This window comes from Myripristis murdjan, chromosome 17 (assembly GCF_902150065.1).
Source record: "Myripristis murdjan chromosome 17, fMyrMur1.1, whole genome shotgun sequence".
NCBI classification, from domain to species: Eukaryota; Metazoa; Chordata; class Actinopteri; order Holocentriformes; family Holocentridae; genus Myripristis; species Myripristis murdjan.
In genome coordinates this window covers 24,676,726-24,737,673 of record NC_043996.1, presented here as the reverse complement: position 1 = coordinate 24,737,673, position 60,948 = coordinate 24,676,726, and the positions used below count along the sequence as shown (strand labels likewise).

Sequence of the window (60,948 nt, the reverse complement as noted above, 5' to 3'; positions counted from 1 at the left end):
TGCAATTTGTCCTAGGTTTTTTCATAAAATGACTGGACTAGTATGTTAGTAATAAAACTGGCGCTTGCACGGTGCTTGTTCCCTTTTCATTTACACCCACCTCGTCATTGTCATTGCCGTTACTTTAATCCACGTGATGCTTAGAAATAGCACTGTTTTGTTCATGGGACACCGAATTAGTCAGCAATAAAAGCACTGCAGTTGTGGGGCTTTTATTTTGAAGTGTACATGACGGCAGCCACAGAGGGTCAAAAAGGATCAACTGTACTTCCGTATGTTATGAATGTACCCCGAGCTAGCGCAATCATCACACACCGCAGTACTTTGCCGACAGTTCAAGGTACGTGGATGGAGCTGCTGTATGGCGGCCGGTGTTTATCACAGTTTAAATAGTTTGTCGCTTGTGAACTGGCATAATAACATAACTCGTGTGTGTTTCTTTCCTTCAGTCGGCTGGTTCTGTCGGTTAGTCCGCGTTAAGTTAGCGGTTACGTTAAGGTTTCCTAGCTTGCTAACGCTAGCGGACCGTTGGTGTTATCGCTGGGCACGGTTAGTTTATTGAGTCGTAACTCGACGTGTTCCCATAGTGATAAGGATCTTGGATTGCTAACTTGGGCGTCTTGCCCTTTTAGAGTCCAGTTCACACAATCAAGGAAGGAGGCGAGCTCCATGTTTGGGTTGGCCGGCGGACTTCGGTAGCTGACACCTGAGCGCCAGTCGACTGAAGCCCCGACACCCAAGAATGTTCTGGTTTGTTTGTTTTGTTTGTTTGGCAGGATAATCGCCGCTGCCGCCCGGGGAAACAAGCGCAGGACCGTCGTGTAATGTCAGGTGACGCCCCCTCGCTGTGCTGACCGACCGGCTTCCAGCACCATGTCGCTGGGTGACAACCCTCACCTTCTGCTGGGGAGGATCCGCTTCCTGAACAAGTGCATTGAATGTTTCAGGAGGGGAGAGCCTGTACCGGAAAGTTTATGTTATGTCCCGAAGGAGGTTTGTTTTAAAATCTGCAAAGATTCATCATCCGCCTCGTCTGTCTCGTTGAGCGCAGCGGTGGCCTCTGTGGGGAAAACCCTCGTCTCCGTTTTTGAAAGCCCCCATCAGAGCCCCCACAGCAAGAAATTATGCAAGTACAACATTGAACCAAAGAAAGGGACATGTATTCGGACTACAGGGGAGGAATACTGCAACAGTCAGGGCCTCTGGGTCAAAATAAATAAGGTAAGCATCACACTTCCTGGTTACAATGACATCATCTGTATGCTCATAGTAGGATAGATAGATAGATAGATAGATAGATAGATAGATAGATAGATAGATAGATACTTTATTCATCCCGCAGGAAATTCACATTTTTTTTCAGCAGTATCCACAGATTACAGATTAAGTAAATAAAAAAATAGAAATAAAGAATAAGATCTAAGTACAACAGAATAAGATCTGAGTACAACAGAATAACCTAAGTACAACCCAGTGTGCAAAAAGCAATGTGCAACAAAAAAACAGAAAAAAAACGTGTGCATGGGTGTATAAAATGTGCATAGAGGTAGGTCAATGTGCAAATTTAGAAGAAATATACAGTATACAGAAATATACAGTATACATGGATGGATGAGACCAGTGACGCTAAATCCAGCTCAAAGTCCGTTATTAGTGCATTTTACTCTTGCTTTACTCTTTGCTTTCGTATACAGTTTTGAAGGTTTAAAGTGTGTTGTCCATTGATCCACCAGGAGCAGCTGGAGGAGCACCGTGTGGGCCAGGAGCTCGAAGAGGGCTGGATCCTCGTGTGCAAGCACACGGAGGGGGGTGACAGGCTGGTGCCGGTGGAGTCGCCAGAGACTGTGAGCAGACACCAGCAGCTCTTCGGCTACGACCACAAGCCTTGTGACACATGGGAGCAGGTGGTGGACGTGGAGAACTCCCTGCACATTGGCTCTAAACCCAAGATCGCGGAGCGTGATGACGCTGCCGTCCAGAAGCTAAGGTAAGACTGCACGTGTGAAATGATAAAGACAATGAAGTGTTCTTGGGAAATGTCCACAAATAGATACAAACCTGCTGGCAAGGAAATCAAATAAACATGTTGTTCTTAACTCTCCCATCATTTCTGCTAGGTATGTGCCTCCCACCTGGACGTATGAATGCGACGAGGACCTGGTGCACTACTTCTATGACCACATAGGAAAAGAGGATGAGAACCTGGGGAGTGTGAAACAGTGTGTGACCAGCATTGATGTATCCTCATGTTCGGTGAGTAACATGGTATTTTTGCAAAGTGTAATGTGGAGTGTCATGCAGTTATTCAAAGATGATTTAGTCAGTATTTGTGAATATGAACAAGTTTTTCCAAAACAGAAACAAGAGATTTGAGATTTCATGCAGTGATGTCATAAAGATATAAAATCTGCAGATGAGTACTACTGGTGGTTCAAAACTGGCAATAACATTATATTAGCGATATAAAAAGCTAAATTATAGCTGTGATCCTTCATTCTCTGGCATTTTGCATTTGAGTTGCTCACATGCACACAAATACTGATTTGACTGTTATAGGAACAACACATAATGAATGCTTAATTGGCTGGTATGGCCTCTTAAATACATTTCTTAATTAATGTCCTTGTTTCACATATCTATCTCTCTCCGTGATGGTAGGAGGATCCCAACGGGGGTGCTAGCTGTCTGACCGACGGCGACACAGAGACTTACTGGGAGAGCGACGGCATGCAGGGACAACACTGGATCCGCCTGCACATGAAGAGAGGCACTGTGGTCAAGTAAGGGGACACACTTTGTTGGTGTATTATATTATCACATGTCAGCAAGGTACAACCTCATTCATTCTCATCCAAAATACACATTTCAGATCGTCTAAACATTTCCTTAAATATTTTTGTAAGCCTGTCTTGATGTCAGCCATGTCAACTTTAGCACTTAGTGATAACAGTAATATTTCTAATTAGTTTAATGACAGCTCATGTCTACCTACAGCTAGTGTTGACTACATTATATGGGCTTTTCCTTGTAATCTAGAGATAAACTTAATTTTAAAGTGTCCAGTAGCTCACATCAACTTTGAAAATGTGTTGAGGTGTTTTCATTGTGTATACTGCTCTTTTCTTGTGTCCTCTAGTAAGCTGATATTGACGGTAGACTCCACAGATGACAACTACATGCCCAAGAGAGTCACAGTGTATGGAGGAGAGGGGGACAATCTGAAGAAGCTGAGTGATGTCACCATAGACGAGTGAGCATTTTCAAAAAGTACAATTCACATTTAACAACTAGGCGAGGGTTTGGCAGACACTGATGGCCATGATGTCATGCTGATATTCAATATCCATAATTTCAGGCCAAATAATTACAAGTGCTTAGTGTTTATACCCTTTTTGGGTGCAAAGCCTTTGAAACAGCATTCAAACTGTCATGGGACACTAAAACTCTCTGTCGAAATCCAAACTAATGAAATTTAGCAACTAATTAATGTAGGATGACACAGGACACTTGTTCCAGAGGTAAATCTCAGTGATACATTCACTCATTTTAATTGAAGAGTTAATTCACAGAAAACATTTCTGAAAAATGTAATGAATAAATAAATGAGATTTCAAAAGGGAGTAAAGTGTCATTAGAGGTCTTACAGACTATTTTCATGTGGCTGTGGTCAGGGACTGCCATTAGCAACAATTTTATTTTATTTTTTTAAATCGACCCGAAAAGGGATCAGAATCAATTTTATCCTGATGAAAGTAAGAGCGATGAATCATTAAGCTGTTTTCAATTTCATGCAGTATTATGAACTATAACTGCTTGACACTCTGAGCTATTTTTACATCTGTTGTGAGGCAGTTAGCTCTAAGATTTTATTTTGAGTGCCTTTATTTTGAACTGCTTCCACTGTTTTTTAGCAATCTAATTGGAGAAGTGTGTGTTCTGGAGGATATGACATCACACCTGCCGGTCATTGAGGTGCGGATAGAGGAATGTAGGGGTAAGTCTTCTTAACATTGTTCTATATTTATTTACGATACTAAATTTTATGTTTTATTTAACACGGGAGTCTTCCTTGCCTGTCAGAGCTCCTGCATCAGTCATGTAACTGAATTCTTACTCTAAAGCCAGGCGCTGGTATCATGAAGCTGAGACGGTGTTTTCTTTCCCCTCTGCTTTCCCAGATGAGGGCATAGACGTTCGGATCCGAGGCTTGAAGATCAAGTCGTCGTGTGAAAGGGACCTGGGTCTCAACGCTGATGTCTTCCAGTCCTCCAACCTGGTGCGCTACCCGCGTCTGGAGGGAACTGAGCCCGACGTCCTCTACCGCAGAGCGCTGGTCATCCAGAGGTACGGACACGGGGTTCCTACCGCCATGGCAAATCTGATGGGACTGGATTGTTTTTTTGAAACATTTTCTTTTATTTTCAGTGCTTGGAAGAGTGATAGAAAATTGTGCATGTTCAGAAAGTTTTGTGATTGTCGTGAGAAATTGTTCATATTCATTCATGTGTTCAATATCAAACAGTGTTAAGATCTTTTGGAGAATTAACCAAATACTTTCTTTAATTATCCAATTACTGCATAAATTAATTCATTAATTACCCAGTACATACATAAAGTACAAGTCAATAAAACTATACCTGGGATCTTAAAATCAATCATTTGAAAACCTTAGAATGTGGACACTCACAAATGTTGGTCTTGGATTCACATGGAAAAGCCAAGGGTTTAATTCTCAGAAGTGATGTTCTGATTGTCTGTGTCAGTTGTCCAGCAGTATTTATCTTTGTGGTTTTGTGTTTTACTTTGTTTCTGCAGGTTCATCTCTCTCCTGGACAGTTTGCTGCCACATTTAGTACCAGCCTGGGACTACAGCCTGGGCACCTTCAACCAGATCAAAGTGAGTCATTTGGAAACTGAAAGTTTGTCAGCGATGAATGAAACGGAAACTGAAGTGTAGAGAGGCAGCACTTTGTGGTCATTGCAGAACAGCTGAGAGGTTTATTGGCACAGTGTGATCCCCTTGAGGCGAGGCCTCACATTTGCTTCACAAAATGGCAGTGATATGCTATTCATATCATAAAAAGAGAGCTATTGTTCCATAAAGCTTTCCTTTTTTACAGGTAACAGTTTAATAATAATAATAATAAATAAGGGATAAACATAATTATTAATTTCAGTGCTGATTACACTCTTGTTTATTTTTGATTAATCAACTAATTAGTGTATCAGATACTAAAAAATACTTAATGCTCCTGGAAACATCAATGTGACATTTTCAAATTGCTTCCCTAGTCTGACCAGCAGCCAAAACAACCCAATGTTTAAATTTTATAATGATGTGAATGGAGAAAAGTGAGCAAATCTTAGCATGGTGGTGATTTTTATCAGCAAATAGCACTTGTCAAAATTACATTCAATATATTTTTATAATTAAGAAATGTTCAATCTTATCAGTTCAGCTGTATAACAATTGTTATCCTTCTTCCAAGCAATGCACTATATAGTTTTTGAAAAATAACTAAAGAGAAGGATTGCTCACTATCAGATTATGTGCTGATCTCAGTGTTGTTTTAATTGGTAATGTCTTCAAACATGACTCAGCGAATCAGAACTGAGAACTTGATCAGTCCATTTATATAAGATGCCATTTTTTCTTCTTTTTAAACACACTAACTTACTGTGTGTACTTTCTTTGGTGCCCTCAGAGCATAAAGCAGTTCATGCTGCTGTCCAAGCGCCGCTCAGCCCTCATCACCCAGTGCCTGAAGGACTCGGAGACCAGCAAGCCCAACTTCATGCCCCGCCTCTACATCAACAGGCGCCTGGCCATGGAGCACAGAGACAACCCCTCCCTGGACCCCAGCTGCAAGAACGCCGTGTTCATACAGGTACCTCTGCTCCTGTTTGCTGATTTCACTTCCTCACAGTCAGCCTCTTATCATAACATTAAAGTATAAATTTACTGTGATGAGGGTTGCAGGCCATGTGAAATGTAATATTAGGGGATTCTTTGTTGGGAGGATTTGGGTGGATTTGTCTTGCTTGTTTTGCTCATCTGTTTATTCATCCGTCTGTTTTTCCCCATTAAGGTTTACGAGGGTCTGAAGCCATCTGACAAATTTGAGAAAACTTTGGATTATAGGTATTATTTTTTTTTCCAAACACTATATGTCAACCTCACTTTTCTTCCTTTTTAACCCACATATGGTAATCACCAAGGTTATTACAGATTGGCATTTTTCATTAGTTTTTTACTTTTGTTTCAGTTTGACTTTTTGTTTTCAATTTCATTTTAGTTTAATGAATTTTTAAAGCAGCTTTGCTAGTTTCACTTAATTTTTATTTCTTGTAAATGCTTAGTTTTAGTTTACTTTTTATTAGTTTCAATATAGGTTTTAGTCTTTTCATAATATGCGGTATTTGTCAGGGGCGAACTTCAAAAACGTTAGTAAAAGCATTGCACAGTAAAATCTCAAACAAATTGACAGGGACAAACTAAAGAAATGTTCTCAGTAATTTATTTTATTTTAGTTAGTTTTGTAAAAGCACAGTGCAGTTTCAGTTCGTTTTTTGTAAAGCCTTATTTCACCTAGGTTTCATTATTTCATTAGTTTTCCATTAACGCTAACAATCTTGGTAATTACTCAAGGATGTTGGGATCTAATGGTCTCTCGTCTTGGTTTGTCAGGTGGCCGGCTCGGTACGACCAGTGGTGGGAGTGTAAGTTCATTGCAGAGGGAATCATCGACCAGGGCGGAGGCTTTCGGGACAGCCTGGCAGACATGTCAGAGGAGCTCTGCCCCAGCTCAGCAGAGTGTCCCATGCCTCTGCCGTTCTTCACACGCACTTCCAACCAGGTCAGTGCAGACCTTCTGCACTGCACATCCAATGCTGGAATTCACTTCAGTGTTGGCTTAGGGGGTGCCAATTTGTTTAAAAATACTGTTGATGGAAATTAGCAGTGACTTTGGGCTTGGGAAAAATAGGTCTTATACTATAAAAAACTCTGTAATACAGTTTTAAAACATTTATTGGGTATATACCTTGCATTTATGGGTCATTTTTTATTATATTCCCATAAATAGCTGGCCAAATGTAATGTAGGAAATGCCTTACTGAAGTACAAGTAGCTGAGGCAGGATGAGTAAATTAAAACATTTTTATCACAAAATAACTCATCATGTATTAATAATGATGATTTTTTTTTCCTTTATCTCCCTTGTGTCACTGTCCCAGGGCACCGGTGAGGCGAGGGATTACTATGTCCCCAACCCATCCTGTAAAGAGTTCCACAAGTTCGAGTGGATCGGCCAGCTCATGGGAGCTGCTCTGAGAGGGAAGGACTTCCTGGTAGGTGCCACCACCTCCCCACCATCCAGCTTTGATGTTTGCATCACTTTAACGGGAGAACGGCTGACTGCACTGATTTGGTTTTGTGCCTGTCTGTCTGACCGTGCAGGTCTTGGCTCTCCCTGGGCTCGTGTGGAAGCAGCTGACTGGAGAGACAGTGAGCTGGACTAAAGACTTCCCGGCTGTAGACTCTGTACTGGTGAGGATATTTTACAAGCTTTTATATCAGTCATGTTGTCTTCATGTTAAACCTCTTCTCCTTCTGAGGTTTCCTGGAGGCGTGGCAGACCAACAGGTTATCAGGACTAGCACTATCAATATTTTATGACTTCAGTATTTGTGTATTTATTATAAGGATCCACATTAGTTGCCTAGATGATCAACTAGTCTTCCTACACATATATAGTCAAATTTACATGTTATGTAGATCCTGTTCTTCTGCATTGCCCCAGTTTCCCCCTTTGGATCAATAAAGTTAATCTTATCTTACTGCAATGAATTTCAATTAGATTCATGATCTTTGTCGCATGCCAGCTCCATCTCTTCCTTCTTTCTCTTTATATGAAAATCCAAAACACTATAAAAAGAATAGATTCTCTCCATCTGCCTGGCATGGAGCCTAATCCTCCTTCTCTCAGTACTCCAAATACTGTGAGTTTGTACAGAAAAGAGACCAGGTAGAGATGAGTCAGAATCATTGTGCTGAGATGGATTTGGATGTGTGTTCAGGTGAAACTGCTGGAGGCCATGGAGAGCATGGACCCGGAGACGTTTGAGTTTAAGTTTGGCGACGAGCTGGTGTACACCACCCTGCTGAGCGACGGCCAGATGGTGGAGCTTATCCCCGGCGGCAGCAACGTGGCCGTTCGCTACGAGGACCGCAGGGAGTTCATCCGCCTGGTGCAGAAAGCTCGGCTGGAGGAAAGCAAGCAGCAGGTGTGTGTGTGTGTGTGTGTGTTTCCATGTGTGTGTGTCCGCATACCACCGGCTTAACGCCAAAAAGAGGAAAAAACAGACAAAATTAGCAGGGGGCCAGAATATTCAGCTCTCTCCTCTCTGAGATCAAGTTGGTTGATGTTGTTGTTTAATGGTATATTGTTATCTTTCATGGAAACTGGCCAAACATAGACAATGCTACAAATATTTCTAGTGCAGCTGCGATGGAGTTTCCCCTCGGGGATAAACAAAGTCTGATTCCGATTTTATAGATGAAAATTTACCTCTTAATTAAAACAGTAGAGTTAAACCTCAGGTGTTGGTTTAAATCCCTCAGAAACAAAGAGCAAGAGCTTCATAATAAACTTTTGCACTGACATTCTGTTATTACACAGGGAGAAATCCAGCAAAGAAGAGGCAGAGCTCCCAATGTCCCCTCTAACAGAAGCCACAATAGACCAGAGTGTATTTGAGTACATTTAGCAAACATGATAATAGACGTTCCTCAGTTTTCATTAATTAGTTGGCCAGCTGACGACATGTATATTCACATACACCTACCTGTGATGGAAAGCATATTTAAGTGCCTTCTGTGGGGTTTGGGAAATCTAGGGAATTTCTAACTTAAGTTAAAGTAGACAAGGCAGATTGAGGGCAAGTGGGTACACCCTCAAAGTAATGATTTCAGAAATGTCCTTACAGTATTTTCCTCCACAGCTTGAAACCGCCAGTTAGAGCTGAAGGTGCAGGCGCCTTTTCATCTGCGTAAATCATCCAGTATTAATGCCGTGGCTATGTATAGAGTTGCTAAATTATTGAAGTGCTTTGGTATCTCTTATCTGTGTTTGCGCTGCAGATTGCTGCCATGCAGGCGGGGCTGCTGAAGGTGGTTCCTCAGGCAGTGCTGGACCTGCTCACCTGGCAGGAAGTGGAGAAGAAAGTGTGTGGAGACCCTGAGATCACCGTGGAAGCCCTGAAACGACTCAGTGAGTGGCCAGACTGGACCTCATCCAAAACACTGTTTTCTAGTTTGCTATAGAGACTGTGTTGTGAATAAGATAATAGCTAAAAGAGATTACATTTTATTATTATTTTTTGCACATAATTTACATTAAAAAAATCCAAAAGATGTTCACGTGCAGTGAGGTAAAACCGACAGTCCTGATCGCACCGTCCTGGGTTTGAATCCGACCTCAGGCCCTTTGCTGCATGTCATCCCCTCTGTCTCTCTCTACTGTGACTGTCCAATGAAGCGGAAATGCCAAAAAATAATCTATAAAAAAATGGTGAAGACTGTATGACATTAACGTTGCTTCTGCCTCCCCCACAGCACGCTACGAGGACCTGGAACAAACGGATGTCAGAGTGCAATACCTGTGGGAAGCCCTGATGAACTTCACTAACGGTCAGTCCCCTGGTCATTTGGCACCGTATTATATCAACATGTCCTTGCCCTCACCTTGTTTTACCTATTGGGCTAGCAAACACTCTTCTTCGGGGTTAATGGAATGTGAGTTGTCAACCAACATTTGTAATGGATTCTGCTTTACCCTGTATTTTTTTCATTTTGATTTCAGAGGATCGCAGCAGGTTTTTGAGGTTTGTGACCGGTAGAAGCCGTCTTCCTGCCCCCATCTACATCTTTCCCGACAAACAGGGGTAAGCGAGGGTGCCTCCACCACCAACATGGTGTTTAAGTTAAATTCTGCTTTTTATTCACGCGGGGAATTCCTCCGGCAGAAAACATTATAATGGAACATAATGCTGGTCATTGCACTTTTTAAAATGTGGTCTTTTTGCTGTTTCTGTAGCTCTGAAACAACAGATGCACTTCCACAGTCCTCCACATGTTCCAGCACCCTTTATTTACCCAACTACCCAAGGTAAACACCACACACCTCCATCTGGTGAATCGCTCACTTTAATAGGAGTTAATGAAGAACAGAAGCTCCTGGCACGGCTTTAAGGGGATCACTTTAATATTGGTAACTGCTTTTTCCGAGCAAGTCGAGGCAATCACTCATGAATTGCCAGACGTGTGACTGCTTTTCCCTGTTCTCGTTCTCTCCGCCCTGCAGTGCAAAAGTTTGCGAGGAGAAGCTGCGTTATGCTGCTTACAACTGCGTGGCCATCGACACAGACATGAGCCCCTGGGAGGAGTGATCTGCTCTGCACGACACTAATGCAGCTCCACACACCCCATCCCATATTAACCACCGGCTCGCAGAAGACCCTGGCCAAGTTTATCATCGTATCTACACAACTGCCAATCAGTCCTAGCTGTATATAAATAAAGAACTATATGGAATCATGGAAATGACTTTTGGGTTTTCTTTCTGACTTATTGACTGATATTTTCTTACAAGTCTTGAATTGTCAGTAGTATATCATCATGGACAAACTTTTGACTTCAGTGGAGGAAAGTGTGGATTTATTTATTTATTTTTGTCATCTGGTGATCTAAAATATACAGTTGTGCTCTTAAGTTTACATACCCTGGCAGAATTTGTGAAATATTAGCCATTTTATTTATTGATGGTGGCCAGGTGATGTAATTTATTATCACATAACTGTATTGTATGTGCCCTTTTGAAATCAAAATAACTGAAATCACCCAAATGGCCCTGATCAAAAGCTGACATACCCTTGTTTGACCCGATAATATACACACCAGTTAACACACACAGGTTCAAATGGCTGTAAAGGGTATGTTTCCATACCTGTGACTTGTTTTATTGTATTCAGTGTGTGTGTGTGTGTGTGTGTGTGTGTGTGTGTATAAATAGGCAGTGAGTTTCTCAGCTCTTTAGAAACCCATGCACATTTCATCCAAGGCTGCACTGACTTTGCTGGACACTGAGCCAAAGCAAAAGATCTGTCAAAGGACCTGCGAGAAAAGGTAAGCTGAACTTTTTAAATAAGGGTAGAAAAAGATAACCAAAGATTTGAAAACGCCAGTCAGTAGTGTCCAAACTCTGATAAAAGAAGTGGAAAATTTGTGGTTGTGTTGATAACCAGACCACAGTCAGGGTGGACCAACAAAGATTTCAGCCACAGCTGCTAGGAAAATTGTTCAGGATGCAAAGAAAAATCCATGTTTCAAGATGCACAATAACACTTGCACAAAAAAAGGCTGTGCAGTTGAGATGCTGAAGAAAAGCCGTTTCTGCACCAATGCCACAAAACAGCCCACCTACAATATCCCAGACAAACCTCAAAACCTCTGGGGCAAAGCCATTCTGATGGATGAGACCAAAACTGAACTGATGAGACGTAAACCACCCCTGCTGTGAAACCTGGAGGAGGATCTCTGAAGTTTTGGGGGTATGTGAACTACAGGGAATTTAGCCAAAACTGATAAGAGACAAGTGAAGGTCCTGGAGTGGCAATATCAGTATCACTGAGCCACAAGGGGAGATCTCAAACGTGCAGCTCATGCCAGACAACCCAAGGATTTAGAGAACCTGGAGGCTTTTGGCCAAGAGGAACGGGCAGCTTTACCGCCTGAGAAAATAAAGCACCTCATCCACAACCATCACAAAAGACTGCAAGCCACCACTGATGCTAAAGGGGGCCCATCTCCTCATCTTCTTTATCAATATGTTTTGTGGATTGTGCTATTCTGTTATGCTTTATGGTTTAATTTGAATCCCACTGAGAATTTAACAAAATGTGTTTGGACTGATCACTCGTGGTGCACATCTTACAAATTCTGCAAACCTATAAGCACAACTGCAGATTATTTGTGCCACACTGGTTAATGGAGGCAAAAAAAAAATGTACTAACTATCAGCATAAGCTATAATAAATATAACCAAATTGCATAAAAAATATGAATATAATACAAACAAAGGTGAATTCATAATTTATATTATGGAAATAATATTACAATTGAATTATTATAATAAAAAAAAATTCACCATAGAAAGAACCACGCGCTCACGTAAATTCTCGCGATACCATCTGGCTTCAAACCTCCCCATGATCCCTTGCGGTTCCTCTTTCTAGCCGGCGCCTGAGAATGGGTACGTGTTTCCGTGCTCGGGTCGGACAGAGAATCCTATTCCATCAGATGTTTTACAGCAGGAATATCCTCAAAATGGTCGGCAGAATGGAAGATAAACGTCTTATAAACGGATATAGTGTTAACTTAGTCGCCTGCAGCCAGTCGCTTTTGTTTTAAATGAAATAATTGGCAAGTGATGTGCGATATTGCCCCCCCAAGATGGCTGCTCGCATTGGCCGTGGAGCTGCGGATGCTGAGCGGCGCTTAATTCGCTCTCAGTATCCGTCAAGGTGTTTGTTAATATTAACGAGGTAGTGTTAGCAGCAGTCTACAGTATGTACTTGCATGGTGACTTTGTGGTTTTGTTGTAATGTGACGCTTACCTGGTAAACGTTAGCCTGTCTTGGGCAGGAGGCTAATGAAACCAGTATGGCTTGTTAGCATTAGCTAGCAGCCTCGTTACGTCTCTTTCAAATGGACGTATTCTCAAGAAAAACGGTTAAGTGCTATTTTTTGCTGCTTAATGAGACTGTTAATGGCTTATTTGTTGTTCTTATGTGGCTGAACCCATATTCTCGTAATTGGTAAGGCTTGTTTTCAGCCCCAGCTAGCTGCTAACCACTGCAGTCCCCATGTGCAGGGAACACATTGCTGTTTGCTTGAGTAACATGATGAACTTTTTAAGCGGAATCCGATGTCAAAATGCGGACAACCTTTACCTTGGAGAACTGATTGCTCAAGCACAGAGATGAATAGCACTTCAATCTGACATGTGACTGACTTGAGTTATTAAATTTCATTGTCCAACCTTTTTTTTTCTCTACAGGTATCTCGAGGGACAACTGGCACAAACGCCGCAAGACCGGTGGCAAGCGCAAGCCTTACCACAAGAAAAGGAAGTATGAGCTTGGGCGTCCTCCTGCAAACACAAAGGTGAGCAAAAAGCTGTGACCACCTGGTCAAAAAAAATGAGCTGTGGTGTGGATGATGAAAACATGACCTTAGGTAGGTTTTTATTTGGGCCGTTTTGGTTCAAAGCTTTGGACCTACCGATGTTAGGATTTGTCATAGTTACACTGACACGCTGCATAACATGTACTATAGGAGTTTTTTGTTGTTCACGATTGGTGAATTTTACATGGTGCATCATGTTGAGTGTACGACATCTCTTTCCTGTTAGATTGGACCTCGCCGCATCCACACAGTGAGGGTCCGCGGTGGAAACAAGAAATACCGCGCTCTGAGGCTGGATGTCGGTAACTTCTCATGGGGCTCTGAGTGTACGTGTCTCAGTCTCTTCTTCTGTTGTAATGTTTTGGTTTTTTTTTTCAATGTGGTGTACGTCTTTCCATGATGATAACTTTGTCCAGTTCTGCTACTGAGTGCAAGTGGTGATAACGAAGACCCTGAGAAAGACCAGTTACCTGTTATAACTTTTTGTAGTGGTGAATCTAAAGCTAAAATTGTGGATTTCTCTCTGGTAGCTGAACTGCTACATTGGCCCTGCATGTGTTAATGATGCTTAATAATGTGTACACAGGCTGCACACGCAAGACCAGGATCATTGATGTGGTCTACAACGCCTCCAACAACGAGCTGGTGAGAACCAAGACTCTGGTGAAGAACTGCATCGTCCTCATCGACAGCCTTCCCTTCAGACAGTGGTATGAGTCTCACTACGCCACTCCTCTGGGACGCAAGAAGGGAGCCAAACTGGTGCGTGGAAGAGCGATAATTTGTTTTGTGCCTTCATCTTAATCAGGAATTCCCAAATGGCTGCAGTAGTTACTAACAGGGCTGTTGTAGGTTTTAAAGCTGAAGTCAAAAGCACATGAGGTCTTTCCATGATGATAACTTTGTCCAGTTCTGCTACTGAATGAAAGTGACGATATTAACGACTCTGAGAAAGACCACTGCTTCACATCTACACGCCACAACAGCTCTGTTAACGACTAGCCACATTTAGTTCAAGAGGTATTCTTCTATTTAAAGCTCCTCTATTGTAAATTAGTGGTGGTTCATGGCCATCTAACGGCTTCATTTCTTTATTCCCCCGCAGACTCCCGAGGAGGAAGAGGTCTTGAACAAGAAGAGGTCAAAGAAGACCCAGAAGAAGTTCGATGAGCGCAAAAAGACCTGCAAGATCAGCACCCTCCTGGAGGAGCAGTTCCAGCAGGGCAAACTGCTTGGTGAGTCCAGCATTAGTGTGGATTTACTGTGTTTAGTCCAACCTGAGACTGTCGACCTCTACAAGCCTCGGCCCTCGACATAAATTTTGCATTACGGCTGAATTTTGACCTCAGTGTGTTAAAACTTTTTTAGCTGCACCCTCTGTGATTTTTTTTTTTTAATCCCATGTTATTCTGCTACATCTGTAATTTAACGTTATAATTCCATCACATACTAAAGATGAACTGACTTTGTAGATTCTTGAAGACATTTCTCATTCAAGAAGCTGCTAAAGTTGTAAGGAAGGACCATAGTACAAGACATGTTGACCTTTTTGACAGGCTGGTCCTAAATGATGTGATTCATTTTATCTTCACCATTTTTACCAGAATATTGTCAATTTATTTGGTTGGTAATTTGACAGTAGTTTTAAATTAGTCTTTGCAAAAAGCTCACAAAAATACCAGTTCCACTGCTGGCTACATGCTGCACAGTACAAAGTATTCGACCGATAACCAATGCTTTTTAAAAGCTGGTATCAGCCAATAGAAATAGTCTGCCCCATCATCTCATTAGTACTGTTTCTTGTATGAGACAAAATTTGAATCAGCTGTTTTTTGCCACTTTTCTTGGGCATGATTTCATCTTCAGTTGCAAAAAAATCAAACTTTGTTTTGCATTGATAATCAGAAAGTGGCACATGTTGAAATCGGGGTCTTTTAATTGTTGGCATCTGATTTCAGCCAATACCACTATTCAGTGTGAATGCTTTTCAAGAGGGGTTGGGCGCAGTATGAATTACATGAGGTCCCTGCAAGGGTTAAAGACAAACTCCTGGAATTTAGTGGACCTATTGGTTATTTCTGGGTTTATAATTATGACCGTAAAAAAATAGATGGAGGTTTTCGGTCGGAATAGGTGGTTATAAATCTTAAACAGTAATGATTCTCTGGTGATGTGATTGCAGAATTGTTTCCTATTTTAATTTAAGCTTTTTTTACTAAATACACCCCCCCTCCTTGCTCTCTCTGCAGCCTGCATCGCCTCCAGACCAGGCCAGTGCGGCAGGGCAGACGGCTACGTCCTGGAAGGCAAGGAGCTGGAGTTCTACCTGAGGAAGATCAAGGCCAAGAAAGGCAAATAGATGTACAGCTGTTTGATACGTCAATAAAATTCCAAATGTCCCAGAAATCTGCTGTCTGTGTTTTTTCCTTTTCTTTTTTTTCCCTTTTGGGTTTGTTGTTGTATAAGAGTCCTTATTGTGGATTTGACTTTGGCCTTAGAGCTGAATGCAACAGTAATTGCACTGTCAAGTGACTGGGCTGTCGTTTCCCTGACTGTCCAATCTCATTCCAGTGCCAGAGCGACCTTAGTCAGCAGAAGGGCTGGGCCACATAATGGCTCCTCCCTTTCGAAGGCTAAGAACAAACAGTAACTTTGACACAAATACTGGTTTCTTGTGATTACTGCCAACTGGATTTATAGCTGTTGTGAATAAAGCATCTAACAAATTACTGCAACTGCTGATCTCTTTTTGTAAGCAAAGTTTATAAATGTGCCTAAATATTGGCCAAGAAAGCCGCTTATGTCATGGGAAGAAATGGTTACGGAATGAGAAAGCTCACATCTATGAGAAAGGTTAAGTAAATTTCTGTGGACCCATGTTCATTTGGTTCCCTTATTTTTCATTTCGTTACTAAATCTGACATTCAGATATGGTTTTTAAAAAAAATGTTTCTGAGAGAGCCTCATGTACTTAAAGTGTACACTGCTCCAAGTTTACTGTTTAACAGTACTCTGCAAGATCAACTTGTGAAGGCCATGCACTTTTTTTTTTTTTTTCAATCTCAAATTATACAACTTGCAACACTGTAGCCAAAAATTCAAAAATGACATGCAAACAAAGAAGGGGCAAAATGCAGACCTAATTTGACAGTTTATATATACACTAAATTTTAATGTATTTTAAACTACCTAACCGGGTATTTGTCATCTGCTGGCACTATGCTGTCATGCAGGTTCCTTTGTGTTAAATGCCCCAGGTGTAGTACCATATAAATGATAAATGTCAGCCTGGTGCCGTGGAGGGCCAAGAGGCTGCAGGTTTTTATTCCAACCAAAAACTCCACCAGGTGACTTCACTGATCACCTCACCATAAAGCAGAGATAAACCAGGTTGACACCCCTGATTAGTGCTGCAGTGTCACCTGCTCTCATTACAGTGTGTGTCTACGGTCCTCACACACTGACCAAGTTAAACCAAAATCCTCATTTCAGGCTGGAGCTTATAAAGAATTTCAGCTCTCACCTGAGGCTTTGAACTACATGAATTATTTTATCAGTAAAACTAGACCCACATGTAGGAGAATACTCTGATACTTTCCTAGATGTAGTAGCCTACATGTTTTGCTGCAAGGCTGTTTTTTTTTTTTTTTTTTTTTTTTTTTTAACTTATATTCTTTTCTCATGCAAAGGTGTGATACAAAATTCAGTCCAATCAAAACATGAAGCAATGACTTGTCAAGATAACTTAAAATTACAGAAAAGCCGAGGAGTTCATTTCACACATGGTATAGGCCTCATAATTCATTGTGGTGGACATTTTAATTTTAAAAAGTAATTTCAGTGACATTGCGGTTGCATTATCTTTTATTTATTTATTTAAAGAGGACAATGCACATTGATTGACATTACTGTAAATGCGCCAGTGTTAGCCAGAGGCTAGTTTACAACCGCAGTCAAAGGTAAATAACCACCAGCAGAGTATGAATGAATGATCAGATCCTCGCTCGGGGCCACAGTTCATAAAAATACGGACCATTTTATTTCACAGAGTCGCAAGGCTGGCAAAATGAGATCAAATGTTATAGAAAGTGCAGATCAGATTCCAAAACTCAGATAAAAGAGCATAATTAATTAAAATTTGTATGGTGACTTGCTGTGGTCCCAACTTAACCTGTCCAGTTGAAGAAATCACATTTGCAGCTGCCTTCAGAAAGCTGATTCAGATTCAGATTCAGACGACTTTATTTGTCCTAAAAGGCAATTCAGTTTCTCCAGTCTACCGGGGCACAACACAAACATCAACACACAACCGCAGCAAACAACAGTGTGTCAGAGATAATCAGCCAGCATACGGACAAGAGGTGCACACAAGGCACACAAGCCCACACAATTTCCTCATTTCTATGTAATTATTATTAGTTGCAGTTAATTATTCATACAGCTCTATTTTTATACATGAGGAGGAATCCAGTATACTTGTATGCATGTTGATCTGTACGAGCAAATAATGCACATTTGTACATCTGCATTCATTTCTGTACCTTCATCTCCACCTGTATAATTTACAAGGTGAGAGAATGCATGTGCACATTTATGTAATTATTATTAGTAGTGTTAATCCTGACACTAGCGTTAGATTAGCAGCAGCCTCTGTGGTTGTGAAACATGGGGGCGGGGGGGTTAGGTAAGAAAGTAGGTCAGAAGTCACCTCGTTGGTCTACGCACGTCACATGACTGAATCCGCCGCTGTGATTGGCTGGACGTCCGCTCATTTCTATGTGGGACAAAGGTGGTGTTGAACTGGTCAAGTTCGCGGCGGCATCTATCGCGGTCACTAGGAGAACAACAATGCTGCTTAACAAGGTAAATTGTACTCTAATACAACGTTATAATCCATTCTTATAGGTAACGAGCATTAGAAACGCGGCTGTCGTCGTTTGCCACCTTTAGTTTTGCTGTTTACGGCCAAACAAGACGCAGCTTTCCCAGCCCGTCGTCGGTTAGCGTCTCGGTTAGCTAACAGTGCCAGGTAGTATTTAATGTTGCTGTGTGTTTAAAATCAGTGTCTTGACTTAGAGGATGCAATAAATGTTGGTGAAACGACGAATTTGCCTGCATCGAAATATCAAAACATCCTACATTATGGCGACGAAAGATGACGTTACGTATTTGATCGATCCTGCGTGATGTAACGACGGCCTTACACAACCCGCTTTAATGTTTGTCAATAGCTGCTACGTTTGACAGGACTTGGAGCGGTGCCCTGTGCTCTCTCTCCGGGCAGGGCACCGTGTGGCAGTGTCCTTATGAAGGTGAGGCCGCGGTGAGATACTGGGTCTGTCTCAATCGAAGGGCTAGATGACTACTAGGTCGCAGCCTACGGTGCCCACGTATAGTCCAGTCATTTTATGAAAAAACCTAGGACAAATTGCAAGAGAAGCAAAGTCAACTGATTTTGTATCCTCAGTTTGTCCTGAGTGAGGGAAAAAAAGTCCCAAGAAATCCCATTGGTGGAAAGTTTTGAAAATCACCTATTTATGACCGCATATTACCAAAAAACACTGTTTTTTAACACACAGGGGAAAGGGGTTCAAAATTTGACTTTCCGATATCACTATAAAAATTCATAAGTTGATTACACACACAAAGACAAGAAAAAAAGTCAATTACAAGTTCTTTGAATTATTCTGTTTACACATGCATATCACACATTATCTGATTTGATATGCACTAATAAGGAATATAAGGAATAAATGCCAGAACAGATATTTAAACAGTGAATTAAAAGGTTACTATATATATAGTAACCTTTTATTTCACTGTTATGTAGTAACCTTTTAATTCAAGGTTACCATATATATATCAACCTTTTAATTCACTGTTTAAATGTCTCTTCTGGCATTTATTCCTTATATTCCTTATTAGCCCATATCAAATCAGATGGAAGTAGGCTGTAATGTTGGCCGCGAAGCATCGTGGAGGTGTATCCTGCAAATTAGTCAGAAATAGGCTGCATCTGTGGGCTGCATTTGCAGGACCCTGCGCGGTAAAATTGAATTGGGACAGCACTTGTCGCGCCGCCGTGACGTAAGCAGCCAACAAATACGACCTAGGTAGCGTACAGCCTTTGAATTGGGACAGAGCCACAAAATGCGCTGTTTTCCGTCTCGTCCAGGTACTGAAGGCCAGTGTGCGGACTGGCATCCGGCTGCAGAGCTCCAGCGCAGCAACCAGTGCAAAGGCAGCCACCGGAGCCCAGAAATCATCTCCGGGCTACTCCTTTGGTGAGTGGGATGCAAAATCCTAAGTGCCTCTGGGTTATTTTTAACCTGTGTTGACCTGACCTTCTGATGGGCCCTCATCCCTGCTTCACCCAACAGAGCTGACAGAACAACAGAAGGAGTTCCAGCTGCTGGCGAGGAAGTTTGCCCGTGAAGAGGTTGTTCCTGCCGCACCAGGTTATGATAAAAGTGGTGAAGTGAGTACAGCTGATCCCCTGCAGCTTGTAGCACAATTTTCCATTGCATTAAATCATCAGAAATAGAAAAAGAATTAAGAAATATGTGCCTTTACTTATTTGTGTGCACTAATCGGACAAAATATTACAGCAGTAAACACAGAAATTACAAATTGAGCACATGTTATAAAAGTAAACCTATATACACATGTATGCACAGGGATATTGCACTGTTGAGTTGTCAAGTCCTACAGGTATAAATTACTGCAGTTAAATCAACAGTTTAATTAGTGCACATTCATGCAGTCTGTCAACTCAGATTGATTGGTTTGATCCTTTCGTTTTACAGTATCCTTTCCCCATCATTAAGAAGGCATGGGAGCTTGGTCTGATGAATTCTCATATTCCAGAGGACTGCGGTATGTTGGTTCCTTGGCTACTGACAATTTTTTTTTTTTGTTTGTTTTGTTTCATGTGTAACCCTATCTGCCACATTTTGAGCTTGGTGTGGCATTAACCATTGTGGCTTTCTGTCCAGGTGGCATGGGCCTGTCCATCTTTGATGCCTGTCTCATCACAGAAGAGTTGGCCTACGGCTGCACAGGAGTACAGACTGCTATCGAGGCAAACTCTCTAGGTGTAAGTTAAAGTTTTACGACACACCAGCACAACAACTCTTTTCTAAGAGCAAGGCTTCAAGCAAGAATGAGTTGAATGCAAAACAGTTACATATCTCAGGGCGATATGCTACCTATATATCACATCCAGGTCTTTCAAACAAGCCTTTCTTGCATGGTCCAACAGTGCATTTAAATAAAATTTCTTATTTCAGGTTTGCTTTGGCATGATGTTCTTCATATATAAAATAAACATACTGTGCTAGGGGTTAAATTCAATGTTGTTATTGAATATTTTGTTTTTCGTTTTCTACTGTTATCAAAATAACGCTTCAAACACCAGATTGTTTATAGTGGTTGGATATCGTTGTGGTTGCTGATCCATTAGAATTAATTGTTGTCGATAATATCCACGCAGCAAATGCCTGTCATCCTCGCTGGTAATGATGCGCAGAAGAAGAAGTACCTTGGAAGAATGACTGAGGAGCCACTCATGTGTGTAAGTGCCTAATTTTACCATGTCTTCACGGAAAGCTGACCTATATTCAGTTTTTCCCCACCGGTTGTCTGTGTACAAGAGATCTGTTCCTCATTCCTCTATTCCAGTGGTTCTCAATCTCAGGGTTGGGACCCTCCAAGGGGTCATGAGATAGTTTTTGGGGGGTCACAAGATGATTAGGACACAGGGGAAAAGGCCTCCTCTTACAGTTATGCAAATGAAGCAAGCTGGAAAGGCCGTCATGTTTTAGGTGCCATATATATTGAATTGGCAAGCAAGTATCATGTTGGAGGCGTCCCTCTTGATTCCCATTCTTAATGCCCGTCATTGTGTACAGACAAACCAGAGATAAAGCAAAGGTGAGAAGGTGAGGGGCATCCTTATTAGCATTTAGCACTTAGGAGCACACCGGTATTATTTTTTAAACTAACTAACCTGTGCTGTGTGTTTTGGCAGGCATACTGTGTGACAGAGCCTGGTGCAGGCTCAGATGTGGCAGGCATTAAGACCCGGGCTGTAAAGAAAGGGGATGAGTACATCGTTAATGGACAGAAGATGTGGATCACCAACGGTGGGAAAGCTAACTGGTGTGTAGTCAAATACTGCTGTGTGTGTAGATATCAAGCCACTGTTACTATAAACAAAGACTGCAGATAGGCTTACACATTGTGAGTACGTACACCATCTGCACTTACATTTGTCCGAAAGAGATATAATCCTGTTTTCTCCATATTCTTAGGTACTTCCTCCTGACCCGCACTGACTCAGACCCTAAATGCCCAGCCAGCAAGGCATTTACCGGTTTCATTGTTGACGCCGATACTCCGGGAATTCAGGTTGGAAGAAAGGTGAGTTCAGGATCAATGCTTTTCTCAGCAATGGCTTTGAACTTGTTTTGTTATATTGGGTACATTCCCAACCCTCAAAACACTTTTTTAAAAAAAAAAATTATTTTTCTCACCACAAGGCCAGAACAAATATGTAGCCTAGGCAAGGAATTAGTGGCATATTAACCCACAGGATCTCCACTGGCTGCTCAAAGGTGACAGGTCTTAAATGACACTGAAGGAGTGAATAGGGATTATCCTGAATGGTCAAAATCAGAAAATGTATATATGCCCAGGACTAGCTGTTGTTGTTTTATAAAATTTTGTCATTGGGTCACAGTTGGATATAGATATGGCTCATCATGACCATTTAAGCATTGCTAGGCTGCACTCTCCTACTGACTGACGTTGTTCAATGCAAATCATAGTGTCTGTGTCTCTGTATCTGTCCCTGTAGGAGTTGAACATGGGCCAGAGGTGCTCTGACACCAGAGGCATCACCTTTGAAGATGTAAGGATACCCAAAGAGAACGTCCTGATCGGAGAGGGCGCTGGCTTCAAAATCGCCATGGGGGCCTTTGACAAGACCAGGCCACCAGTAAGTCAGCTTCCCGGGGAGAACAGCATATTGACTTATGAAAATCCTTGGCATTTTCACAAAGTTTACATCTCTTGTGCAGCTCATTATAAACCAGTGATACAACACAGTAACCTTGACTTGGTTAGTGAAAGAAGGCACTACAGTTGCTATTGTAAAGACCCTCCAAACTGATAAGGCATTTTTTCCTAACAAACTGACATTTTTTTTCCGTACTTAGGCAGAATGCATTTTTTAGTACTACTTATTAATTTTTGTCACCACCACCTTCTCAAATAACACTCATACACATTCTCATTAAAAATGGCCTTAATTGAGTAGAAAATCTGAGATTCCATTACGAGAATTCAACATTTTGCAGGTTTTTTTAATGCATTAAATTCAATATCCTTGAATTTTTTGTGTGTGTGTGTGTTTATGAATATACACATTCATGATGTTTATTAATGTCATTCAGGTGGCAGCAGGAGCAACAGGCCTGGCGCAGAGAGCCCTCGACGAGGCCACCAATTACGCACTGGAGAGGAAGACCTTTGGCAGACTCATTGCAGAGGTTGGTCATGTAACTCAAATTCATTACAGCGCTTTCTCTGTAATTTCAATGCAGCTGTGGTGCTTTGGGCAGTATTTCTAAGTGTGTCCCATATCTGTCAGTGGTTGAGTCTAAAGGCCGGATTATCCTTCCGCGTACGGGGGTTGTGCGAAGCACGCATTTCCTACGCAGCGCATGTGTGTCCAACATACCTCTGCGAAACACATTGAGCAATTCTCCGCCCACCAAAGTAGACCCTATGACGTATGGTCGCTGCTCCTCTGTACGTCTTTGTAATGGCGAGAGGACGAGTCATATAGGTGCAGGTACTTGCGCACCTCCTCGGCCAGGCGTTCTTCCGCGAGATCCAGCATTCTCCAAAGTTTTCAAACACAACCGACGAGTCGAGACACAACAGTTGTTTTAAAAATGGCGCTGCCGGCCAGCACAACAACAGGATGTAATGCCGGTTGCAACGAAATGCCGGAAATTATGTACTTCGGCGGACCAATCACAGCTCTTGTGGGGCTGCGTAGGGTCCGCGTAGTTACAATTTTTGGGAGGCGCGCGGCAGTTGTGCGGCGGTCACACAACCCCCGTAAGCTTCGCACAACCTCCGTACGCTCTTCTTACGCAGAAGCATAATTCAGCCTTAAGTATTAAGTTATAAAGTTGTAGTTCTACTGTCAAACATGTTAATTATTATAATAATTACTTCTAAAGCATCTGTACTATACTTAGTGTAGTTGTAGATAGTGTTAAGGCTAAATTACAGTGCTTATTTTGATTTAACATTTTTTCTTGCAGTGGTGGTAATTTTCTTGCCTCACTGCTAAATCAATTCAGAGGAAACACTGTTCATTATTTCTAAGGCAGCAGCAGAAAAGTAAATGATTCCATTTGAGCAGCTTGCTGCCATTATTGAACGCTTTTAAACGACCACAATGCAGTAATGTTTGAATGACTACAAGTCACAGTTGTCTTACCTTGGCATGCAAATCTGGACAGGAGCAATTCCAAAACAGCAATGTCAGTTTTGAAGCGAAAATGCCAAAAAAAAGAATCTGCCAACCAACGTGCCTTGGCATTTAGTTAACTTTTGAATCTCTGGCAAGAAGACGATTGTAACCACATTTTAAATCTGTGGCAACAGGACATAATTGGTTGTCCCTAGCAGAAAGAAATGGAAAAATAAAAACATCATTCCAGACTGAAGCAGTAGTTGATCACTTGTGGCCCCTACTGGCCATATGAAGGGAGGGAGGAGTAAGCACTCAGTTGAGGTATAAAACAGGTTTTTCAGATATTTTGAATCACCACAACCGCAAGAGGTCATTGATCATACGGTCATAACTGCACAAAAAATACTAGGACCAGTGATGTGTGAGAAAGGCTGCAGACAGATACACACACACACACACACACACACACACACACACACACACACACACAGACAGATACATCCACGCACTGACAGAACGCATGATCCCCTCTGGCTGGCTCCTGGTGGAGATGAAAGATGGTAGAAACACATAAAAAGGAATCCGTTTGCTTTTATTATCTTAATTATTATCATTTTTGCCAGGTGACCATGCAACTACAGTCTTCAAAGTACAAAGATGTTCAACCACAGTTAGTTATGTTTACTACATACAAAGTTGTATTCAGCACTTTGAAGAAGTTTTGAGATTTAGGCCCTCAGGACCATTGCATTACTTTATTCATGCTGTTAAGAAGTTTTATGAACAGACTTACTAGTTTTGTTTATTTTGTTGGCCAGATAATTGCACTGTGAGAATTGGACACGGGCCTGTGCTCAACAGATTTCTGTCTTTGTTGCCTACAGCACCAGGCGGTGTCTTTCCTGCTGGCTGAGATGGCGATGAAGGTGGAGCTGGCCCGCATGGCCTACCAGCGGTCGGCCTGGGAGGTGGACGAGGGCCGCAGGAACACCTACTACGCGTCCATCGCCAAGGCCTTCGCCGGAGACATCGCCAACCAAGTGGCCAGTGACGCCGTCCAGATATTTGGAGGCAATGGCTTCAACAGCGAATACCCGGTGGAGAAACTGATGAGAGATGCCAAGATCTACCAGGTGGGTTGGCGGCGTTTTCACACCTTACCGCTCCTGGCAACATCAAGTGTTTTTGGAAAACGTTGCATCATTTTAATTTTGCAATCTTTTGTCTGCTTTTGTAGATCTACGAGGGCACTGCTCAGATCCAGAGACTTATCATTGCCCGCGAACACCTGGGAAAATTCAAGAAATGAACTCTGCATGTCTGAATACATTTGTCGTCCATGTCAATGCCATCATTTTGTTGTAACTTTTGTAATATATAGAATAGATTTGATCATATCAGGTCAGGATACATAATAATATGTTGGTTGCCTTACAGTTCATCACTCATCATGCCTTGCTCTTTTTTTTTTTTTTTTTTTTTTTCCCTTTGGGTCATTGGGGTGCCGTCCTTCTTATGAAAACTGTAATCAGTCAAAGAAATGTAAAATAGCCCACATCTGGAATGCCACTATGAACACTTTGCTACAATTATACCTCAGCTACATGATGAATGTGTGTTGGTCATTTTAATAAACTGTATAGTATGAGGGGGAAAAATTAGTGGACATTGTCTCCTGTATTCATTATTAAACAACTAATTGTGGGAAAAAATGCGTGATGTTGACACAGCTGTCATTTTAAATTACCACCTGATAGAGGAAAGGGCTTAGTGCCCTTAGGCAAACCCAATAAAATTCAAAACCTCTGCAAGGCTGGAAAATGTGGATACAGATACAACTGTAATGGTAAGTTGTATTTTTGTGGAGCACCGGGGAGCAAACACAGGTAGCTCATGGAATAATCTGGAAACTCACCACATTCCTGCACCGCCTGCAACTTGAACTCTGTTTTATTTTGCCCAAGGGCCTGAGGTAGGAAGCACATGATCACGAGTGTACCCAAAGAGAATTTTCACATTTTCAGCTGAAGGAGACAATCATGACTCCTGTTTCTAAAGTCAGCAGAAGTGAGAGTTGCATTAATGGTCCATTGTTTAAAAATACTCTCCTGGGGCTCTGTGTCACTTCACAGTGACAAGGTTGCAGGTTAAATTCCCAGCCGTGGTCTATTCTGTGTGATGTTTGGATGTTGTATTCACCTGGGTTTTCTCAGTGATGCACGAACACTATCTGGTATTTTCACCTAAGGAGGACCCCTGTTGTTCTGAACCTCCAAGCTGATTTATTTCAAGAATTTCCCAGTTTGGGATTAATAAAGTACATCTATCTATATATCTATCAATTTACAGCCAGAGCCCATTTGAAATTATTTTACCCTCAAGGCCCTGACTGAAAATTTACTCTGGCTAAGCATCGGATTATTTATAGGCTATATGAGCACGAATAAATAGAAGAAATGAGATTAAAACATAATGCTAAAATGATGACTCATACAAATTTGTTTTTTTGTATCATTATAATGAATTAAATTATAGCTGATTTAAAACCTTCCTGATTTTGTTCATGAGGCCCCCTGAGGCTATGCAATAAACCCCGCTGTGTGTCCTCTGCAGACACACAGCACACATGACCGCCAGTTTCAAATGTGTCAGAAAAGTGTGTTAGATTATTTTGACATTTTACTGCAAAAAAAATTATTGTCTTTGCACTTTGGTTGATTTTAATGATCGGAAAATTTGGGATTCATGCGAAAAAGGATTTCATTTTTTCCATTTTAGTGTGTATTAATTATTTTATTTTATTTTATTTCTTTTTATTTTAATTCATTTTATTTTATTTTATTTTATTTTATTTTATTTTTACGTGAAGGAGGACTTGCAGGCGGAGTCGATGACGTTGCCGACGTGTGACGTGCAGAATCTGCGACGCCTGATCATGCGAAAACCTCCAGAATGGTAACCCGCTAACTTTTACAAACAAACCCGATTAAATGTTGCTGTCATTTGCACTAGCGCTCCATATGTCGTAGCCAAGGCTGTTTGGACGGCGCCGAGTGTCCGTTTTATTCAAACTTTGCCCGCTAATCTGTGAAAGAGCGAGTTAGGAGGCTGGAAAGTCGCTAGCTTAGCCCTGTTAGCCCTTAGCTGTCAACAAAGCCGGGTAACAACTTCGCTCAGCCCAGTGAAAAAAACATCGTCGCTGTATGCGGATATAACTGTATTTTTTCCCGTGTAATCCTAGTCCCAGATTGTGACTGTTTCGCTGTGTGTTGTGTAATCCCAGGGTACCCAAGTGAAAGATGTTGTCATCAAGCCTGACGCTCCCAGCTCTCTGCTGCTGGACAAACATGCGGACTACATCGCTGCCTACGGCTCCAAGAAGGACGACTATGTGAGTTTTACAATGCAAATATGTGTGTATCCTTAATTGTTTTATTATATTTATGACTTTGTATCAGTGCACAGAAAGGGCTGAAGTGAACCTAAGCACAAAAAAAGACCAGAGAAGCTTTAATCTTTGCACAATTGAATTCTGTTAATGGTGAATAAGCTTATATTTCACCAGTTTTGCACACTGGAAAAGAAATTATACACTTTATGGTTTGTGCTCTAATGCAAAACACTGATTATAATCACTGAGCATGTAATCACAATGATAATGGTAATAATAAAAGGAAAAGCTCCTTTCTCCCGTTGTGAAAGCAGCTGAGTCACCTCCTGTGTGTGTGTGTGTGTGTGTGTGTGTGTGTGTGTGCGTGCGTGCAGGAGTACACGCTGTCGGAGTACCTGAGGATGAGTGGGATCTACTGGGGCCTGACGGTGATGGACCTGATGGGCCAGCTGCCCAGGATGAACCGCCAGGAGATCACGGACTTCATCAAGGCCTGCCAGCACGAGTGCGGAGGCATCAGCGCCAGCATCGGACACGACCCTCACCTGCTCTACACCCTCAGCGCCGTGCAGGTGACCGCCGCCGCCGCGCGCACTCACTCACGTGCTCATCGGCGACTCGGGCAGCAGTCAGCGGAAAGATGAATCGATCATGATTATAGTTATGTTTTTGTGAAAGGCAGGGGGAGAGAGACGGGATGACGTGTGAATACGCCAGGCGAGCCACTGGGCTGCCACATGCTCTGGTTGTCATAGCAACTTCCATCCTAAAGTGATTTATTTGCTTATATTTTACCCCTCTCAACGCCGCGACATACATTTTAAATATACTTTTATGTGCATTTTTATAAGCATACAAGCATTTGCTTATGATTTGTGTGTGTGTGTGTGTGTGTGTGTGTGTACCATGGTGGAAGTCTATGAATGCTCTTTGAGTTCTGTATGTTTGCCAGTGAGCAGGGTGACAGTCAAAGTGATGCTCTTGCTTATAGAAAGGCAGAAACGACAGCAGAGCTCGTGTTGTGGCTCTTATACAGTGAAAACCTGGTTTGAACCTCAGATGAAAAGACTTTGAATGAGCTTTAGTCTGGGATTTCTATACCTCTCTGTTTTCTGTATATTTCATTCTGTAGAGTCGACTCGGTTCCTGAGCATATTAGAAAAATCCTTTTGTCCCGTTGTGTCCTTGACATAAGTGACATTTTTATATAAAGTCCCAGTTAGACCCATCAAGAATCAGTTTGTCTCTGTTAGAATCAGATCTGAAGTGAAGCTTGCTGTCTCCTGTGTTCATCCTTTGTTTTGTATATTTGATCCGTCCCTCAGATTCTGTGTTTGTACGACAGCGTCAGTGTGATCGACGTGGACAAGGTGGTGGAGTACGTCAAAGGCCTGCAGCAGGAAGACGGCTCGTTTGCAGGGGACAAATGGGGTAACCAAGACTTAGATATGTACAGAAATGTACTGAAAATATAATTTATACTTTCATTCTAAAGCACTTTTCAAAGTAATGGGTGGTGTGGATATTTTTAAATGCAGATATGATTGTAATCTTAATTTGGAGAGTGTTTGCAAGCTAAAATCCCAGTGAAGAGATGTTTATGTACATAATCGTGTGGTATAAATATATGTATAAATGTTGATATTGTTTTATTCAGCGACTGTTCTGTCTCTTCAGGAGAAATAGACACAAGGTTTTCCTTCTGTGCGGTTGCTACCCTCGCGCTGCTGGTATGTACATGATGTGTGCGGCGTTGCTTCAGGTTGCATCATTTTTAACAACACCGCCGGCGTTTCTTATTCATAAACTGCACCGTGATGTATTATTTGTGCATTTGATGGTTGCTGTTCTGTTCTGTCCCAGGGCAAGATGGACACGATAAATGTTGACAAAGCGGTCGAATTTGTCTTGTCTTGTATGAATTTCGACGGAGGATTTGGCTGCAGGCCCGGCTCAGAGTCTCACGCAGGCCAGGTTAGTTCACTCCACCTCGAAGCTCCAACAATCAATAAACACCAGAGGAGTCGGGGTTTTATGTTTTACTTTTAAAAATGACCTGACTTTGTTCTCCCTAATGAGCGTACTGTTTTGGAAGTAATTTGCTGTAGTACCTTTTTTTTTTTTCCCTCCTTCAAAAACACATTGTAGCAGCACAGGTTGTACTGCAGAATCATATTATTGATTGTTTAAAACGTTATTCATGACTTTTACTCTCTTTGAAAAGACAATAAGACAATCTAATTTTAATCAGTGTGTTATCTAAAGAAAGTGCTGGATGTTCTACTCGTGTCAACAAAAAATGATGGTATGGAAAAAATAGAGGTCATGATAGTCTAAGGACAAAAGGTAATAAGAATTGAAATTCAAATGCCACGGGTCACAAATTACCACAGAGTCATTTCAATACCTCCAGCGCTGTTAATCCGTTTAGAGGGCAATAAAACAGCATCATGGGGCTGCAGGTTGGCCTTGTGAGGTAAAGGCTGACTAATAACTGAAATGTTATCAATCCCCCACACTGACGGGATCAGGTTTGCCCAAGCTGCAGGATGACGAGTGTTTTTGCAGGATTGTGTTTTTTACCGCCCCTTGGTGCTAAAATGCTGAAATCTGGCCTCTCTGTGGTGAAGACGCTTGTAGAGTTTGGCTCAGGGACACACAAGAAAACACACTGCACTTACTCAACAGGTGAGGTCATCTTCACCTCCACAGTCTTCTTCCCACAACCTGTGTCTGCTCTTTCCTTCCGTGCGTCAGATTTACTGCTGCACGGGCTTCCTGTCGCTCACGGGGCAGCTGCACCAGGTGAACGCCGACCTGCTGGGCTGGTGGCTCTGCGAGAGACAGCTGCCGTCCGGCGGCCTCAACGGTCGACCGGAGAAGGTTGGTGCAGTCCCATACGCTGAATCACCACGGAGAAATACCACTGACTCATCTTTAACTAAACACAACAGTCAAACTCCCAGTTGTGTTACGTTGCTGACGACTGATTTATGTATCATAATGTATCGGGGAAGTGACTTTGTAAATCCAGTTCACATCGGAAGAGTCAGAAGTGCAGCAAAGCCACCCTGAGGAAAAACGTACTTCTGCTAACTGAATTTACGCAGGAGAGGTGGAAGTACTTTGAAAGCAAATGATTTCATTTTCAACCGAGCTGTCACATAATATAAAAATCAGTGTTTTTATGATCGTTTATGGAAGTTTTTTCAAGCCAGCCGTACAAGCATGCAGTCATGTTTTGGCACCAAATTGTATATTTAATACAGGATCTGATGCCAAGCAGTTTTGAATTTGGATGCACGTGCCAGAATCCCCACAAAGACAACTTACAGCGTTAAACAAAAACTGTGTTTTATTGGAAATAAAGCGGCGGGGGTAGACTCCGTGTTTCTAATGGCCACGCTCCGACAGCCGCCTGCCAGAAAACCCAAGTCAAACCAAATAACCCGTCTGCGTTCATCACAGGAACAAGAGCAAGGAATGTTAACTTGATTTTGTATTCATGTCAATCACCCCCACATTTTCACTCAGTTTTGCTTTCAACCCAACCCAAACACCCGAACTGGAGTTTTCCACAGAAAAGGAATACATAAAAATGAAATGAAAGAATAAAAAAAAAAAAAATCTGAGCTCTCTTCTTTGGTTTTTACAACTAAAAAATAGCTGGTAGTCAAAAACGTAACAAACTGACAACACCGTGCAAAGTTGAATTTAAAGTTGAACTTCTCCAACTACAAGTGCAGTTACTTATATGAAAACCAGCTCTGTTTTCTCCTCGTAGCTTCCGGATGTGTGTTACTCGTGGTGGGTGTTGGCCTCGCTGAAGATCATCGGCAGAATCCACTGGATCGACAAGGCCAAGCTGAGCTCTTTCATTCTGGCCTGCCAGGATGAGGAGACCGGAGGCTTCGCCGACAGACCCGGAGACATGGTGAGCTGCACGGCTCATGTAGGACACAAAATGAGGGCAGCCTCGGGGAACTTGGCCCTGTTCCCCATCTCTGCACCCAAAATGCGAAGTGGTGCCTTTACCTTTTTGATCAGGGCATAAAAACGTGGCACTACAGTTCACTCAGAACCAGATGAGGAGGAAAATTCCCCTTGGTAGCTCAGACATTTATGATAGGATTTGACAAAACTTGGTGGAACAATGCATCTGCATGGTGTCCTAATTAAAATAATAATTCATGGTATGTTAATGTAAATTAATGAGTGTACACAGGCAGTACATTAAGGGTTTAACATTTACTGCTCTAAACTGTCTGGTAGTTTCTTCCTTGAGAGAGATCCTATAGAGACAGAGCGCAATACGTCACACTCCAAAAACCACGTCACAAACGGCAATACACAATCATTGGGACACAATTTTACCAAAAAAATACACAGTTGTCCCTCGCTATAACGCGGTTCACCTTTCGCGGCCTCGCAGTTTCGCAGATTTTTTAGTTCAATTTTGCATGCTTTTTTTTTTTTTTTTTTTTTTTTTTTACTGGACTTATTTTTCTAGGAAGGTTTGAACTTTGAGTGTTTAAACAAGAGAGAAAAGTGAGAAAATGTTAATGCCTGTCTGAGAAAAGTGTATAAAGTGTAGTGAGGGGTTTTACAGCCTTAAAACATCCATAATAATTGTAAAAAATAAAGCTGACTACTTCACGGATTTCGCCTATTGCGGGTTATTTTTAGAACGTAACTCCCGCGATAAACGAAGGACACTGTAATCTTGTTTTTTGCTCTCCACGCCTGCACAAATCGGCGTCCTCCTCTGAATCCAGTCAAACCCGGTGTAAAGCAATCTGGCTCGTACTTTTGACGTGACATCCTTTGAAATCTAAGGAAGCACCTTCGCACAATGCAAAGTCAGTGGAGAGCGATGAACTGTGGGAGTGGGCGGGACTTACATAAAGTCTGTCTTCACGGCTCACAGGAGGGGATGTCGCCAGCATGAATAGCGATAGCGACCTTGGCAAATGAAAGAGCGCTGCCTGGAAGAACTCAGATTCCATCAAGAGAAAATCCAAAAGAAAAAGACTTCAGACTGTTTTGATTGACAGGCGATGTCTGAGACGTGCGCCGTGAAAGATACAAACTAAAGCAAGTCGCCAGATTAGCACTTCAGCTCTTATAAGCCTAAGGGGAGCGCTGTGTCAACATGTCAGAGCAAGGTGACACTTTTGTTACTGATTGGCCCGGCGGGGGACAGCGTCACTGGTGGAGGGATGACATGTCTGTTCTCTCTCTCTCTCTCTCTCTCTCTCTCTCTCTCTCTCTCTGCAGGTCGACCCTTTCCACACTCTGTTTGGCGTGGCGGGCCTCTCCCTGCTTGGCGATGAGCAGATCAAGCCAGTAAATCCTGTGTTGTGTATGCCTGAGGACGTCCTGCAGAGGATAGGCCTGCAGCCCGACCTGCTCACATAGCCCTCATCCCCCCACACCATTTATCCCTACTGCCCTCACCCCTTCTCCTCCCCTCCATACACACCCACACACACACACACACACACCCAGGAATGACAACAGACTGTTTCTTAAAGGAATGGGAATGATAGACGTTCTGGAGCGCCCAGAAAGCGTTTTAGTAACATTCCTTAACTTTTCTGACGTGCTCACTAGTTCAAGATGTTCTCTGAGGAAAACCGTTGTAAAGGCTGCCGAACTGTTCTGGAGTTGTCTTTTTTTTTTTTTTTTTAAATTAATTAATTAATTTCTTAACTCTTTGCTGCTCTCCTCCGTCTCGGCACATGAGAAAATGTCACCTCTAGTTTGGCTCGGCCCGTTACAGTGGACACGGCGCTCATTTCCTTCTCTCGCTCTCTCTCTCTCTCCCTCGGCTTCATGGGGTCATGTTTGTTGTTTGAATGAATTCGGCACGTTCTTGACTTTGCTCTTGACATGCTTAACCTTGAAACAAGAGTGTGATTATGCATGGAATAAGCCCGCAGGAAAAATAGTTTTCCCTTTCCCCCTCGCGTAGTCGACACTCGTGCGCGGCAGCTCAACGACTTACGGTGGGAGCAGATGAAGGCTGGCGATGCACCAATAACTGACAGACAATAAGATTCAGCCGATTTGCTGGTAAACGCACGTGGAAGTTTGATTCCACTGCTTTTATGTTCTCACATCTAGGAAACCTCACGAATCTGCTTGACTCTGAATTTGTATGAGGCACCTAGTCTCTCTGTTGTCTCTTGTTTGGTTCCACCTTCTCTGTTTTTTTTTATTTATTTTTTTCTGCATCCTACGTTTCACATCAAAAAAACTTCCATCTTAAAAAAAAAAAAAAAAAGTAACAGCTTGTCAAGGACAAACCACCATCCTGTTTACACTAGAGCAAGCATACTGTTCACTTTGAGAAACTATCACTGTGCTAATAGGCCTCGCAACTGGAGATGTGACGGGGGACTTTTTTTTTTTTTTTTTTGCAGGATAATGTTTCGTTTGTTTTGTTAATCGTGTCACGGCGCTGTCCTAACCTCAGCTCGCAATACAGGCAGAAGTTTGTTGACAGGATCTCAAGAGACTTACGGTTGGATGATGACTGGAAACAGCCAGTGCCACCGCACACGGTAGTATCATCTGTTGCCAAGCGTATCTTGTTTTATCCACCATCTCAGCTACGTTATTTATTCAAGCTGTTGCTCAAACCCAGCACTGTCATGCAGCTGTGTGGTTCGATTTGCATGTGTAAAAACCATCAAATATCTCCAGTCTTAAGCTTGTCTGTATGATGGCTCGGCTAAAATGAACCTCGACTCGTTTCCTTGAATCTGTCTTCGATTGTTTATTCCTCTTACGAATAACCATATTGATGTGGTGACTAACGTTCATGTCAGCCTGAGAGATATGCACCTGTCTTACTGAGCACAACTCTTGTCCTCTGTTTGTGATTACTGTTCGGTGTCAACACTGTTACGCAAGGAAAATAAATCACATGGTGAAACTATCAGTTGGAGCTCCGTCCCTGACTTTAGTCGATGTGCAAAATTAATAGTCAAAGGATTTCATTAACTAATAGTTGATTTTTGCAGCCAGGAAATTCTATCATTATACATTTTTCTGACATGCAAATGAAGGGAAACTCATTAGCTTAACAAAGACTAATGGTTTATTGATGCCAGAGTTTATTCAAGGAATTTTCCAGTAAATGTGCTACATAGAGATTCTTAAAACCAAGCTGACTGACCTGAATCTGAACTGACTGTTAAACCAGGCCAGCCCCAGTGCCATGCAGCTGTATGTCTGGATATTATTGTGCGTAATGACATCGGTGTGATGTTGTTGGCAATAAATAAAAATGATTACCCCTCGGGTGTGATGCAGCTCATCTTTGTGATGAAAGAGCATATGCAGAGGTTGTATTTTAAGATAACTAACGTGGCCATGATGATGTGAATGGACTTAGCGAGCAAGGATTTAAGCACATTTAATTCATCTCACAAGGTTGGTGCCATTCAGATCAAGGTTTTATTTTTTTGTAAAGGGAGAAATGCCTTGGAAAGCAGCTGCACGTTTACTTGCAGTTTGAGTCGGCGTGGTCGCTTGTCAGCTCTTTGCTGCGTCAAACTGACAGTGGATGAGGAAAGAATATTTGCAGGGGCCAAATATCTTACAACATGTGGGAAAATACTAACTTTTTTAATGTTCAAAACAGGACTTGTATAAGTGATTCTCAACCTTTTTGGCTTGTGACCCCTTAATACAGTATGATGCTGACTTGTGACCCCGCTGTAACAGATTGCATATCAGTGATGAACACTTTTAAATCTCATCACAGGCAAGAAAAACCCTCTAAAAAATCCCACTGATGAAAAAGAAAAAAGAGGAAATCTTGACAAGGGCCACCAAGTGAGGAGGGGGCTTCTTCCTGGCCAGTCAGATGTGCCGACCAGGGACCAAATTATAAGGAACATTGATGTAAAATTACAAGAGGAAAACACAAGCAGCGTAACCACACAAGCAGACATGCTAAAAACAGATGTGATCATAAAACTGTATTGAGGAATTTTTTTTTTTTTCTTTCCAAAAATCATCACTAAGATTGTCCTCCGACCCCCCTGGAGAGTCTGGGCTCCAGGTGGAGAGCCGCTGAGTTATACATCAGACGATAGCACCGATATTTCAGCCGGAGTTTGGTAGTCAGACGGTGTTCTCAGGTCGTGCTGTAATTGTTCTGTGATACAGTTCAGGCTCTCAACTGCTGAGCGAGCTCTTTAAGGCCAGCCGAGTCAGCCGGGCCATTACCTTCTCCATGTTGAGATCAATAGGGTGTCAAGAAATTACTGAGTGTGTTAGGAACTCGGGGAAAAGCCGAACCGTGAGTACACAGCACTCCAGAAAACTTTGGGCTGTGTTTTGTGTGGAGGCCAATTAGCTGCAGGACGCCAGGAATCACTGCAGAGCCTCCTGGAGGTGTGGTGGGGCTAATTAAACTAAACATCTGTGTTGGGACGGGACCAGATGAGAGCAGCAGTGACTCAGCCTTGTAACGTTCAGATTAACCGGCCGGTGGACGGTGCTGTCTGTCTGATTGTCCTGTGGATTTATGATGGTGTCGCCCGTTTCCCTGTGCCGTCACCATTTGTGAGCGACCACATCATCCAGCTAGGATTTAAATTGGGCTTCTGTATTAAAAGACAGCAGCAGTTTGGGGTTTTAAATTCAAATTCTGTGCACGAGTGTATGAAGTCAGAGCAGCAACAAGCTTTTGCATTATAAATTCCCTCATAAGAAAAAGAGGACGAGAGAAAAAAGAGGCAAGGTCAGCTTAGTTTTTAGTTCATCATTCATGGCCCTAACAGCCGATTTAAAATCAGCACAGGTCAGTTCTGCCTGTAAGACATCATGACTGTGCTGAGATTCCTGAAATCAACAGAGACCATGAGATTTCTCAGAGCAGGGGGTCCCAAACTGGGTTCCGGGGACCAAAAGGGGCCCTTTACAAGGCATCCAGGGCCATCCGCAACAGAATGAAAAATTGTTTAACTTCATTTTGATTCAGTTCACAAAGACTGTCTGAATTAGATGATGCATAATTCTATTAAAATGTAAAATGTGATGCTGCCGTTACTATTGTTTGCCTAAGCAGGAAGTCTGAGAGCTGCTGCATAGCAACAGCTGTATCCCACTAGATGGCAGCCTTACTACAGAACAAAGCTATTTATGTTGCTGCAAACAATTAATAAGCTCTATTCAAGGGCCTTACCATTTAAACACATTGATATGAAACTGATAAGGCTGTGGTTAGTGAATATAACCTAAACTGTCATGATAGCTTTAATCCATTGAAGAAATGCCTTCATTATTAAAAAAAAAAAAAAAATACACATGGGGTATAATTTTATAATTACAAAATGGGGTTTACAAATCATGGAAATCTCCCTTTATATAAAGGAAGTTCACCTTTTTTTTATATGGTATATGGTATTTTTAATCGCCTTTATCACTTAAATAATATTCCATTTTATATTTTTGTATAGGATTTTTGTAATGTGTATTATAGGATTGCTATAAGTCTTTTTGTTGCAATAAAAACATTTTGTTTACTGTAGGTTTGCTTAAATAATTCCAAGTATAATAAATAAACTCCTGTAATACAGTGAATCTACATTATAGTCATACAACAGTCACAGATCAGATTATGATGTACAATTTTGGTGTGTAATTTTTTTTTTTATTGACAAAGCTTTGGACATAGAATAATACATACATTTACATTTACATAAGAATACATACATTTAAATTCCGGTGAACTTTAAATGTTTCCAGTTATTTTTTTTATTTTACACAAAAACAAAAATAGTGAGAATACATAATTAAAAGATGGGATGGGGGGAAAAATTAGATTTTAAAAAATTCACAGCCCTTTGTAACCTCTGTGGTCATGTCTTATGACTCGCTCAATGCACAGAAATAGAGTAACAGCGTCTACAGCTCAATGGGTCTCTTGTGACTGTCCTAAGGCACATTCATCACAGGTTTCATACTCTTTGGCAAAAAAAGCCCTTTCCCTGCTCCTAGATCTCCTCTGTGAAACGATAAACCTTCCATCTGTGTTGGAGAGATCAGGATGGAGGGCTTTCACATTTTTGAATTTTTGCATTTTACATGCCACACCATATCCACGCTTTGATCCACGCAGGATTTACGCAGTGCAAGCTGGAGTAATAATCCTGTCACCCGAGAAATGCCACAACTGATATAGGATATTATGTTTTATAGCCGTGGCAGCCTGTAATAATGGGTTAGCGGAGAGATTGATGCTCTCCTCCTGTGTAATTAGAGGCAGGTAAATCTCTGCTATCTGTTTTTCATCACATAGTTAAATGAGAACTTTGCTTTTTTTTTGCAGCGATGTACAGCCTGATAAGGAAATGAGACTCATTTTTAACAGTAGCTGCCTTAAAATGCAGTGATTAAGTGACAATATTGTACCAAAACTGAAAAGTACATTATTACCTTCGTGCACTAATTAGAATTTCATAGGAGAAAGTTGTAATATTAAGTGACATTTTTTTTAATCCCTGCTACATGCATTTTGTTCATCATGTAATGCTGTGGATGTCAGGGCTGTGGACCTGCAGAAAATAAACTGACAGCCCTGCGAGTTTTGGATTTATTTGTCTATTTATTTAGTCAATAGGGGAGCAGTAATCTGTGGGCCCCTGGTGTCTGGGCAGAGACAAACATGCTGGTTGTTAGGCTACCGAGAAACCCCACTGGCTCTCATTAGTGGGAGAGAGAGAGAGAGAGAGAGAGATGAAGAGCAAGACAGAAGGTGAGATAGAGGAAAGAGAACATGCGCATGAGAGAAAACAAATGAGAGAAAGGAGGAGAGAGCGAGGAAACTACAGAGAGGAAATGCTTGAGAAAGAGAGAGAGAGAGAGAGAGGAAGAGGGAGAGAGAGGTGCAGAAAAACGAATGGATGGGTCATGGCTTTCACTGATCAGACTTGTTCGTTTGCAGGGAAACCGCAACCAATTTTTTCCTCCCTCTCCTCCCCTCAATCCTGTCATCCTCTTGTTATCTCTCAGCACAAAATATTGAGGATTAGCACACGCCACAGGAACAGCAGCCAAAGACTTGCAGCAGCCAAACTCTCACTAAATGTTTCATTAAGCCAGTGTATTACAATACGTGGATTTGAACATGATTTGTGTGTTGGTTAAGGAAAGGGAAAAGGAAATATTTTCGAAAGAGTGGATGCAGGACAATATCCGCTTGATTTTTTTTTTGTTTTTGTTTTTTTTTACCCTGGTTAATAGTCATTTGGATCAGCGCTGCATGTCTTGACATTTGGAGAAGCCAGCAGCAGAGGGCCATAGTCAATTAGCAGGACAGTATGGCTCTGCTGTCGTTATTTGCCAAACAGCCCAGGGAGGCTCCAAGACTGATTCTGCAACTCAACACCCTGGCGAGGAGAAACACATTTGGGGGGAAAAAAAGTTTGTTTACTCCTAGTTTAGAATTCACCTCATGTCAGTGCAGATAGTTTTACCCATCAAGTCCATCTCCTCAGTCAGCACAGTGCTGACTCTGCAGTTGCTGGTGGCTCAGTTGCTTTTGGCCGAGCAGAAAAGGAGGATACCAGCTGGGGTCCAGAATCTCATGATTAAAACATATGAAAAGTATGAAAGATCTGGCCTCTGCTTCAGACAGTGATGTGGCATATAATAACAGGAAGGAAATATCATAGGAAGGGGGAGCACAGATATACTTGTCTCACTCATTTTGTTTACTTTTAATCACATTTCATTGCATTTGATTGGATGAAATGTGATATATAAATAAGGTTTTAAGTGAATGCATGCTGGGATAGGCTCCAGCCTCCCATGACTCTGATTAGGAATAAGCAGGCATGGAAAATGAGTGAATGAATCGATGCATGAATGAATTGCACAATGAATAACTGTTTGGCTAGATAGTCGGCCGATTGATTGATCAGTTCTTAATTAAATCTGGCTGCTAATTTGTTGAGTGAATTGTCTCAAATCATTACTTATCCTCTTATATTCTCAATGCTGAGCTCAATAGTGACTCAGGAAATTAATGAGTGGTCTATGTTGGGAACTAGGGATCAGCCTTGCACAGGTGCAGGGCCTTGTGGGTAGGGGTGCAATAATTCATGTGTTGCATTGATGCATCAATTATCAATTCTGCCAAATCCACTGCATCGAGCTGCTAACAGCTGCTGAATGTCAGCCTGAATTTATATGAAATGCTTTGATTTGGATGATTCATAATTCTTAACCCTATAAAGCCATTCGTATCATATATGATGCACATTTTCAATTCCGTTTTTCGTTTTCAGTTTAATCAATACTTGACCAAAATACTGTTGTATACCTTTGAACACTTCCCCTGTTCACCCTGGACCATACCATTGGCACTTCAAGTACATATCATATATCATACACCAGAAAGGTCGTGTAATAACATATTTTTTGAAATTTTTTATATATATATTTTGTTATAGGACTAAATAAAGGGTTCAATTTCAAAAAATTTGAATTTTCTGCCAATTCTTTCATAGTTCAGGCTTTATAGGGTTAAATAAAAAAGACCCAACATTGTAGTGATCAAACAGAATACTATGAGATTGCATTTTTTTTATATATATAATAATAATTAATGTTTAAGAAATTCAGTTGTATGATTTTTTGCATTTCATTAGAAAAAGGATAGTCTTACATCACAGCGTATTTTTAAATATTTTGGTTATAAGAACCCACTGAATTGAGTTTATCACCCTGAATCATGGTTTACAGACCTCAGATCAAACTGAATCATTCCAAAAAAAAAAAAAAGAAAGAAAGAAAGAAAGAAAAATCAGTCTTAAATTGAATCATCAAGTGAATCATCAATCAAATTTAAATTTGTGCTAAGACAAAACCTATCAGCCTCCTGGATGTGTCATGGGTCTAATTGTAAAAACACATCTGTGAGGGGAGGTGCTTGATAACTTGATAACACCAACAAACCTGCTCTCACAAACTTCATCCTGTAACGTTTAGATCACATGACAGATCAGTGGCTGCCTGCCGGTCCTTTGGTTTCATGGTGGTGGAACTGAAAGTCCCTGATCGTCAGCATTTGATCAGTCAGTGCAGGTAGTTTTACCCACCAAGTCTTCAAGCTGCTGTGGATGCACAGTTACTAAACAACCTTGAACACGTGGTATGCAGTTTGGCTAAGATCTCCTCAGCAGTGCAAGAGACAAATTTAGCTTCACACCAGTCAGTCTCTGGTGATTGGTCAAAGTATCTGCTCAATCCACACGGAAATCTCACTTCACCGGGAAGCAAATCTATTAACACCAGGTGACCGACATCTTTTTTTCATGTGCTTTGTGGTCATCAGCCACTTTATTAGCTGTCAAGTCTTAAAAAGGGGACCCTGGGGTCAAAGTCCTCACCACTCCAGGTTGAGATAGTTCTGGATTTGCAGTGGCAGAGGCAAAGCGCTGATTCCTGCGGGCAGGAGGCTATGGTCCAGCAGGCTCCTCCGTATGACCGCCCTGCACAGGTGACTCAGCTCACATGGATCCCGAGAGCGGTTGCGGGGGATACAGTCTCTCCAGTCCTCGATCAGAGGTTTCAGTCCATGTATGATCTGCGACTGCAAGGACAGAGGCATGACGTGGGTGATGTGGCATCCTCGCCCGAGTCCATGACTCCGTCAGGGAGGAGCCTCAACTTGTGTCTTAGAGATTGTATTGTCCCATTCTTGGCTTTGACCCACCAAAATCCAATCAACCAGAGCCAGTCGCCCACCTCACATACTCTTACACTGTCACATATCACCAGTCTGTGATGTTCAAAGCATTCCAAGACTGTGTGAAGTGTTGTGGTGTACTTTTTTGGTGTACCCACTTTCCCCTCTTTCCCTAATGTCCTCCTTTGTCATCTAATATAAGGGGCGCCGCTCACGGTGGCTGACCCGAAGTTCTCCTGATCCTGTAACCCTGTATTTGTCATGTCTGTTTGGTGTCTCTTGGACGGGATGTAACTTAAATTGGAATTTCCCCTTGTGGGATTTATAAAGTGTACTTACTTACTTACTTACTCCTCTACTCTACCTGAGTTAGTGATTGCCTACATTTCCCAGAATGACTTTCGCCAGCTCCCTGAGAAGCTGCATGAACGCCATGCATTCAGCTGTAAGTCATATGTTGTAGACGGAGAGAGTGATAATGATAGCACACTGAGAGCAAGAGAGTGAGAGTTGTTCCATTTGAGGAAAAGTGACCTTTCCTCAAAATGCCTTATGGCTGCAATACATCCTGGTCTACTGCTGCTGCTCTTGGCAGACAAATTGGTACCTCTGCCTCTTCCACAATGGATTTCTTTCTGAATGATTGTTTAATGTCAGCACAAAATGGAGAGCTGAGCGTGAGACCCTTGCTCTTCGGACTGACTGACACTAAAACCTGCTGTTTACCACTGACGCTTAAGACAGCTGTAAAAGTTTCTGCAATCATAGCACCTTTATAGGTCCTATGATATCTTGTCATGTCATGTTTGTTTGGCCAGTTACCCACAGGACACAAAAACTACACCATCAAACAGTAAAAGGGCTCCAGATATAAAAGGTGCATCCCCAGAAGTTTTTAACAAGGCTAAAGTGTTTTAGGGGGGAGTTTTTCCCCCTTAAAATTTCTCAAGTTTTCCACAAACCTCAATGTCTCCAACAGAAACACAGGTGAGCACCCTGAAACAGAGCGCCATGCAGTCTTTAAGCTCCTGTCTCCAAGTTTCATAGGAGAGGTTTTCATCCTCCACACATGGTGGGTAAAACAAGATGGCGATGATGATGTAGCTGGGTCTCCTTTCTCTCTCCAACATCCCATACTGCAGCAGCACCTTCAGCACATCAAACTGGCGGTTTTTAGCTGCATGCATCAGAGGGGTCATCCCAGCCACGGGGCTGTAGACGGGAGTGAAACACCTGAAGAACAAATACATGAATCTAAAAGTCACTGAAGCTCAGCTGGATCAGTCTGCACTACCACGGCCTCATTCTACAGAAAATAAATGTCAGTTTGTTTAATCTGTTCTAACACAAGTTAAAATGCACTTACAGGGCAGACAGTCTTGCAGCCATGTGTAACCCTTTATCTATTCTGTTAAAGACTACTGAACTGAATTAAATTCAGTAGTCTTTTGTTGTATATTTATTGTTTTCTCCATTAATGTATATAGTATATCAGTCCTTGTTTTCTAAACCTCATAATATTTGTTTGGTCAAAGGTCCATCTAGGAACAAACATTATATTACTATAAATGTTATCATATGTGACTATTTTATAAGTCCTCTGTACTGTAATAGTATGTATTAGATGGATAAATAAAGGTATTTTATTCTATCCTATACATGTATCAGGCTTCATCATGAACAGGAAGGTGGCTGTTCTCTGTCTGTGGGACATGTTCCGAGTTGGGACATGATACCTCCATGTCAGGGCCAGCGGGTCCCTCTGGCTCTGAACATGCGCACATATGATCTCCATCACTGTCCTCACGTTGCGCGCGTCGTTCCTGCGCGCGCACACCGAGTAGAGGATGATGTTGGTGCACAGGTTGATGAACTCCAGGTACCGCTGCGGGCCCATCCCGACATGAGTGGAGCGGGCAAAGGACATGAACTCGCCCATAGCCGCCTCCAGCTGCTCCGCTGTGATGTTGTGGAAGAAGCGGTCCAGGATCCTGTAGAGTCCGGGCTGCTGGGTTGTGGGCTGCCGCGCCCACAACCTGCCGACCGGGCGTGATGTCAACACCTGAGCCACCAGGGCGGACACATTTTCATGGCTGTGGCCCTCTGCGGTGTCCCTGTCGTTCATGGTGGAGGTCTAATGACTGAATCTGTGGTGGCGACAGGTTTAACACCCGAAACGTCATAAAGGAGTTCTAAAGTCTTTGTTGTGCAGCCTGACAGTCACTGTGTGGAGTTCCACTGAACACAACATCACACCTTCTGCTCTGCTCCAGACCAAACACACCTGACTGTGCAGGGCACGGAGAGCAGAGAGCTAGAGCCACATCATAAACATGAACCTCTGTCAGTCACCATAATAAGTTAGACAAAAACACCCCTTTCTTTATTTCAAAAATCAGTTTGACTCTATATTCTACAAGACTACTATCAATGTATGCAGTAAACATTTGCACTCAGTGATCACTTTATTAGGTCCACCTGCACAATCTAATTTAATCCAATCCAACTGTTGTGCCATAAAGTTCACTTTCCTGCTGCCTGTAATGCTCAGGATTTCTTTTTGTGACAGTAACAGAGGTGCTCATTCAGTTCTGTGTTTGGCATTGAGCTCATAGTTAGTGCTGCTGTTGGACTGGACTGCTTTTTATTGAGAGATGTTTCCACTATTCTGTCCCCCTCATTGTATACAAATAGGGATGACCAAAAAATTAGAAACACCTCTCAATATAATGTAATCCAGAACAAGACCTCTGAAAACTACAACCTCAATAATAAACACAAAATTAAACTTAAAAGGTAGAAATTATGGCAGAGCTGTTGCACTGAGCTGCATTAGGCTGCACATGTGGACCTAATAAAGTGGACAATGAGTTTATATACAACAGCAGACTTATCCACAAATTAAATTTGGTACACTGGATTTAGGTGGGCTGTGGGTGATGTAGCCCACTTGCAATTGCATTTAAAATAATAATATTAATAATAAAACAGTAGCATTTACTATTAAGTCTAATTGAGTCCCTCCCTGTTAATACATCATTAGCTTACATAGCTTTGTTTAGTCTTGGTCACATGTTTTCAGGGTCCAAGTCAAGTGCAGATTTGGACTGAGCATTTTTTTTTAGTCCTCTGCTCATAGGGATAAAGTTTTGGTCTGCATCTTTGGGTATCTTTTAACATATGCTGCATTTGCATTAGGCTAATTGTTTGTTGGACATAGGTTCTCTGTGCGGCTCTTTATTTATGTGGATTCTTTTTTTTTTTTTTTTTTTTTTTTTTTATTCACACACAGCTTTATTTAAGTGTTTACCATTTGCTGCATAGCGTACAGACAGGCATCAAGCATCCATGACGAAACAAGGCAACACTTCACTTATTTGACATTCCAAAGAAAAACCTTGAGATACTCATATATTCCTGTTCCGATTTAACTATCAAAGAACAGCAGAAAGAAGAACAGGAATGGGTGGCCTCCACAGGATGCTGCAGTGAGGATGCACATCTATTCATCATTGCCCAATATCAGAGATTCTTAAGATTTAAGATCCATTTAACATTGCCACAAACATTCCTCCTTAGTGCCTCTGAGAGAATATGTTTAGCTGCTTATTATTTTCACTCATGGGAAGAATTTGGATGTAAGGATGTAAGTAAGTAAGTAAGTCTGATCAGCTTTTATTCCTAAACCAGTTCCAAAATTATCTATCATTAAGCAGAAATCTTAAGTGATACTCATTGTGATTCTTTTCAAGCTCCTATCTTTACATTTTGCTGCGTTGTTCTGCTGCTGTTGCAAATTGTGTTCAAGCTTAAAAAACCTGAATCCTCATTCTGTGTTACTGCTGGGCCACCGGGCCGTCAGGTGTTCAGCGAGACAAACAGGGCACCTAGAGGAGTAATTTATCATATTAAAGCCACTCCCAGTGTGTGTGGCACCTTGGTTAGGCTAAATTTGTTTGCTTCCTTTAACCTCATCCATCCAGGCAAAGTCAAGCTCCATGCTCCTTATTAAAGACACCCCTCTTCACACGCAGTTTCACACATTTACATTTTGGAGCTGCACAACACAGCCGTTGGTTAGACCAGCAACATATGGCACACAAACACCAGAGGAAATCATTTTTAAACCATATTTTCATACCAAAATACTAACTTTAATGTGTGCTTTCCAGAAAATAACTTTTTTAATATTATCTAAGCCACCTATCTATCAGGTACACAGTTTATCCTTTAAAGAATGACCAGAAAATGCATTTTAATATAATATATAATTAAGTCAGTAACACATGTGATTGTGACTTTATGTGATTTTACCTCTTTTGATCACATTGGCACACTGTCACAATCACTAGGAGGCAGTAAAGTACAAACTTTGGTGACATGGATGGAAGGTTGGGGTTTAATAAGATGCTCAGTTATTTGCATTAGGTGCGCATTGCTCTTTCTGATCAGAATAGAATATCTATAGAGGCCACTGGTGATTAAACAGCAGCTGACCAATACCATCCCAGGTGATTGATTTTAGCCATGGTTCAGCCTACAGTGTGAATACAAATGGATCTTTGTGTTTTAAGACGTTTAATTAGATGCGTTATGAAAAAAAAAAAAACACAGTGTACAAAAGGACACACGGTAATTAGATTTCCATTTATACTCCCTTCCATTGGCAGGAGAGGCAAATGGGTCATAATGAGTCAAAAATGATTCATCCTTATCTCATATGACAACGAGCAGGGATGTAAGCCTTCTTGGAACCAGAGCAGCACATAGGACAGGAGCTTATCTGCCGTTTCTGTAGCTCGAGGCAATCTGATGTGCAAGTACATCCTCTGTACGGGGAGCGAGTCTCAGGCAGAGCAATGAAACGCTTTACTCATGGAGAAGTCCTTCAGCTCGATTTTATTCAGGTCACAGTGAGAGTACTTGGCTAGGAAACGACTACTGTACCTACTAAACGTAAAAGAATAGCTCGCTAAAGGATACGCAGGAACTTAGTTACACTTGATTGAAACTGGAAATTGTTCTGCTTGGGAAAAAAAAAACAACCATTGTGGTGTGATCCTTAAAAATAATTTGATCAAAGGCTTTAGTATCACTTATGGGTGCACTCATGAAAAGGGTGCTGAAAATGTCAGCTCTCACTGTAGGGCCACTCATTACTTTTTGTCCAAGACTAAAAAAGCGAAGAAAATGAATTGTAAATTGAAAGTAAAGTGGTTCTGAATGTGATGATGAAACTGAACGCTCTTCAGGCTGCAAGCACTTGGGCAGAGTGGAGTTTTAGTTATACAAACATTTCTTGGAGGCAGAGCTGGTCTGGAGGCAGTTATTAGTTGACCTCAGAAGGCAAAGGCAATTTTTTTTGCAGACTTGGGAAGGATTGTTAGACTACAACCCAGAGAAAAAGGCAAGAGGTGACAAAGGAGGTAGCTAATATTGTGAAGCCTGAAACTGAGCAAGTCCAATATTTGAGTGAAGAGTGAATTATCAACTCGTTACTCACTGTTTCGCTCGAAACTTATTAAAGTGAACATGTGACTCACGGGTCTGGAACCAGTTCAATATATTTTCATATACTGAGCCATTTTCCACTGCAGCAGTAACAACTTTTTGGACCTTTGGCACCAAAAAAAAACAAAAACAAAAACAAAACAAACAACAAAAAAAAAAAAAAAAACATAAACTTCGGTTTTTCTGTTCACCAAGGGTTTGGCCCCTGCTCAACATGTGGGACTCACAGGAACCAACAGCACCCAGGGGCCACGAGGTCTGCACTGTTCATCGCTGATTGGTTTCACACTTGATGTTCATCGCTGGAGTCAATGGCGATGAGAGATGGCAGCTGCAACGTTTAGATTCATCCTGAAGTAGAAACATTTTGTTGTTTGCCATCGAGCTTTTGACACCAAACGGAGAAAAGCCCAACGAGGCCTGAGCCCTCGTCTTCATTTGAGGGAATGAAAAGAAAGATGAAGGTGCATACGGTGAAATCGATGGATTTGAGGGAGCTATGGATATAATCCTAACCAATGTCAAGTAAAAATAAAGAAAGAAAAGTGGCTCTTTTTTCGGTCATTGCTACAACTGTTAATATTTTCCTCTGACATCAGCAGAAACACAAAAGATAACTACAACATCTTTTTTGCCCCCATTTGGCCGAGGTCTTGTTTCTTGCTGTGCAGCGGAAAAGGGCCTTAAATGATCTTTGTTGGCTATCCAGCTTTGCTAAGCCTCAAGTTTCAAACAAGTCGTGCTAATATGTATTTTACAATAGTTATCTAGCCTGCCGACCTTTCAACAGTGAATGCCGGTGCTATGAATTAAACAGGAAAACAAGTCATTTAGATTGTGTTCACAGTCAGACCACGGTTTGCTCTCTGCTGTTTCGCTTTGCTTGTTACCTCACTTGAACTTTGGTTCCACCTACTGAGGTTTAACTCAACCTGTGAGATTATTTCTTCCTTCAGGGCAGCTCTGTGTCTGAGAAATATTTGTTTAGCTCAAACTCCAATCTGCAAAACTTCTCTTTGTCTTCCCTTTTTGATTTATTCTCCTCTCTCGCCGGCTCCAAATCTGACCCGTCTCCCTTGTGCGGTGACAGCGTGGAAGGGGCGATCAGCTGGGAACCACCACCGGCGGCTTTGTGTGCATCTATCAGCACAGGAGGAGGGTTTCAGGACCCGGGAGGGCCCATCACTCAGGCAGCCTCTTACTGGGCCGACTAAAGCCTGGGAACCCGACCAACACCGACCAGCTTTCTCATCAACCAAATGGACGCAGACCCTCTGAAATCTGAGCCCCGCGTCACCGCTTGGTGTCCAGAATATTTACCTCTGAGGGAAAGTCACTGCTGAGCCATCTGTGCTCTGTGTTTTTTCATGTATATTCTGCATTGATAATTAAGAATAGAAACATGCAAACGACATCATCCTGAATGCTGTGTCTTGTTTTCTTGTGTATCAGCTCTGGCTGATGCCTCTGCAGTCCATCTATCTCTCTGCTCAGCACATTTTAACTGTGGCACATTCACATTCATTTATTAATCCACTTTCACCTTGAGGTTTAATGATTGGCCGTTAAATTATACCCTTTTCAACAGATAAACTACAGACTACAAGTACAAACCGATGAACCTTTAATGCTGCACTTCTCTTTATTGTTGCACTCATTTCATCATCTTAGTGCTTCATGTATTATCTCTCTCTTATGCAGCGCATTCACTCATTCATTTATTAATTCACTTTCACGTTAAGGTTTAATGATTAGTGATTAAATTCTAACCTCTTAATTAAAGTATAACCTTAATTCAGCAACTTTAATCCAACCACAACTATAAACTGCAAGCGTGAGCAGAGTCCTTTTTAGAACAAACTGGCGATGGCGTAACCTTTAATCTTGCACTTCTCTTTATTATTGCACCAATTTCATCATCTTAGCACTTGAGGTATTAAATTATTCCGTTTTTTTGCATCATAATTCTCTGTGGGAGTGTTTCTTCTTGTGCTTGTCCCGTTTGTTTTCTGATATGAATGCCTCTGCTGGGAATTTTCTCGTCAGCTGGCATGTGGCACCTCCACGAAATGACGCACTCTCGTCTATAATGCCATACGGTCTTTGCAAGTTCACGCTAATAGCTTGCAGCAGGGACTCCATAACACAGATGAAGCCGCCTCACTTTGTCGACCAGCGAGTCAAGTTCCCTGCTGTCTCTTAAGAGTGCCATAATCTGTTTTAATTATGTGCTATCAGTTATTTTGTGAGAGCAGGTGTCACTTGTCTCAGATCGGGGGGGGATATCTGATTTTGGAGGGAAACTCTGCACACTGCCATCCAGTAAAGCTCGCACAAGGCGGCTGGCAGGCCCGTCATTAGAGCTACAAAGCGCTCGTCCTCAGAGACAGCGATCTGAGTCTGACAACTGAAAAAAGAGCTGTTTTTATCTTGTTGCATTGTGTTACCTTCCTCAGCTTTCCGCTCCCTGGTAGCTCCTTATCGCATCTAAAGAGGTGACGTCGCATCATCCGCGGTCTCTTAATCATTCAGGGGTAATTTCAGATGCATGGTGCGCCGATGACCTTGATTTTCCCTTATGAGCCTGCACGAACTCCTGAGAATATAATCCATGGTGCGGCGCTCGTCTAGTTTGAGGATTACTTCTTTCATGCTCCGTTTGAAAAGCTTTAAAAGGGAAAGCTACAGAGGGAAAGAGGGAGATTTTCGAGATAACCCCAATAGAGCTATTGATTTGGAAAGAGGACGTGCTTCACACCTGGCAAGCTTCACCAGAAAAACTTAAGAGTTTAATCAATGCGCAGACAGCTAATCAAAAAACATGAGGCCTCCCCGTGGCCTGTTTTAGATGTATTTAGGTGTGTATGTGTGTGTGTGTGTGTGTGTGTGTTTGTACATACGCAAGGACACAGGTGTGCGTCTTGCCAGCGAGTGTCTGCACCTCTGCGGATTCGTGTTTGTTTGTGTCCCGGTAATGGCGGAAGGTGTACATCAAATATTCATGTCTTAAAAAAACAACCTCAGATTGGTTTCTTTCAATTGCAAACATGACTGACATCTTGGAAAATTTCTATTTGCTCATGGTGTCAAGTCATCCGCCAGAAAGGCAGGCTGCGTCTGAACTCAATTACAGCCTCCCGTACAGGCGGAGGAGGCACAAAGCCGGCGTCTGAATAACATGACGGGGAAGGCAGGCGGAAGGCAGGCAGGTTTCTGTCATCTCCTCCCGTAACCCCAATAGTTTCTCGAAAAAGTATACAGAAGATCAAAATCTGAACCCTCGAACGCGTCTCATCCAAGATGGTTAAATCAAAATATATATTGGTGACACCAGAACTTGTGGTAGCTCAAAAAATGGGGCCACACATTGTCTTCAAACTTTCCTTCTGTAATTAAAGTGTGTGATTAAAGCTGTTTTCACAAGACGGTCACTGCCAAGTTTCAAATTTTGTGTGTCTAAATGTTATTACTGCTGCTTGTGCTAGTAATTGATGTTCCTGAAGCAATTTTTTTTTTTTTTAGCATTTGCTCTGTTTGAATCACTGCTGTCTGCAAATTAGAGCCCAGTATTGTGACAGTTATGTCTATGAGAATTTAATCATATACTAGGCATTAAAAAATACCCCTATAACTCAACATTATCTGGGCGAATAACACCATAAAATGCTTTATTTGTTCAAAAGATGTATAGCCCAGTTTGTCACACAAGTGGCTGTAAAACAGATTGCACTTTATGAGAGGAAATGGCCCTCTGCAAAGCAAGAGCCACTTTATCCTCTTCTCCACTGTTTACATCCTCCTGTTCCTGCCAGTCTAAACATTCAGGATGTGAGAAAGACAAACCATCGAGGAGAAAATATGGAGTTCAGAGGGGCCACATTAAACTCACTACTGACCACAAGTAGCTGTAGTGGTTTACAGAGAGGCCATTTAACAAGTTCCACAAATAAAAGTCAGATTAGACAAGTTTCCCTGCCCTGAAACTAAAGGCAAACCTTAATGTCCCTTTTTTTCCACATGAAATGGGTGCAGGTATATCTACATGTTGTTAGGATCAAGGGAAAAGACTCCACTTCAGTTTTGGAGAAGATGCACTCTGAAACAATCTCTGGTTCAATAAACAACACCGACATACTCAAGGCATAATTGTCACCTGAATGCAACTTTGTTTTTCTGTCATTTCAGCGGTAAAATTGAAACAAAAGACACAAATTCATACCAGAAGAGGAGATTTATTGATCGACAAAGAAATACAGTAAGCCACTGCTAAACTGAAAGGCAAAAATGAGCTACAATATGAGACATGGCCATTTGCTTTGTTGCTGAAAAGCTTCTGAAGGTATGCAGAAAAACAGAACTGGGAGAAATTCAGCTACAGCGTAAAAATAGCTAATGATGTCTAAATCAGAAATGGAAAGATCAGAATCCATGTGTTGTTTTCTCGCCGCTTGCCACTGCACAAAAACATCCCATCTGTGCAGTGGTTAAATTGGGATTTGTGTAACTTTTTGTGTTGGCTAATTATTCCGATGCCGTCTGTTTTGTGGTGCCATTGCTATGACATGTCTATCTATCTATCTATCTATCTATCTATCTATCTATCTATCTATCTATCTGTCTCTCTATCTATCGATCTATCTATCTATCTATCTATCTATCTGTCTATCTATCTATCTATCATAATCTCTTCACAGTAGTTTTGCATAATGCATTTGCTTAAATTATTGTTTTTCCTGAATTTATGAGGCAGTTATCTCCGAATAATCTCAGATAATTATTTAACAGGGCAGAATTGTTTTACTCACATTGTGCTTCTGTAATAACAAAAGTGACTCCAAAGCAACTGACCCTTCGCTAAGCACTCCCTACAACGCCAATCCTACCTTAGCAACCGTAACTAGGCGGAGGAGGCCTGTCAAGCTTTCAGAGCGAGGAAAAAGCCGAAACGGTGTGGCATATGGAAACTGCACGTCCGACAGCAGATATTTTCAAAATTCAGAGGGGCGGTGTCGTGTTTTTCCCATTTCTGGAGCCAAAAACACAAAGAGAGGAGAGATGTCGGATATGGATAACAGTGTGGAAGACCTCAATTCAACAAAAACTCCTCCATTTGCTCCGATGTAACACGCAAACTAACTAACAGCAGCACACAGCGGTCAGCAAACAAAGACGGTTGAATATTAATTATGAATTACTTATGTTTTAGCTTTAACTTAGGTAGTTGTGTACCATTCGTGGGGGAGAAATTATACCACATAAAATAAACAGTAGTAATGCTGGTTGCAAGACAGAGACACATTCTAATGTATAATATCTTTTGACATTTTGTGAATGGGCGGTCAGCTCCCAAGTGTCCCGTCCCGGTAGCTGCTCTCTGTACGCCGGTCCAAAGAAGGGAACATCATGGCGGCTGCCGAAAACCTCCAGCAAAAAGGTCGGCTTGCAAATTAGAACATAGTGGTTCATTATTAACTACAACAGACTCATCAAAGTAGCGGTGTTAGGCCGAGGTTTGCCTGCCTGCCACGAAATGCATCCACTCAATTACCTAACTTTAACCTGAGGAAACCCCTGCTGAAACTTAACCTAATCTACAGAGTAAATGCATTTGTTGCTGGGCTTTCCTGTTGTGCCTTTATGAGATCCAGTATGTGGCTGAAACCCACAATGTAGGAGCAATATCCTGGCATGCGGGATAATATAGTTTGGCTTGCAGTGGGCTAAAACATATGAAAGCCATGGGAAAAACTAAATCGTATCCTAAAGTAAAACAATATATTGACTTACCCTGCTGTGCGAGAACATTGTTGTTCCTGTGTATGTTTGTCGTGTACGTGAACCGTGAAGACTTGGGATACCTGACGCTTGCATTGGGACCCGTGAGCTTTTCCCTTAGTTTTGATTTATTATGTTTGAAGGACTTTAAACCTTTCCCAGAGAGGTTATCCGTTCAGGTAGAGCTAAAACCTTTCAGCCAATTCTTTCACAACAGGCTGAATGCTTGGTCTCCCGTATTGCTGCTTGCAGCTTTCTGGAGAGGCGCTCATCCAAACGCCTTCAAAGTTGATGCTGCACTTCCTCGGGTCCTCAGCAAAACAAAGTGTGAAGTCGATCGGCTGAGCGGTTGTGGAGATAATTGAGTCATGGACACACACACGTACAGACAGAGATTTATAGTTAGATAGATATCAGGATAAACCTAAAACAAGCATAATCTGATTTCCCTACTTGGTTCAAACTGCTAGAGGAGAGATCCAACAATAAAACTTTATCTGCACATCAGGGCTGACGGCTACATAGTTCGTCCTCTTTTAGTCAGCACATTAGTAGTCATGCAGCTCGTTTCGGATAGTGTCTCCTAGCTGTGTCCTGTCCATCCTGTGTATATTGGCCTCCTCTGTCTGTCATGGCAACAGCGCTGGTCAATGCATGGGAGGGAGTGCTTGTTATGAGTGGGTGGTGTGTTTATGGCTGCTTCATGATCACAATATAATAACACAGCCTGTCCGTGACCAGGCAGAGGAGACAACCGGCGATGTAAGAGTTTGTTAAACTGAATGTGCGATAAACCATGTTACTGTGTAAAAGCTCTGGAGGAGGTGTAGAAATGCCCTTTCAAATTTCAGGATGTGGATATTTATGTGTGATGATTTCAGCACAGTAAATACACTCATCCTATTAGTAGACCGCTGTTACTTGGAGAATAAAAAATAAAATTTAAGTGTGCTATTGCAGGACATTTAGCCGCCACTAGGCTGCAGGTTTGACCTAATGAGGCAGAGCTCGGGTCTGGTGGGCTCGTCCCCAATGTAACCCCTGGATCTGTGTCACATGTGAAGGGGGAAAAAATCAGAAATGGGGCACTTTGGCTGCAGTGTGAACGCAGCCTCAACGTTTTGGGTTGTTGCATGCATACCTTTAATCTCCACTCACAGGTCTCACTGTATGCACTGTAGTCTTTCTTGCATACCCAGACCTATAAGCACAGTTTATTTTAGAGAAGAGAAAGGTCTGGAGACAGGTCTGGCTGAACTCATCATTGTACTATAGGGGCTTGTTTGTATTTCTTTAAACCACTTACAGTCATCTTGGGTGGCGCTAAGCACAGGATGCAGCAATGATGACCTTGCAAAACAATGTTGGGAGTTAGCAGAGGGGGAGGAGGTTGCCAACTAAAATAGTCGCCCAATGGCAGGCTAATGGCCACAGTCTGTATCCGGTGAGTCACACTAAATGTACTGTAGCTTGGCGATGATGTGTTCAAGTGCATCAGAAGATGTGTTTTGCATAAAACAGCTAACATCAGATCTATGTCATGGTAGTGGAGGCCAAACAAATCAAAAATTTCCTAGCCACAGCAGCAGCACAAACACTGATACTAGCAAGTGGACAGATGACTCTATGTTTAATCTCCTCAATCTCCTTAAGCTCCCTTGATGATGATGATGATGATGATGATGATATATGTTCAAGTTCATCAGAAGATGTGTTCTGCACAAAACAAAAAAAAAATCGGATGTGTGTCACAGAGTGAAGGGTGAAACAAATCAGAATTGGGCCATTTTTAGCTTCAATGTGAACACAGCATCGACTTGCATTATTATATGCATTTGGAAGGGGACGGATTCCTCTACTTTTGATCTGCACAAAACAGGCCTCCAGTATGCACTATGGTTTGATTATGACATATTCCAGTGCAACAGAGGATGTCTTTTGCATAAAACCCCCATCAGATATGTTTCACATTTGAGCTGGGAAGATAAATGAGAACTGGGCCAGCTGCAGCTGCACCGGGAACACAGCCTCAATCACAGCCTGGCATTTTGTGCTTGCCAGGGGACAGATGCTGATGAGTCAACCTTTGAACTCTACTTTGAGCAGTCCTATAACATGCAGTAAGGCAGACTTACATTATTGTATGGTATTAGCAGGGGGACATGTGCCTCTACCTTTAATCTCCACACAGTCCTGCAGTAGCACTGTGGCTTGATGGTTATTTGTTCAGGTGCACCAGAGGCTTTGTTTTGTGTGTGTGTGTCACATGGGAGTGGCTGCAAAACAAATCAGTGTTGTGTTACCTGCAGCTGCAGTGCAAATGCAGACATGCATTACCAAAGAACAGTCCTGCAGTAGCACTGTGGCTTGGTGAAGTGTTCAAGTGCAGAGGCAGTGTTTTGCAATTTAAAAAATAAAAGTATATTACTCTACTTATTTAATGAGGAGATAAATTGCTGTACCCGTGCTACAGATGGTGATGGCGATGTGTTCATACGCATCATAGCATGTGCTTTGCATTAAAAAAGAAAAAATCAGATCCATGTCACATGGAAAGAAGCCAAAAAAATAAAAAAAATAGGGCCATTCAGCTGCATAGACTTGCATTATGTATTTAATTGCAAGTAGATAGATCACTGTACCTTTATTCTCCCGAGAGAAGAGTAGCACTGTGGCTTCATGATGATGATGGTGTGTTCAGGTGCATCTGAGGCTGTGTTTTGCACCAAAATAAAAACAAAACAAAACAAAACAAGACAAAACAAAAATCCATGACTGTATTTATTTAATTTGCATAGGTGAAGTGATCTCCCTACTGTACCTGTGCAACAGATGGTGATGGTGATGCATTCGAGTGCATCAGAGCATGTGCTTTGCATTAAAAAAAAGAAAGAAAAAAATCAGATCTGTCACATAGAAAGGAGGAAAAAAATAAAAACTGGGGCCATTCATTTGCGCAAAGTTGCATTATGACATGTAAGTGCAACCAGACAGATCACTGTACCTTTAATCTCCAGAGGGAACAGTAGCACTGTGGCTGCATGATGATGATGATGATGATGATGAGGATGATGATGGTGACGATGACGTGTTCAGGTGCATCTGAGGCTGTGTTTTGCACGTAAAAAGCAAACACCAAATCTGTGTCAGGAGACAAATGGGAGCGTGGCCGGTGGCAGCAGCAGTGTGAACGCAGCCCCGCGCACTGGCACGCTGTGTGTTCACGCAGGAGTCAGGAATCAGCCGCGGTCACGTGACGCGGGTAGGCGGGGCTCTGCGTCTCCGCCGGCCAGTAGCAGCCGAGCGGCCGTCCGGGTCCCAGCAGCTCCATGGAAAACGAGAAGAGGAGACGAATAACGGTACTCTACAATATTTATGGAGATGATCCCCGCATATAACGCCGCATCCGCGTCTCCCGCATAAATAAATGCACTCCGAAACAAACGCAGAACGGTGTTTTCGGCCTCACGAAAACAAGCGGTCCACCATTGTCTGCGTAGAAATAAGAATGGCCTGGATGTGGAAGGTAAGTGGGGGTTTCTCACATACATTACTGGTGGGAGAAAGAAAAAAACAGAAAGAAACGAAAAAAAATTAATAAGCAGCAGCGGACGTGGTTGATTCCGCGTTAGTAATGCGTTTTACCAGCTGGGAAATGCGAGCCGGTGGAGCAGTGATGCTTCTAGGTAATTACCTTCCCGTGTTTTCTGCAAAGCGCCTCATCTCATTTCGCCTCTTTGGATTTGTTGTTTCGCCTGTGCCCGTGGAAGGGGGAAATTAGGCCTAGGTGTTTGGAAACATTTTGGGGGGTTAACTTGCGTCCCGTGCCGTGTGCCCCATGCGTGCTTCCTCCTCGCGGTGAGGAAGATGAGGGGAAGATGTGCGGTTGTGCACAAAAAGGTCCTACATGACGCGTTCAGGTGTTGCATGATGCGGAGTTGGAGGCTCACCCAGGCGCCCCTGACAGGAGAGAGGCAGCCAGTGGGTGAAGGCAAAGTTACTGAAAAGTTTATCTGTCACTCTGCCATACACACAAAGTCTCTCTCTCTCTCTCTCTCTCTCTCTCTCTCTCTCTCTCATAATAAAATAGTAAACTCAAACTACCAAAGCTGCAGTCACAACTGGTGATACACTGCTGCATAATAAAGTAACAATCCCTGCTCTTCCCTTTGTGTCATTATGTGTGCATCTCTGTCACACACACACTCACACACACACACTGTGTTTTGTGCTGAAACACTGGCTTCTGCATCCTCATTTATTCGTGTGCCTGTTGCCTCCCTTCGTTCCTCCACCATTTACACTAATCCTCAGTGTGTCAGTGTGATATGTTTTCCACACGCTGGCTTGGCAGAATTAATACAAACAGGCCGAGAGCAGCCGGGCCGAGGTGGACCCCGGTTCGCTGAGGCAGTGTGATGAATATATAGGGAGCAAGTCAGCCGGTGAGTCAGTCAGTAAAGGGACGTGGAGGGTTGTGTACAACTGCGGTGGAGTGGCACGCTGTTTTGAATTGTTGTGTGAAAGCCACAAAGTGTTGAGTAATTTGATGGGTGGATGATGTACATACGGGGTTATTCCATGTTTTTTGTTGTTGTTGTTGTTGTTGTTGTGAGTTGACAGGGAGTTTTCATCTGAGTTTTATGAACAGTTTTCTTCAGTTTTATGTCACGTTCAAATAATCTTATTGATGCTTTTTCAGTGTTTTCTAGCTGAAGCCTCGCTGAGCTGGACAGATTGTACTGCAGAGCATTTCATTTTCATTTTACAAACACACTGAACGTTTTGTTTTATTTTTGTAAGGAAATGAATACAGTGAGAAGTTTCGAAAAAAGCATTTATATTGCAGTTTTAAACCAAACAAGCAGCGCAAAGTTTAAAAAAACAGTGTTAATTGAAAAATATGGCAGCGACTCGACCGCCAGTCACTTTGGTCCTTCATTGAGTCACATCAGTAGTCAGTGCTAGCTAGCAGAGATAGACCTTGCTGGTGTTTAACAAACCAAGTCAGCACGATTCTCCGCCTTGCAAAATCCCAACATTTGCAAAAAAAAACACTGCCTGAGCTTACTGAAGTCTGAAAGCACGATTAATGAAAAAATAGAGTGATTCGGATAATTAGGCAAAAGGAGATGATGTGTCATGTATTTTCAACAGAACACACACTTATGTCTCTTCAGCACATACCTGCTCTGTCACTCTGTACTCTTATTAAAAATGTTTTAGGTCATTAACTTAACACATCTTTACATTATTTCTAGTGTATTTGTGCACAGTCAACATGCCTCGAAATATCACGGTTTATTTTTCCTCATTCGTAAGATTCATTGCAACACACCGTGAGAAAACAGCCTCCACTAGGGCTGGGCAATATGGACAAAATCAAACATCACAATATTTTTAACCGAATACCTCGATATCGATATGGCACCGATTTTGTAGAAATGATTGTTGTTGCTTTCATAATATATTCAAACCCAGTTATTAGTAATGTGGCTATAATGACCAAGCAGGCAGAGGCGTATGATAGAACAGCTGGAAGAGTCTAATAAGTTCAGAAAATTGCTTGTCTTGACTTTACTGCAGCTTTTAAACCCAGGAAAAGACAACACTCATGCCATATGATGATACTGAGATTTCGATATTGACATAATATCGATATATCACCCGGCTCCCGGAAAATTTGCTCGAGCTTGATAATCCGTCATGGCAAACATGAAGCCTTAATTTGGTTTAGTCAAAGTTTCTGTTTTATCTTTATTTCATTTGGCCCTCGCTGAGCGCTGGCATATCAGCGCTGCATTTTGTTGCGTTCTGTTTACTGTCACCCACCTGACACCAACAGGAAGAAAGGGAAACCTCTGCCAGGAAATAATCCCTCAAAAACACGTTGCCTCGCAAACTTTACTCACTACGACATCCATGTCTTAGTATTCGAGGCGCCTTTGTTTGCCGGGATGCCACCTGATTCCAAGTTAAGTTTGACACCATAAAGCCTGTATTTTAAGAATGATGGAAAATAAATGTTGGGGCAAAACTTAAAATGATACTATGTGTGTGTCTGCGTGTACTTTTCATGAAGCCGCTGGCCACATTCACACATGTAGCTGTTTCTCAGCAAAAATGGTGACACTACCGTCTCCTTGCTGCGGTATTGCTGCATGCTTTAATTGCTTTCAGAGGTGTCGTAGTTGCTGATGCTGTTAATTTTGGTGTTGGCTGTCTTCAGGTCCTTATTAATGTCTTTCCAGCTCCCGCCTGCCTGCCTGTGCTACTTTACTGTCCCTCTCAATGTTACTGTTTTAATCGTCCTTTAATTGTCCTTTATGCTGCCCTCTGCAAACTGCTGACACCTTTTTAACTTTTGGCAGGCAGTTATTTTTAATTTAGTAAATTTTGTAAATAAGTCACACCAAAGGTCGGTTTGCATCATTGTGTGTATTTGCAGGTGTATTTGCAGTAATGTTGGAGAAGCATTTCTGCATACTTTTGTGTGAAACGCTATGATTGTTTTGATTTGTGTGTAGCTCTGCTTTGATTCTCTCCAGATGAGAGCAGGCCTGCACTTTATGTGTTGACTGTTGATGATGTGCTCAAGTGCATCAGAGGATGAGTTTTTAAACCCGGAGTTGCTCTCAAATGGATCATGACATTCAGAACTGTCTGACTCACAGCCTGCTACTTAGTTCATTCTTATAATTGGGGAGAGAGGCCCGCAGAGAGAGATCTGACGCGCGGGGTTCCCCTTTGTTAGCTTGTGTTTTAATTGGAGTGAGTTCATCCGTGAGGAGCCATGTTCAAGCTTGGAAAGGCTTCAGCTGTTGTCTTCCATCGTAACGATTCAGGATGAGCTTTCCATCATGTTTCATCAAAGGACGGCGATGCTGCTGTTACTTCTAACTACATATGGCATAACAAGGCCAACACGGAGGGCTGTATTATTGCCTTGAAGCACGGACAAGTTCATGTGGGTACACACACACACACACACACACACATACACATACACACAAACAACAGAGTGCATGCTCAAATTCATCTGCAGACACACTCAAAACAGGAAAGTATGCACGCGTATGCACGCAAACGCTCTCACGAGAGAAAGCACATTAACTCATGCGCACACCCCCACACAGAGAAACACATGTAGGCGTTTATGTGTGTGCAGAGGTGTTTTAAAAGCGGTGGGAAATGCTGCGAGTGTCCCAGTTCTTGAGACTTTCAAGGATGAATGGCACTTGTCTCGCTCGCTCCTGTCCCATGTGATTGTGTTACAGCAGAAGGCGGGCTGATAAAAAGTGCCCTGCCACAGTTTCAGAGAAAGCGCAGGGCGCCGATGCTGAATGGGTCTGAAGCTCCAGTTTGTTTCCAAAGCGTTATCAAACTCACGCTCAGATTTCCCTTTGTGCCGCTCTCCTCCTCATCTGTTTTCCTTGAGGAGTGTGAAATTCACCTGAACTCCTCTGCAATCCCTTGTTTTATAGTTTACGGCGCGGCGGTGCACGGTGTCTGTCCGTCCCGCAGGAAGACAGGCTTCACTGTCATTCCAAGATGGATAAATTCTTAATAGACATTTGATGCAATAATGATCACATGCAGTCGTGATGCATTTTTCATATCACTTTATGCGACTTTTGCTCATAAATATGCTAAACATGGAGCAGTGCACGATGAAAAAAGTTGACAAGAACAGTACAAACGTCTCAGATGTGCAACAGAAAGTTTCCAGTGAAAAGTATTTCAGATCAGATTTAAGTATTAAACTTCAGGAATTTAAATCTGAATCCTCACCCTGGCTAAGTGATCTAAAAAAAAAAAAAAAAAAAAAAAAGGTTTTTGTTGCCTGTTTCGCCATTGCCATCCGTCCTCAAACCTTTTAATACCAACATGGCACCGTTAAGCATGTGGCTGCTTTATCATGGTAATTTAGCCTACATCTGTTGTGCAAACATGCACATATCCACACACACACACACACACACACCAACGCAAGCCAGTGCGAGGGTTAGCTTATTCACAGTGGTAACTCAGGGTAATAACCTCCCACCAGATCTGGCATTGAGCCACACTGCAGCAGTAATAAGCAGGCTAGCTTTCTGACCCCGCAGCACACAAGGAATCCCATCGACATCCGGAGAGACTGAAGGCTTTTATTTGATCTCACTGTGTATCAGCCGCTGTCTTTCCAGGTAGTCTAATCCTGCCCGGTCTAAAGTTATGCCAGTCTGCCAAACGGGCATATTAAGCCTCGGTTGACACAAGACCAGAAGCCACAGCGGGTCATTTTCTTGGCTGGGTTTGTGTCTGTCCCCAGTTCACCCCTGTTGGAAAAAAGACAAACAAAGGACGCTCGTAATTTAATGAAAGAGGTGATTGGGTAACCTGCAAATTAAGAACAGTTCCATGATAGCCGCTGTGGGCAACGGCGTAAAATTACATGTCATTTACCAGGAAGCTCTGGCTCATAATCTGTGTTGTTGCGTGTGTTTTACAGAAAGGGCATCTGAGGCTGAAGTCCAGCACAGTCACACCCCTAATGGAACAGAACGGATGAAAACTCCATAAATAAAATTGGGTGTAGTTATCAATCAGCCTCTGTTCTTTGGGACATTTGAAGGAACTGTAAACTACATTCACAGTCAAATAGAGCACTTAACTGCATTTGCTTTATTTAAAAGGCAAGATAGTATCTGTCCTCTTTAGTTCAAAAGCCCACTCTCAAAGAGCACAGTCGCTGGTTTGATGCTTTGATGTGGTGGTTCTCAACTTTTTGGCTTGTGACCTCCAGAAAAGGAAAAAAAAAAGAAAAGAAAAAAAAAAAA

The 60,948-nt window shown here is 42.1% G+C and overlaps 5 protein-coding genes and 4 non-coding genes across 10 annotated transcripts; 8 read left to right on the top strand and 1 right to left on the bottom strand.

Annotated features, from left to right (window-relative positions):
• Positions 1 to 227: 227 nt before the first annotated feature.
• On the top strand, positions 228 to 10,606 carry hectd3 (HECT domain containing 3). Of its 2 annotated transcripts, XM_030075297.1 has the most exons (20): positions 228 to 340; positions 777 to 1,221; positions 1,734 to 1,987; positions 2,118 to 2,253; positions 2,659 to 2,780; positions 3,137 to 3,250; positions 3,912 to 3,994; positions 4,179 to 4,344; positions 4,816 to 4,897; positions 5,706 to 5,888; positions 6,090 to 6,142; positions 6,689 to 6,857; positions 7,237 to 7,350; positions 7,460 to 7,549; positions 8,080 to 8,286; positions 9,143 to 9,272; positions 9,617 to 9,691; positions 9,864 to 9,945; positions 10,098 to 10,169; positions 10,365 to 10,606. In XM_030075297.1, exons 2-20 carry the CDS (start codon positions 874 to 876, stop codon positions 10,447 to 10,449), a joined length of 2,565 nt encoding a protein of 854 aa, XP_029931157.1. In that variant the 5' UTR covers positions 228 to 340; positions 777 to 873; the 3' UTR covers positions 10,450 to 10,606. The 2 variants fall into 2 exon arrangements, with proteins under 2 accessions (XP_029931157.1, XP_029931158.1); XM_030075298.1 differs by lacking the exon at positions 228 to 340 and having other exon boundaries at positions 372 to 1,221.
• A 1,622-nt stretch (positions 10,607 to 12,228) lies between these two features.
• rps8a (ribosomal protein S8a) lies at positions 12,229 to 15,652 on the top strand. The gene is made up of 6 exons (XM_030075304.1): positions 12,229 to 12,311; positions 13,119 to 13,225; positions 13,473 to 13,572; positions 13,833 to 14,008; positions 14,352 to 14,481; positions 15,496 to 15,652. Exons 1-6 carry the CDS (start codon positions 12,308 to 12,310, stop codon positions 15,603 to 15,605), a joined length of 627 nt encoding a protein of 208 aa, XP_029931164.1. The 5' UTR covers positions 12,229 to 12,307; the 3' UTR covers positions 15,606 to 15,652.
• Positions 13,270 to 13,378, top strand: LOC115375932 (small nucleolar RNA SNORD46). The gene has a single exon (XR_003929764.1). It is a non-coding gene; the product is annotated as a small nucleolar RNA SNORD46 (small nucleolar RNA).
• Positions 13,638 to 13,706, top strand: LOC115375931 (small nucleolar RNA SNORD38). Its single transcript, XR_003929763.1, has one exon. It is a non-coding gene; the product is annotated as a small nucleolar RNA SNORD38 (small nucleolar RNA).
• LOC115375930 (small nucleolar RNA SNORD38) lies at positions 14,132 to 14,200 on the top strand. Its single transcript, XR_003929762.1, has one exon. It is a non-coding gene; the product is annotated as a small nucleolar RNA SNORD38 (small nucleolar RNA).
• A 110-nt stretch (positions 15,653 to 15,762) lies between the features above and the next one.
• LOC115375933 (small nucleolar RNA SNORA35) lies at positions 15,763 to 15,891 on the top strand. Its single transcript, XR_003929765.1, has one exon. It is a non-coding gene; the product is annotated as a small nucleolar RNA SNORA35 (small nucleolar RNA).
• Positions 15,892 to 17,972: 2,081 nt separating this feature from the next.
• acadm (acyl-CoA dehydrogenase medium chain) lies at positions 17,973 to 25,396 on the top strand. Its single transcript, XM_030075301.1, has 12 exons — positions 17,973 to 18,109; positions 19,422 to 19,530; positions 19,627 to 19,724; positions 20,053 to 20,122; positions 20,242 to 20,342; positions 20,739 to 20,819; positions 21,276 to 21,406; positions 21,559 to 21,667; positions 22,104 to 22,244; positions 22,702 to 22,797; positions 24,623 to 24,871; positions 24,976 to 25,396. The coding sequence occupies exons 1-12, from the start codon at positions 18,023 to 18,025 to the stop codon at positions 25,045 to 25,047; spliced, it is 1,344 nt and encodes a 447-aa protein (XP_029931161.1). The 5' UTR covers positions 17,973 to 18,022; the 3' UTR covers positions 25,048 to 25,396.
• A 1,220-nt stretch (positions 25,397 to 26,616) lies between these two features.
• rabggtb (Rab geranylgeranyltransferase subunit beta) lies at positions 26,617 to 34,075 on the top strand. The gene is made up of 9 exons (XM_030075303.1): positions 26,617 to 26,693; positions 27,022 to 27,129; positions 27,504 to 27,701; positions 28,455 to 28,560; positions 28,807 to 28,859; positions 28,993 to 29,103; positions 29,887 to 30,012; positions 30,914 to 31,063; positions 32,407 to 34,075. The coding sequence occupies exons 1-9, from the start codon at positions 26,691 to 26,693 to the stop codon at positions 32,545 to 32,547; spliced, it is 996 nt and encodes a 331-aa protein (XP_029931163.1). The 5' UTR covers positions 26,617 to 26,690; the 3' UTR covers positions 32,548 to 34,075.
• A 6,462-nt stretch (positions 34,076 to 40,537) lies between these two features.
• Positions 40,538 to 42,965, bottom strand: LOC115374930 (ankyrin repeat and SOCS box protein 17). Its single transcript, XM_030074093.1, has 3 exons — positions 42,577 to 42,965; positions 41,803 to 42,073; positions 40,538 to 40,744 (listed from the first exon to the last, which is right to left on the bottom strand). The coding sequence occupies exons 1-3, from the start codon at positions 42,963 to 42,965 to the stop codon at positions 40,538 to 40,540; spliced, it is 867 nt and encodes a 288-aa protein (XP_029929953.1).
• Between the last annotated feature and the right edge of the window lie 17,983 nt (positions 42,966 to 60,948).

Excerpts from the sequence above, each read along its gene's own strand:
- hectd3 (XM_030075297.1), top strand. The coding sequence starts at position 874 with ATGTCGCTGGGTGACAACCCTCACCTTCTGCTGGGGAGGATCCGCTTC. Across the intron at positions 1,222-1,733 it reads TCTGGGTCAAAATAAATAAG|GAGCAGCTGGAGGAGCACCG; the intron begins GTAAGCATCACA and ends TTGATCCACCAG. Across the intron at positions 7,550-8,079 it reads CGGCTGTAGACTCTGTACTG|GTGAAACTGCTGGAGGCCAT; the intron begins GTGAGGATATTT and ends ATGTGTGTTCAG.
- rps8a (XM_030075304.1), top strand. Across the intron at positions 13,226-13,472 it reads GTCCTCCTGCAAACACAAAG|ATTGGACCTCGCCGCATCCA; the intron begins GTGAGCAAAAAG and ends CTTTCCTGTTAG. Across the intron at positions 14,009-14,351 it reads GCAAGAAGGGAGCCAAACTG|ACTCCCGAGGAGGAAGAGGT; the intron begins GTGCGTGGAAGA and ends ATTCCCCCGCAG.
- acadm (XM_030075301.1), top strand. The coding sequence starts at position 18,023 with ATGTGGGACAAAGGTGGTGTTGAACTGGTCAAGTTCGCGGCGGCATCT. Across the intron at positions 21,407-21,558 it reads AACGGTGGGAAAGCTAACTG|GTACTTCCTCCTGACCCGCA; the intron begins GTGTGTAGTCAA and ends CCATATTCTTAG. Across the intron at positions 21,668-22,103 it reads GAATTCAGGTTGGAAGAAAG|GAGTTGAACATGGGCCAGAG; the intron begins GTGAGTTCAGGA and ends CTGTCCCTGTAG.
- rabggtb (XM_030075303.1), top strand. Across the intron at positions 27,130-27,503 it reads GCTCCAAGAAGGACGACTAT|GAGTACACGCTGTCGGAGTA; the intron begins GTGAGTTTTACA and ends GCGTGCGTGCAG. Across the intron at positions 28,561-28,806 it reads GTTTGCAGGGGACAAATGGG|GAGAAATAGACACAAGGTTT; the intron begins GTAACCAAGACT and ends CTGTCTCTTCAG.
- LOC115374930 (XM_030074093.1), bottom strand. The coding sequence starts at position 42,965 with ATGAACGACAGGGACACCGCAGAGGGCCACAGCCATGAAAATGTGTCC. Across the intron at positions 42,074-42,576 it reads CCGCTGGCCCTGACATGGAG|GTGTTTCACTCCCGTCTACA; the intron begins GTATCATGTCCC and ends TTTGTTCTTCAG. Across the intron at positions 40,745-41,802 it reads TTTCTGTTGGAGACATTGAG|TCGCAGATCATACATGGACT; the intron begins GTTTGTGGAAAA and ends CTGTCCTTGCAG.